Genomic DNA, 72089 nt, shown 5'->3' with positions numbered 1-72089 from the left:
GTCAAGTTGGCTTGACATCAGTACCTGAAAAAACAAAACAGCATCATGAGAGTTACAGGATACTAATTAAAATAAGATTACTACTTAGAGTAAGAATTCATAGAAGCAGGTAGAAATAGAGCATTGAGCAAGTCTGTCTCTTATAGAATAATCATGAACACATTTTAGGATTCCAGTCCCATGACAGATACTTGGAATTGATAGAACTAACAGCTGTCAGAATAACTACATTGGATTCCTGACTAGAGAAATAAGAAATATTATAGCCTGAAATGCCAACTGGAAGTCTCACAAACTCCTGGAGACTATGATGCTCCTGCCAAGATATATATCATATGTGGTAATGTCTTGTGGGAAGAAATGCTGGGGATTTCTGTGTCATTATTTAACCAACCTTTAGAGTTCTTTTAAAAATGAGATAGAAAATGGTTGATGAAGATTGATGGCCATAAATTTTTACCAGTTCATGGCTTTAATTTCTGCTGCCATGTTGGATTTTTATTTGAGAAAATTCCTGAGGATCTTGACATCTCATATGTGGTCACCAATCTGGCATATATTTTCTTCTCGTTCTTTCTCAGCTTATAAAAATAAAAAGTATTTTATCTGGGCATAAAGATGATTATCATCATCCCCCATCTTGCCTATAGGCTACTAATTCTCTTCTCTGTCATAGTATTTCACAGAAATATCAATTATTTGAACATGTAACTAACCAGATAACTGTATTAATAATGGCAAACTAATGAAGCCTGTGATAAAAAGGAACTTGTACCCTACATATCTCAATAAAATATACATGCTAGAAAGTGGGATTAAAGTTCATGGAGGAAGAATGTTCAACATAGGATGTGTATGGGACTCACCATTATTATCTCATTATTATCTGTTAGGAAGAGCTAAAATGAAAAAGAATACAGTGTTTGTCAATTTCTCAGCTAAAATGTCATTTTATGCAAATTATGCTGATTCGATTTCTGTAAAACTAAAAAATAAAGCTCTTGAAATTAAAAGGATAAATTAGTACTACTGTACTCACCATCTCTTTTAGAAAAGCAATTGGTAGATTTTACTTCTCCATTCTCATAATATTAGACACAAAAATATGGATCCAAACTTTTCTCAAAGGAGGTTTGAGGTCCCAGAAGAGGGATCACTCTTCTCCTCACTATGATACCAATAGACAAGCAACACATTGCCTTTAATGGACACAGCAGTAAGCCTTGATCTCCAGGAGGAATTTGGGGTTACTGCTCCACTATGCAGATGCAGAAAGACAGGCCTGCACCCAGGGATACTTTTCATATACGTTTGGTTTGAACAGTTTTGTCCAGTGGGAATTTCACTATACAGTTGCTATAGCCAAGACCAGCAAGGAAAAGTTTAGATCATGGGCCCACACTCACCAGAACTAGTGTCTGTATCCTCCTACGAGGCCAGGAAGGCAAAATTTCTCTTCTGAGGATACGGCATTCGAGAACTTGTATGGTGGAACAAATGTAGCTGTCATTTATAGCCTGGCGACCTGTCGCAGCACCCAGGGTGGTAGCTTATGCTCTAAGCTGTCTTGTTCTGAGTGTTTAATAGATAGCATTGGGCACCACACTGAACTCCGCTAGTTTTATGATTAATCAGGCTTGCGATCATCCTTGCTTTGCTCCTCACACAAACTAGGAATTAGTAAGAGATACATAATTGTTATAGCTTTGACATGTAGTCTCCCCCCAAAGCCTCATGTGAATAAAGCATGGTCCTCAAATTGAGAAGTGTTTGGAGCCTCGGAAAACTGAGTTTCTTCGTGAATTAGTCCACTGATAAGTTCATAATGAACTATTAGTAGGTGGGATCTATTTCCAGGAAGCAGGTCACTATTGATCTGACACTGAAAGGTGCATCTCATCCACAGACCTTCCTTTCACATGCTGTGTCTACTCTGGCCACAATAAGCTGGGTGGCATTGCTCCAGCATGCACATTTCCTACCATTATATTTGGTTTCATCTCAGGCCCAACCTGACAAGGCCAAGTGACCACACTCTGAAATCTCTGGAACAGGGCAGGAGAATAAACACTTCCTACCTTAAGTTGTTTTTCTAGGGTATTTTAGTCATAGTGACTAAAAACTGAACAGTGCAGTGGTTGAGAACATAGGTCATCTGAATGATCTGGGATGTGGACTGAATCCAACACCTATTAAACACTTCTTCAGATCTTCCATTATGCACTTGTTCCTTCTTCTAGTCAGCACCATGGCAACTGGATCTGTGTGGGTTCTGATTCACCCAACCGAGTTACCACTTAATATGTTCAACTCAGCCAATATGTTTTTAATTTTTGGTTTTGTTTTGAAACTTTCTTCTTGATAACGCTATTGTGAAAACTCAGGAACAAATATCTGTGACCAGTAACTACAGTAAATTAACTCTACATGGGAAAAATATTAGGCTAGTGGAAAAAAGAATCTGATAAGTGTTCATTTATTCTCACAGAAAGAATGTTATTAGGCATTTTACCGTAAAGTTTTTGTTTTGTTTTGTTTTTTTCTTGCATATAAATCTGAAGGGAAACTGCTTGGCTAAAGTTGACTGATCTTGGGAAACTTGACAGACATAGAATGTGGCTTTAGATTCTGGCTGGTGTATCGGAGACCTCTTCTCTTTGACAAATGTAAAGAAAACAATGCTATTGTCCCTTAGCTCAGAACGACAGTGTAACTTCTATTCACATCGCATTAGTTCAAGCCATTCACACAATGAAGACAAGAGTCAGAGGATGAGGAAGAATTTGTGATCATAAGAATTCACAAAAAGGATTTGATATTTGCTGTATAATAATCCAACCCATCACAATGTCTGTGATATATGCTTTAGTGACGTCTACCAGTGGGGTAGAAATCTCTTGTCTGTGATTTTATTTTACAAGTATAGGGCATGAGAAATTATATGTCCAAACTTCTCTCAACAGATGATTTGTAAAATGAACCAAGTGGTGGCAATTTCTGCAAAGCCATCGCCCTTTAGCCATGAGCAGGCGATGCTGCAAGTGTACCCGTGGGAGGGCCACAAGGCCTCTTGCCACATGTGCACACAAGGCACAGAAGAGCATGTGTGCATGCTGCAGCTTTTGAGAAACTAAAAATATGTTCAGAATATGTCCATTGTCTGCAACGTTGTTAAAATATTACATTCTTATTCTAACAAGGAGGAAAGTATGAACAAAGAGAAGTAGACGAAGCCCCTCTTTCCTTCCCACAGCATTTTCTTACATGTTCTTATTCACATGAGCAGGACAAAAGGGGCAATATACAGTTTGGATATATGATTCCACTGGTCTGTAATCTTTGATATTCCATGACATTCTGAATGGCCGAGAATTTATGTCTTGTTCTCTCCTACAAGTGAAGCTTTTAAGAAATTGAATTCTCTACATGATTCATACCAGAACAACCTTCAGCCTCTGCATCAAAACCTACTTCATTCAATTTGCTGCATTTTTTTCACTGCTACCTCACTGCTGCTGTTATATTTTCTGTAGACTGCCCAGATCAAGTGGAAGCCCTTGCTTTTTCTGTTGTCGTTGTTGTTTTTTTAATTTAAAATACCTTACAATTACAGCAGCCATTTTATTCTTGAACAATTTTTGCTATTCCACATTACTTCTGAGTTTCAGGACTTCACTAGGGTTTTCATTCTTACCATCTCCTGCTTCCTCATTTTAATCTCTTAATTTCCTACTTACCTCTTTTCCTCCCACACTTCTAAAACAGCACAAAGTGCTTTTCCCTACATGACAGTATTATCCCAGATCTCTGTTGTGTCCCTGCTCTTATGAGACTTAGCTCAGTCTCCATTATGGCTTCTATATTTTCATAAGGTCACAAGACTTTGTCAATCTGGAGTTTAGAGTTTTTCTCTGTCAATTTTTCTTTTGGGCACTAGGAGCTTCTTAATTTGCTCTTCGACTGACCCCGGGCCCTAGAGTTGGCTCTTTTGACAAGACTGCAAAAACATTCCAACTCTGTATTTCTAAGTTTGAATTGTGCCTTCAGGCTATAACAACATATTTGTCAGCATTATTGAAATCTCTTTGTGCTCTTCCTAGAAAAAATGCTCAGTTGGACACATGGGTCCCTCCCTATATGTGATAGCTGATACTTTGTTCCTGGGTGACATACATAGGAAGATTGTTCACTGAATGCTCTCTAGAAACAATCTCAAAGTCCTGGACATTAGAGCTATGAGCAGATGTCCCAGATCTTTCCACGAGGATAACATCTATTCCTTCATTTTCTAGTTTATGTACAGTGTAGTTCTTTTTATGATCTCAGGTATAGATAAAGCCATACATTAAGTATGCAGGTATGAACTGATTTTATAGGAAAGTCTGTGGGCTTCAGATACATCCAGGAAATCTTTCTTAGGGATTGAGATAAAGTTTAAGGCTATATTTTTGGGGCATCTCTGATCCTTCTCAAATGAGGAATTAGCCTTCATATACCACATGATATGATATAATTGTGCCACAGTGGTCAAAGCTATTTGCATGTCTAGCTTGTTCTCTGCATTTTCAGGGCTCCTTTATTCTCTGGATAATATGGTACTTACTCCTGATCTCTCTCACTTCTGGGATTCAAATAGGGGTCTGGGAGCTGGGCACGGTGGGTCTCCCTGTAACCATCTACTCAAAAGAAAACAAAAAAAAAATCATGGAAGTAGAATGTTAAACCTAACTATGTAATTAAAAGAAAAGCAAATAAACATGGTCCTGGGGCTAGTGCTTCTAAGCTCCCCAATACACAGAGAAAATCCACTGGGAAGAGAAATGAATACCATACAAGTAGACACCTTGTCTTTTGGGAAGCAAAGAATTAAAACCCATCCACTTCTCTTTTGAGATATAACTAAAGATCCTTACTAAGAAAACAAAGAAGAGCCACTAAAAGGAAAGCCTGTGATTGAGACTTCAACTTCTCAAATCCTGGCAAGCCCAAAACAGCAAGTATCCCTCAGGAACAAGAGCCAAGGCAGAATGTGTAATGCAATAAGCTATAACCCTTGGTAAAGCTTACATTAAATCCTTGGCCAAGTGTAACACAGGAGATGGATTGTCTTGAAAACAGCATCAATAGCTGAGAAAATGATTGCTTAGCCACATATACTTGCAAGAACAGCAGAAAGCAGACTACACACATTTCAGTGCAGAGGAGAGGTAGTCTACATTGGGTGGGCTTGTTCTGCAGGTATAGCTGAGCATAGCAAGGACTGGCTCTTCACATATTGGATTTCATCTGTTTGCAGAATGAGAAATAGTCTGACAGAACTTTGGAGTTTCCTGTTCACCTGAGCATGTAGTAACCCAGGCAATTAATGATACTACCTATTTTTTTCAGCATGTTTTACTGCTAGTAACAGGGCATTACAATAAGGTGGCCTACATCCTTCCACAGTTCTCTGAAGAATCCACAACTATATCCAACAGTCCCTAGACTGAACTTGGCAGAACAGAAAATCGGAGTAGAATAACAAATTATTCCACCTCCAGACCAAAGTCATCCCGACTCTGTTTTTGACCTAAACTCCTTATAATGTTAGGTAACAACACATAAAAATATATTGAAATGTGTTGCTAAATAGGCAGATCTTTAGCCTCCAGTAACTTGAAAGTCTGAAATGCTGAAATATATAAAATCTACAGAATTCCTCTTTGCTAAAACATGCCTACCTGATGTTCCCATCAACACAACTGATAAATGAATAAATTATTCTCTTGTTTTGTGATATGTTTATTAAACCTCTTCCATGAAGGAGAACGTCATTCGAGGTAATTTGAATTGGGGTTTCCAGGCCAAAGTCATTCAAATTTTGCTACGGATAAACTTCTTTTAAATTTACCTTTAACATAAAGTTGGAAGTAAAGGAAAGAGACAATAATTTCTCATGTTTCTGGATACTCAAAAGTCCAAGATCCTATTATGAGTAGTTGGAGTATGGAGGTGTCTGCTGTGTTCATACACTGTGTCTTTTGTCTGCTAGAGTTGACCAGATGGCTTTCTGGGTCTTATTTGTCAGGATGCTAATACCAACTATGAGGGCTCTATTATCATGACCAAAGACCTTCAAGTATTAGTACTACCTGGTTGCAGATTAGAATTCAAAGAGATGAAGTTTTAACAGGGCAGGGAGCTGTGGTAAATATTCATGTTACAAGACAGGGTCTCATCTGTCTTGTAACAGGGTCTAGGACAACATTGAAATTGCATTGTAGTTGAACATAACCGTTGCCTCAACTTCTAGAGCCCTGGAATGATAGACATGTGGCACAGTGGTGACTTCGTGTGATACTAGGAATGAAACTCAGGATCTTGTGTATGTTTAGCAAGTGCTCTGCCAAGCAGACTACAGATCCAGTACAGAGGCACATAATTCAGATTGAAAATTTGGTTGATGAAAGCTGTGAGCTGGTCATGTTGAATCCACGTTGGCTCTTTTTAAGAAGGGTAAGATGATGTGAAATGGGGTGAGTTTTGGAGTAGAAAAGTTACCTCTAAGTAGAAGCAGTTGATGGTTCTGGATTGGTCATAAGCAGCATGTAATAGTGACTGCAGTTTGGGATGAGATTCTAATTAAAACTTTAGCATGAATTAAGAAGTGTGAAGGGCTCAGCCCAGAGCTCCAAACTGATTACGCTTCCCATGTCTCCTTTCCAGTCTATGTTTCTTGCAATTAAATGTAGGCCACATCAAATCTGCCTCTCACCAACAAGTATTGTACACAATATTCCACTGGACTATAATATATATGCTGCAGTATGACTATTCCTTCTTTTGGGATCATAAAACACTTATGCTATAGTATCAGAGATTCCCCCATTGTTCAAAATAACACTAGTGATGTCATTTATTGAAATGTGTGTGTATTTAATTATCAACTGAATGTAAGTGGGTTAAATAAAGGAATCTATCTTATAAGGAGAGAAAAATAGCTGAAATCTCCATTGTACTTTGGTTGGAAAAGAAACAAGTTAAATCTGTTTTGAGCAAAAATCCCAGCAACTTTTTTAAAAAGTGTTTTATTTAACAGATTATAAGCAGGAGGCACAGAATTCAAGCTTGAGAAATAAGTCAAGGCATAATTTTTCTTTTTTCCATTTAGTCTGACTATTTGGGTGTTATGCAGTTGTACACAAAGGAATTCTGCAATTGCATTAAGGAGTAAGTGTATAGGAATAAAAGCCAATAGGAAGTCACTGGATAACAAAGAGGGTCATGGCTTGATTGCCTGCAGGTCATGGGAAGTGATAATACTACAGCTCAATAAACTGAGTGTGTCAGGTGGATTGAGGCATTGAAAATAGAAAGTAAAAAATAAGGACAGAGTATTTCTTCCCTGTACCTTTGTCTAACCACTGATAATAAACTACTTGTTTTAGTTACTTTTTTATTGCTCTGACAAAACACTATGGTAACAGTAACTAATGAAAAAGAATTAATTTGTAGGCTAATGGTTCCAGAAGGTCAAAGTCCATTGCTCTCATGCTGTGGGAATCATGGCAATGGTCAAGCAGGCAGGCATGATACTGGAGGGGTACCTAAAAATGGCATTTGATCCATAAGCACTTGGCAGGAGAGGTGAGCATGGGCTTTGAAAACCTCAAAACGAACTACCAGTGACATACTCCTCCAACAAAGCCCAATCTCTTAATTCTTTCCAAAGAGTTCAATCAACTGGGAACCAAGTATTCAAGTATACGAGCCTATGGGATCCGTTCAATTCAAACCACCATACTACTGTTTTCTCAGATGTCCGGAAGAAGAGGACTGTTTGCATAGTCTGTGTCTACTTAACCACCAGAGAACAGAGTTCATCAGTCATGTTAGTACCCAGAATGAAAAGTGTATATTGTCTGTAAGGCCTGTGATAGCTGATTTTCCCAAAACTGCCTTTGTCTGATTGAGCTGACTTCTAAGTCTCTGAGACAGGAAGATAATATTAACATAGGCTCAAAGGCATGGCAAAAGCTGCTTCTAATAGTGTGTGCAGAAAATGCCCACTGTAGACTTCTCTTCCCAGATATTTATGGCCTGACTTCTACACTCCTCCAGAAAGTGCACCTACTCAGATTACTTAACAGTGCCTCCCTGTTTATCCAAACATAACAACCTTACTTCCTTGTTCAGCTTTATAGAATAACCCTGTCTCCTTGCTCATCTATACATAACAATCCCACCTGCTTATTTATCTCTACATAACAACCCCACCTCCTTGTTTATTTATACAAAACAACCCTGCCTCCTTTGTCAGCTGTTTATACTAACCATTCCTCCTTGTTCAGCTGTATATGATAACCTGCCTCTTTGTTCAGTCGTATATAATAATCTCGCCTCCTCGTTCAGCTGTATATAATAACCCTCCCTCTGTGTCATCTACATTTCCAATCCCCGCCTCTCTGTTCCAATGTAGGTAATACACAAGCTTGCCTTCCCATGTGCTGTGGTCTCTCCATCACAGGGCTCATCCCTGATTGCAGGCTTCACCTGCTGAGCCAGGTCCCGAGGGCATCTATATTAATTTGTATCTTATAGTCCCTGGGACCGTGATAGATGATTATTCAAGTGTGTTTCTCAGAGCTCTGATGGGGTTACATTAAGGGCTAATAGGTACAGTTTTATCACAGTCCTCTCCTTTCTACCCAACTTCCCCATCGCTGTAATCTATTACACTAGTGATTTCAGGTATAGCTATGTGATTTAAATAAAGTGTGAAGAAACAGGCCTTTGCAGGCATGCCACATGCCCACCACGCCTAGAAAAACTTTGTATCCTCATGTGCGCTTCCAGCTTTTGGGACAAAAGCTGTATAGAGGAAAAACATAACTGGAAATCTCGAGTCACTCCTTATCCTGGTTTGAATAGGATTAGCCCCTGCAGAAAGTGGAGGCTATTGAAAGTGGCCTATTGAGAGGTGAGGCCTTATTACTATAGGTGTGGCCTTGTAGGAGGAAGTGTGTCACTGTGGGGACAAGCTCAAGCCATGCCCAAAGTGCCACACAGTCTCCTGCTGCCTATGGATCAGATGCAGAACTCTCAGCTTCTTCTCCAGCACGGTGTTTACCTTCATGCCACCACATTTTCTGCCATGATAATAACGAATTGAATCTCTGAAACCGTAAGCTAGCCCTAATTTAATGTTTTCGTTTGTAAGAGTTGTCATGGTCACTGTATTTTCCATAATGATGAAACCCTATCTAAGATACTCCTACTACAGCTAACCTATCCTGAGTCTGTCCAGGATCTGAATCTGACATATACTTTTATGTTTTAATATTTGAAGAACTGCACTAATCCAGCATAACCTATGTATCAGGGAGGATGCAGCAAATAGCAGGTGTTAGATCAGTATGTGTTAAGTCAATCTGCTCTCAGGTGTGGCTTTCTAAATTTGGCTCTTGTTTCAAAATAACTACAAGTTACACTTCAGATGGTTTAGATTAATCTATCTATCTCCACGGATGCTGAGAATAATGGGGAGACCACTGGAATTTAAATGGGTTTCATGGATTCTGTTTGCATGGGCTAAAAATGGTTTGCGCATTGATAAAGGATATGTGAATGTCCTGAGTATACTTCATTGTATTTCTCCATGCCAAATACATGCAGTTTTCATCCAGATGGCTGTGTAGGAAGCACCTGTCTCTTCTGTATGTGAAGAGAGCACTGTGTCCTGATGTGCAATTATTTGCACTTCTAGGATACTCCTACAACTCAAAGTTAAGAGGGTTTCAGTAGTCATTGGAAGCCTGTGTTCTGATCCAGTGTAGGGGTTACCATAATGACAGAGAGAAGCTTTAGTAATAATAGAGCCAACCACACCAGAGTAAAACCTGGGAAGATGGGACTCCCAGAAACCTAAATACAATATGAAGTCAGTGATTCTGGAAGTTACAGAGAATGTTGCACATGGACCTAGAGACCTTTGGAAAAGAGGACGATCTTGTTAAATAACATTTATCTTAATTGCAAACTACTTTTGAAGCTTTTTTTTTTTTTGCCTTTGTAAAACATACATACTGTGATTCACTTCAGAAAGTATTTTTGGTCTTTCTCAAATAGTTTCCTTAATGTCTTCCTTACACTAATTACATGTTACTTTATACTTGCCTTTGTTCATCCATTGGTGATGACTAAAGATTCATATACAGAAAGTTGAAGTACTAAGGGAATTATCTTTACATTTTATGTAAAACAAGATATATAATTATATTGTAATTTTCTGATACATCAAAGCCGTTTATAGTAATGCATAAGATTTTTAAAAATTTTCCTTTAAAACTGTGAAACTGCCATTCATTAGTGATGCTATTTATAGTGACATGAAAAACAGCATAGCAAAGTAATGGAAAAAAATGCGGCACTCAAACAAATTGGCTTTGGTGTCCAGGTGGCTTTGTGAAAATAGTATTAATTTTACAGTATCCTGGGAACTGAGTTGATAGTCCACACATAATACACAGTGTCACAAATGTCCTTCGCAAACGGCATTCCCAATTGCAGAACCATCACACTTAATTCAGCCCAACGCCATTCCGTGCTCACTGGGTTGCCAAAAGTTGCTACCAGGGCTATCACTGTTTCACCGACCTTTCTCCAGAGAGCGAGAAAGCTGACAAGTCAAATTGAGTGTAAAAGAGAGCAATAAGTAAGGAACACTGTTTGATTTCAGTATTCTGAATGTATAGAATGGTGATTACAATTCCATTCCCTTGTTAATGCTGCCCCTCTGTTTGTTGTTATTTGTTTGTATGTTTGTTTTTGTAATCTGATTAGAACATACTATTGGGATACTAGTGTGTTCCCATGGTCAGTAAATCACCAACTATGAATCTGAGGTAAGTGTTCTTCCATAGATTTTCACTCAAATCCATAGTTTAAATACAAATCTTTGGGAAATATATTCCAGGGTAATGGTACTATAGATGGAAATATATATATATATAATACATATATACATATATATACACATACATATATATACAGTATATACAAAAATACATATATATGTCTATTGTATATATATATGTATATATAGACATATACAATATGTCTAATGTATATGTATATTTGTATATAGTTGGTAAATATATATATTTGTCTATAGTTGGTAAAGCTCTCATAAGAAAAAAAAAATTCATTCCAAAAGGGAAGGTCGTGTTAACTATCAGTCTTAGGAAGCTTAAGGGCAGGAAAGTTGTAGGGAAGTGTGATCAGAGGAGGAGCCTCTTTGTAGGAAGGAGCCCCTAATCTTCCCTGTTCTTTTCCAGGTGGAAAGTCATGGAGCTTTTGTTTTCTTATATTTTCTTTTAAAAGTATGAGTCTTTCTGTGTATGAATTTGTGTGCCTGTATCTGCACTTGTATATGGGTGCCTGTGGAGGCCGGGGGGGGGGGATTTTCTGAAGCTGGAGTTAACGATATTTTTGAGCTACCAGAAGTGGGCACTGGGAAGCAAACTTCAATCCTCTGGAAGCTGGAAGCACTCAACCACTGAACCATCTCTACAGCTCTTGTGCAACTTCTGAGTCACAGATTAACTGAATAAAGATAATGTTGTATATCCAACCAAATTCTCAGAGTTTCTGGTTCAATAATGCTAAGATGTGAAGCAGGAAAAAAAACTATTTCATTGAAGGAAAAGAAATTTATGGAGCTCTGTTGGGCTACTAAGAAATGAAGAGTATCCAGCAAGGCTCAGATTTAATCAAAGAATTCAAGACAAAACTGACATGCAAAAGGAAGGGGGTAGTTAAGGAAGAAAAAGAGACACAATACTGCTGTGTTGTTAGTGGGCTCTCTTTTGTGTATTGTAATATAATTACTGACTTATTTCTACCTTTTTAGCATGTCCCCTCAACAAAGGACCTGACAACAAGAGCTAGTGGGCGGGGACTTAGCTGTTCTTTTTTTCTGTTTGTTTTTCAATTTTAAAAGCTTAAATACTCTGAGATTTAATCATGAGATCGACAAATAGTGTGAGATGGCACAGTATGTATTGATACGATTCTTTTCATGTTTTCCCTATTTGAATAGACCACTTTCCTTGTGCCGCCATCCCTAATGACATGACCTCAGTAAGTTACCAACTCTGTGCTCTCCCCAGAGAGCCTTGGCATCACAGCTTATAGTTTACCTATATTCTTATTGGTCTATCAGGTATATCCTCAGACGGAATTTCAGTCTGAACACTTTCTCACTGTGTTTATGAGGAGGTGTTTGATCCAATTGTTGTAAGTGATTTCCTTTGACTTCAATGACTGAGTTACACTTCAACAGTTCAAGGTTCCCCAATAAAGAATTATATTAGTTTAGCTATTATATTTAGATATTATCCATTTTAGTTATATATTAAAATACTTCCTGAGGTACAAACTGGTCAACTTTGTGGGGACCGTGCAGCATGCAGTTGGTTTAGCACCATTCACCAGACAGGAGAGTTAATTTTTCTATTGTAATGCTTTGGCTCTTTGCTGACAGTCATTTGAGTGACTTTCATCTAAGTGGGTAGATATCTGGACTGAGGTTAGTTTTATTGACTTACATATCTATTTGTTTGTGGGCAGCAAATCCTTGATTTCTGTGTTTTTATGGCAAGTCTGAAAGTTGAGTGCCTAAATTACTGAAATCATTGTTTGGTTTAAGGGTTGTTTGGCTATAAAGGCTACTTTGCATTTCCAGATGAATTTTAGAATAGAATAATCATTTTCTATGGAAATTATCTGCTGTATTTGATTGAGATTGCATCAAATGTGTGCTGGATAATGTTATGTCAACCTGACCCAAGCTAAACTATCTGAAAGCAGGAAACTTCAGTAAAGAAAATGCCTCCAGAAGATGCGCTGTAAGCAAGCATGTAGGACATTTTCTTAATTAGTGATCAACGGAGGTGGGTCCAGACCACTGTGGGTGGTCCCATCCCTTATCCTAGGTTCTAAAAGAAAACAGTTTGAGCAAACAACAAGGAGCAGGTCAGTTAGAAGTACCCCTCTATGACCTCTGTGTCAGCTCCTGCCTGCAGGTTCCTGCCCTGCTTGAGTTCCTGTCCTTTCTTCAATTATGAACAGTGATATGGAAGTGTAATCCAAATAAATCATTTCCTCCCCAACTTACTTTTGGTCATGGAGCTTCATCAGAGTGATAGAAACTCTAACTAATACCAAAGCTTTTGATCAGTACAGGCACACATCCTGTATTAACAATATTGGATCTTCTAATTAATAAATAGTTTGTGTTGTCCTGCTTATCTTGTTTTAAATGTTTTGCTTGCAGTATTTGTAGATTTCATTGAAAATGTTTTGCACACATCTTATTAGATTTACCATGATGTATTTATGCCTTATGTGTGTAACTACAGATCAGAAGTTTTTCCAGTAATAATTTGATCTTCTGATTGTGACCTTATTTAATTGACTTATTCTGTTATCCGTGTTACAGTCATTTAGAAAATCTAAGTAAAGAATTAAGTTATTCATGACAAAAAAAATTAAATATTAAACATTTAACTACAAATATATGCAAATTTTACTTTTTATGCTAATAGTTTGTATTAGTCAGCATTTACTATATCTAAATTATTCTGCAAAACAGAAAGTAGAACGCCTTTGGTCTCTTTTCAATGATTAGAGCTGCTTACAGCTGATATTTCTACTTTTTAAAATCTTTTTATTAATTCTTTGTGAATTTCACATTATTCACCACAATCACATTCATCACCCTTCCCTTTGTACCCACCCTCCACCCTTGCAACCTTTCCCCGCTCTGTGTGTCACAGAGTGTACCACAGTATACCCTTCTATCCTCCCTTTTTTGCTTGCAAATATTCATTGCAATGAGTCATTGGTCATGGCAGACAAGTTTCAGAGACAGCTTTCTCAAACTCACATGCTCAGAGCTGGCTTACCCATGTCCCCACCATCAGGTTAGCTCTTCCCAGGTGAGGTGCAGGGCCTGATCTTGCCAGTGCTGCAGCATGAGGGGTGAGCCAGCTCTGCTGCTTTCATGACCACATCAGGACAACTCTCCCACCTGACACCAATGGGGAGGACAAAAGGGAGGGGAGGCTATCTCCCTCCTGACGCCACTACACAGCAGACAAGAGGCAGGGCCACTCTCCCACACTCAAGCCCTTAGGCCCAGCTCACCCACAGCCCCCACATACAGGGCCTGCTCTATTCTCTGTAGCAGGTGAAGGACAAGGCCTGTTCTCCCATTCTGACGTTCTAGGGGCCAGCTCTCCTGCCTGTTGTAGGTGGCAAGCAGTAAGGGGGACATCTTCCCCTCACCTATGTCACCTAATTTTTGGTTTTATCAATGTGTCTGTGGGGAAAGAGCAGGTGTTATCTTCATCTATCTCATGGCTGTGGGGATGCTAAGGTCTCAAGGATGCTGAGACTAACAGCAGAAAACACACTGAGCCCCTGTGTATGTATGTATCCTTACCCCTTTCTAATTCACACACAAGAAATTAATCTGTTCTGTTCTACTTGGGCCTCTGCCACTTTGTTTTATGTATCAAAAATATATGTTAAAAAGCATAAAAGCATAAATTAAGAGGGGTCATAATGTCCTTATTAGATTGCTCAAAGATGAAACCAAATGATACATCGATGATGAAGCTGCTTTACCCAACTCCTGACACAGGCTACACAGCCAAGAAAGGTGTACATTTATGTTATGGTGAGAATGGGAATGGCCCCCTTAGGCTCATAAACTTGAATATTGGTTCCCAGTTGGTATACCTTTTAGGAAGGATTAGAAGCTGTGGCTTTGTTGGAGGAGGTGTCTCACTGTGGGTTCTCTCTCCCTCTCTTCCTCTCCCTCCATCTTGCCAATAGAGAAATAAGCTCTCAGGTATCACTCCAACTCCATGCCGATCTGGCTAGCATGATCGTGGAGTAATGTCTTAAAACTGAAAGTAAGCCCCCAATTAAATGCTTCCTTTTATAAGTTGCCATGGCTATGGTATATCTTCACAGCAAAAGAAAAGTAACTAAGACAATATATTAAAGTTAGAATTTAAATGAGAGCAAAAATTGTGATTATTTAGCCAAACAAACTTTTAGGCAGCAGGAATATGACTGATTCTTCCATTGTACAACAAGAACGGTGTCAAGAAATAGTATAATAAAAATCTGAAAAAGCTTTCTTTCTAAATGAACGTTTTCTCACTGTATAATCTATGACCTATTAATACCCTAATTCTTAGATCACCTTATATGCCACAAGGAAGGGAATGCTACATAATTCAGAATTAATGCTTTATTCCTACGGTTCTTGCATCTGCCTCACTAGGGAGAGTGCAGCGCTCCCAAGGAGAAGGCCTTGGTGTCCTCAACTCCACAACAACAATGCTATTTTGAGCAGGGAAAAACAATTTATTTAAAATGAAGAAAAATGTAAATGACTCCTAGAAAGAAATTAAATTAATGTTAGGTACTGGAACACAGATGTTCTGTGTGCCATACCTATGCAACCATGTCATTAAATTCAAATCTCTAATTAACAGACATCTGTTTCTTGTTCAGTTTTGAAATGATTCATTGAAACCATTTGCAGAAATAAATACACTTGTGAAGAAAAAGTGCTTCTGACCTTTTCTCTCCTATTTTTGACTGTGTTATTTAAAAAGAAATAACTCGATTACTGACTCAATGATTTAAAATTAAGACATCTCTAACACCTTAAAACCTGTCTTCTTAGTTTCAAATCCTGTACCAACAAAATAGTCTATAATTAAACATAAAACACTGTAATATCAGGTCATAAAAACAAATTGCTGAAATTTCTGGGCAAAATATTCTAATTAATTTTAAGAAATGTAGATCAACTAGTAATGGTTAGCTTCTATTTATCAAGAAATATGAATGTTTCAATTGCAGTCAATAAACACTGTTGGTTTAGCGATCTATTAGAAGGCTGTAAGGACATGGACAAAAAAAGAGCGGCTGGGCTTTGAGTAACAAATTTAATCAAATTGTAATTGTGACAGCAACTTTAATATTTTGGTACTTAGCTTCTCCAAATTCAGTTTGCTCTGCTTTAATGGTAATGACATTGAGGCAAACATTAAGGTGATCTGTGAACAGTCAAAACTACAGGTAATATGTGTCCCTAAAATACACTATTAACAAATAGCTACTTATCCAGGCACTGTGGCGCTGCATGTAATCTCAGCACTTCGGAGACAAAGGCAGGCGGATTTCTGTATTTTTGAGACCAGCCTGGTCTAGAAAGCAAGTCCATGACAGACAATGCTACACAGAAAAATCCTGTCTCAAAAAAAAAAAAAAAAACCAACAACAGAAAACACCCTCCCCCTGCCAATAAATCAAAGAAGAAGAAGGAAAAAGAGGAGGAGGAGAAGATGAAGAAGAAGAAAAAGGAAGAAGCAGAAGAAGTAGAAGAAGAAGAAAAAGAAGAAGGAGAAAAAGAAGAAAGCTGCTTAGTGTATTAAGTTGAAAAACAGGAAGTCTCAGCCTCTGCTTGGATAACCTCCTGTCCTGTTTCGTGTTTTCTCCCTCTTCTGATGTCCATCCTCTTTGCCTTTCTGAATGGGGATTAAGCATTTTAGACAGAGTCCTCCTTCTTGATTAGCTTCTTTAGGTGTACAGATTTTAGTATGTTTATCCTATATTATATATCTAATATCCACTAATGAGTGAGTATATACCCTGTGTGTCTTTCTGCTTCTGGGATACCTCAATCAGGATGATCTTTTCTAGTTGCCACCACTTGCCTGCAAATTTAATGATTTTCTTGTTTTTAATTGCTGAGTAGTATTCCATTCTGTAAATGTACCACAATTTCTGTATCCATTCCTCCACTGAGGGACAGCTGGGTTGTTTCTAAATGTTGGCTATTACAAATAAAGCTGCTAAGTACATGGCTGAGCAAATGTCCTTGTTGTGTACTTGAGCATCTTTGGGATATATGCCTAGGAGTGGTATAGGTGGATCTTGAGGTAGCGCTATTCCTCATTGTCTGAGAAAGCACCAGATTGATTTCCAAAGTGATTGTACAAGTTTATGTTCCCACCAGCAATGGAGGAGGGTTTGCCTTTCTCCACATCCTTTCTAGCATCTGTTCTCACTTGTGTTTTTGATCTTAACTGTTCTGATGGGTGTAAAGTGAAGGGAGAGATAGAAAAACCTGGAGGGTACAGGAGCTCCACAAGGACAGAAAAAAAAAAATCTGGACACAGGAGTCTTTTCTGAGACTGATACTCCAACCAAGGACCATCATGGAGATAACCTAGATCCCTTGTACAGATGTAGCCCACAGCAGCACAGTGTCCAAGTGGGTCCTAGTAAGGGGAACAGGGGCTGTCTCTGACATGAACTCAGTGGCTGACTCTTTGATCACCTTTCCCTGAAGGGGGAACAGCTTTACCAGGCCACAGAGGAAAACAATGCATCCACTTCTGATGAGACCTGATAGACTAGGATCAGATGGAAGGGGAGGAAGACCTCCCCTATCAGTGGACTAGGAAAGCAGCATGGGAGGAGAAGAGGGAGGAGTGGTGGGATTGGGAGGGGATGATAGAGGGGGCTACAGTTGGGATACAAAGTGAATAAACTGTAATTAATAATAAATAAATAAATTTTAAAAATTGTCATAAATAAAATTCAAAAAATAAAAAAAACAAAAACAAAACATGAAGTCATTAGCTAAGGCTTGTCTCCACACTTTTTAATCACTATGGAAAAAACTTACAATCTGGCTTGTATACAAGTGAGCTAAAGCTACCTAAATAATGTAACAGCGGATTTTTATCCAACTACAAGAAGCTGTTCTTATCCAATCATAGAGCAGCAACTTTTCACACTATTAATGTGATAAGCCTATGAAATGTCTAGCTTGAGTCAGTTTGGAGATTTCTCTGTTCCTTGGTCTAGATATATATGAGTTCTGTCTTTGGTATTGGTGTATAGCTTCATCTTTCCTCAAACAAACATTGCTAAATTCAACTTCTCTGAAGGCTTTCTTTCATTATTAAGCATCTAAAAACCTTATAGTGTGCTCCTGTGTGTTGAAAAATTCTTACAGTCTATTGATTTGCTGCAAGCAGGAAAGATTGAAGGTAGACTCTCCAGTACCGACAGGCACATGCTCTAAATCCTGGCGTCTCAGATGAGCTGTGCAGGGTTGAAAAGGCAGACGTGGGAGTCACTGAACCAAGCAATAAGCAAACATGGAGTCATTTACTGTGCTAGTGTGGGAAAAGGCAAAACAGAGAAAGAAGGTTTATAATCACACCCTCATTTTCCCTCATAGAAGTGTTCTATGGGTTAATGGTCTCAGGAATCAGCCCAGATTAGGGTTCATGTAATGTTGAGAATTCTAAACAAGTGGTCTGTGAAGTTGTCTCAGTAAGGGAGTAGGAGACTGCAGAGGACAGGGTAGGAAGAAAAGAGCTGGAAGTGTAAATGTAGTCTTGACTCTGTGTAGAGATAGGCCTGGTTAATGTGGCTTCTCCCCACATCCAGACTGTAACAAAAATGTGACATAAGAAGCTGCTTAGGCACTTCAAACACACAAACACAGGGTGTGGCTAAGAAAGGAATAAAATGCATTTACAGTACAATAGTCAGAATTTAAAAAAAAAAGTCTTCACGGAACCAATCTGGCTTCAAACCTCTTCCTCCTCCTGCTGGGTCCTCTAACCTACTGAGCTAACAAGGTGGGCAGTGTGAGTTAATTCATGTTGCCAAGCTGACTGTGGAGGGGCACAGGGAGGCTCCCAGCGAAATCTGTACTGCTGTGTTGAGAATGGCCTGCTGAGAACCCCTTCCATAGCTGTGTCTTCCAGCCGCTCCATAGGAATACATTATTGAGCAGACACACCCCTTCCTCATATGTTACTGTATAGATCTGATGATGAATTTAGGAATGTTGGACTTAGTGTGGTCTGTTGCTTGTATTTCCTTGTAAGCTGAGCCCTGAGGGAAAGCAGAATTTAATTGTAACTTCCCCCAGGACATCTACCTAAAGGCCTGCTGCCATTTTTTGTTGCCTATGACTTTTATAATCAAGGATGCCAGGATTACAATTTTGTCTGACAGATTGAGATGGTATGGTGTATTCTTGGTTATCAAAATGCTCATGTAGTGTGGGGTTTTTATTAGTGAATATTCACGATGTGGAGGAAAGCATGGTACTTCCTTATTATCTCAATTATCTAAGAGTTTGTACGCTTGCCAGATCTAGAAGGACACACCAAGCTGAGCTGCTTGTGATTGGGTGACTTAGCTCTTGGATTCTTGTGTTTTGTTTTTTGTTTTTTTTTTTTTTCCTGTAATACACATATTAAAAAAAAATAAAAGATTCTTTTAAAAGCTTAAAAAGAAAAAGAAGCTGCTTAGGAAGAATCCTCTGAAACACCTAGGAACACATGGCCCATGAGCTTGGGAGTGAACATACTACCCTGAGCATCAACAGGCAGAAGAACTGGATCCCTGGCTGCAACTGTGTGCAAAAACTGCCTTGTTAGGTGTCTGCACCTACTATGGCCTGAGTTGGCCAACTTTGCTCCAGGCAGCCTGCCAGGTGAACCATTTTTACCTGTTTATGTTGGGCCCTGACATTTTACATATGGTTCTGTCTCTGAGTTGGACTCTCCAGATAGAACCATATGATAGAACACAACCATCAGATAAACCCAGTGGATACTTTTTCTGTTGACTTGAGTGAAGTATGGAAATGGTATAAGTTGGTTAGGTGATGGAGACATTTGTCCTTGTATTAGAGTTAAAAGAGCGATACCTCAGGTCTGATGGCAGACTGTAGGTCTTCTTGCCTGGGAATTGACCACACCATCTACCTTGTTTGAAAAAAGTGCCTTATTTATAACTTTATAGAACTGAGTTACATAGAACAAATGGTATTCTTGTCCTAACAGAGTACCAATAACTACTTTGAGTATTGATGCTTCAAACATATGAATATACATCAATCTGCATGGAACCATTAATAAAGAAACCATTTCAATATTTAAGACACAATAATGTAATCATGCAAATTCTGTGTGCTTGGGAGATAGGTTTTCTTTTTCTTTTTTTATATTGACAATAAATTATATCTTATTTTTAAGATTTATTTTTACAGTTGTTCATGTGAGTGACCTTGGAGACCACAAGTGTGTTTTGGAACACAGGGAGCTGGAATTTTAGGTGTTTCTGAGCCTCCTGACAGAGGTGCTAGGAATCAAACTCTAGTTCTCTGAAAGAGCAGCAAATACTCCTAACTATTGAACCATCATCTCTTCCAGCCCTAGTACCTTAAATATTCAATATTATTAACATTACTTCATTATTAGACACGTTATATTTGGTTATTAATATTTACTATTGATATATCTTTTAGTAAAGCTACGGTTAATCCTAAACAGCTGTATAACCAAATCATTACAGAGAGAATAGAATTTATTTAGTTAACCTAGAACATAATGCTGGGCAATAGTTACTCCATCCTAAACCTCCAAGCCCATATAGTTTTCTACCATTAAGATTCACCCATTATAATTGTTTTTAGTGATATCTTAGGTCCAGTTCATTTCTCCATGTTGTTCTAAGACCTCTCTCCAGATCTACTCTCAGCTTCTGCTCCTCTTCTCCCTTCTACTCCTTCTTCTCCTCCCACTCTGAACCAGGATGTCCCACCCTATCCTCTCCATTGCTAAACACTGTAGCTGGTTGTTTTTATTGACAAATTGGAGAACAAATGGTGGCAGGTTTACACAAATGAGACAGGTGGTGCTTAGAATAAACATCACAATGCAATATCCAGATCGAAACCAGATAGTGGGGGAGAGAAATCAGCATGTGAATGAACAAGGGTAAAGTGTGTACATTCCAAAAGAACAGTATTCCAGCAGACACATCATACATTTAAAATAAAAACAGAAATAATTTTAAAAAATAATGAAATAATTTTCTTGTACTCTTTCTGCTCAAAAGTTTCCAAGATAAAATATATTAAAGTAATGTCTAAATATATTTTGAAAAATTAATATATCCTCAATAGAAAAGTCTACACTATGAAAACTAATACTAAGTGTATAATATGAATTTACATTTAAATATATTTTGCCTTTTAAATGTTAGTTAATTTCTTAGCGTGCATTTTTAGGAAATTTGACGGAAACACTTCCACTGATCCTTTGGTAAAAGCTTTAAGTAAAATGAATGCAGTAAGGTGATCTTCTGTGTAAGCAGAAAAGAGCATTGTATAAACTAAGTAATTCTGAGATCATTTCCCAGTGATCTCAATACGTATTGGACAAACACACAGAAACAAATATACGTGAGCATGTGTGTTCATCTCTTCCTCTACTTTTAGAAAGATTTCTGTTTCCGTTTGGTTGATTTCTAAGAGAACAATTACTCTGAAATCGAGTGCCTGCATCCTAGGACATGTGCTTCTGGGGAAGGTCAAGAGGTCATAGAAAAATTTGTCAGCATCATTCCTTCTAAAGTTTCCAATGTGGCGTCCGTGACATGCTATATTCTCTCTAGCTGTTTTCCTCCAGAATATTTAAGTGCAAAAAGCATCACTCTACAGACACATTACTTAACATGAACATTTGTAACAAAAATGTAAGAGAGAGAGAGACAGAGACAGAGATATGAAAATAGAATATATTGCCCGTCTTTATCTGTCTCAGTCACAAGGGATCGCTCCCCAGAACAGCAATTGTTACATGGTGGTTTTTTTTTTTTAATTATTATTATTTTTTATTTTATTTTATTTTTTCAGACTGTTTCATATCATGGTAGACTCAACTGAGGTAACCACACTGTCTTTTATCTCTATTCCCTAAATACATGTAATTACCCTGTCTTTGAGGAACTCCATAGTCTGCTAGCTAAGACTGAGGAAAACATTGAACTTCTCCATTAAGACCTAAAAATCACGGTCTCTAATGGCTAAAATGTTGAGGAAGTTTCAAGAATAACATTTGGGAATTTAGTTAGAGATGTTCTCAGCACAAATTATATATGTTTGGTATTAATTTTACCCACTGTACATGGATTACCAAGAGTGTAATCAAGTAATTCAGTAATAATGAAATATTCATTTTTGTTGTTTTTATATTTGTTGGATTAATTATATTAAGATCATCTCTGATTCCAACTCTACATTATCTTTAAAAATAGTGTAAAGAGCATTTCTTCCATCTTTCTGATAAATGTTAAAAGTTGAAAGAGAAGAGTTAAAATTAAGATGGACATAAAAGCAAAGAAATAAAAGTTTGGTGTAAGCTTTAAATTCCATGACTCTTTTTCCTAAGGCTTTTGTCTCACCTGCAATCTTATAGGGAACTGTGGGGGAAAACCCTGAAATATTAGCATGCTTTGTGGAGAATAAAACGTTGGAGACTAAATTATTTATTATTTGTAAAGGGCAATACATTTAGCAATTAGCTTTTTGGTTTTGTTTTTTTTTTTTTTTTTTTCAAATTTATTTATTTAAATATTTATTTGTTTGTTTATTTGTTTATTATAATTCATTCACCTTGTATCCCTGCTGTGGCTCCCTCCCTCATCTCTTCTCAATATCATCCTCCCTCCTTCTTCTCTCCCTATGCCCCTCCCCTAGTCCACTGATAGGGGAGGTCCTCCTCCCCTACTATCTGACCTTAGCCTATCAAGTCTCATCAGGACTGCCTGCATTGTTTTCTTCTGTGGCCTGGCAAGGCTCCCCCCACCCCCCAGCCCAGAAAGTGATAAGAGAGCCTGCCACTGAGTTCATGCCAAAGACAGCTCCTGATTCCCTTATTAGTGAACCCACTTGGAGACTGAGTCTATGGGCTATATCTGAGCAGGGGTTTTAGGTTCTCTCTATACATTGTCCTTGGTTGTAATATCAGTCTCTGCAGGACTCCCAGGGCCCAGTTTTTTTTTTTGTTTGTTTGTTTGTTTGTTTTGTTTTTGTTTTTTGTTTTTTGTTTTTGGCTCTGTTGGTCTCCTTTTGGAACTCCTGTCCCTTTCAGGTCAATAAACCTCATTGTTTTATTTTTGAAACTTCTATTTTATTTATAACTTCTAAAATTACTAGATATAATTTGGATGCTATAATTTACTAAATTAATTTGATGTTATAAAAATCACTAAGAATACATCTAGGGCATTTGGGCCCAAATGTGATGATGAATGCTTAAAGTAGCTACTTGTGTGTTTTGATAATTTTCTTCTGATCTATAAGGTTTAGTTAATTTGTTTAATATAAGTAGACATATTTTACTTCTACAACCCATTTGGTTAATTCTTCTGACTTTTTTTGTTTTGATATCCTCGTGTATGCATGCAGGCATGTATATATATGTGTGTGTGTGTGTGGATATAAAATATTTATAAATTGGAAAGATAATTTGTAACACATTTCACTTCATAAACCAAGAGTGAAATAATGAGACTAAGCCTGGTGTGGTGGCCACACTCAGGGAGGCAGAGGCAGGCGGAGCTCTGTGAGTGTGAGGCCAGCCTGGTGTACAAAGTGAGTCTAGGACAACCTACACAGACAAACCCTATCTCAAAAATCAGAGAGAGACAGAGAGAGTGGGAGAGAGAGAGAATTCAAACCAAAAGATCTTTAAAATGGTCATAATTACAATTTTTTGTGATTATTAATGTGAAAACATTTTCCAGATTTTTGGTCAATGCAAACTTCTTTAAGAGCATTCTCTTAGTTTTCACTAGTCAAACATATTGGAGAAGTTTAATGCAAAATGCTATGATTTCATATCATATACTACATGTGTTTATGTTTAAGTATTCCATACTAGTGAAATTGATTGTTATCAATATTGCTGCTGAAAGCACTGCAGAACACTATGCATATAATTCTTCATTAAAACAGGAGTGTGCTCTTGTAAATAAGGCTGTGCACCTTGGGAAGGAAGGATATTTTTCATTAACTGGGTGAGCCGAAATTAATCATAAAAATCTCTGTGCATGGTAAATCCCTCTGGGACAGAGGATGTAAGGTGAGAACCCAGCCTGTCATTGCTGGCTGTAAAGAGAGAGAGAAGAGAGGAATGCTGGCAATTTCTAGGATACTAGGATTGACAAAGGCATGGCTTTTCCACCAGACTCCTGAAAACAACCCAGCCCAGTAAATTCATCCTAGACTTCAGCCAACAGATAAATTCACACTTTTCAAGTGGGTAGTTAGTTCAGTTTGCTATGGCAGTGGCCTAGGTTTCTGTCTATCACTGTGATAAAGACATTGTGACCAAAAGCAGCTTGGAGAGAAATGGGTTTATTTGGCTTACACATCCCAGTCACAATCCATAACAAAAAAAAAAAAAAGTCAGGACAGTAACTCAAGGCAGGAGCCATGGAGGAATGCTGTTTTGTGGCTGTGTGGGTTATACAACACAATTTCTTATACAACCCAGACCACCCACCCAGGGTGATCAATCATTAAGGAAATACTCCACAGAATTGCTTACAGTCGTCTAGAGAGAGCAGTGATGTTTGTTTTCCCAGATGACTCTAACGTGCATGAAGTTCACCATAAGCTAACCAGCCTAGGCAGTAATAGAAGGCTAAAATCTAAGCTGGTACCTAAGGAGGGATGCTGTGGAGGCAATTGCTAAAATGTAGAAATGGCTTTATAATGGGCAGGGTAGAAAGTGAAAGAATGTTAAGGAATGGTAGGAAAAATTATGTAGATAGACTCTCATAGACGTTCAGTGAGATATACGTATTAAAGACAGCCAGCAAGGACTCTAAAGGAAGTCAAAAGCATTACAGAGAAAATTTAAGTAATGACAGAGAAGCCTACATTTTCATGAACTGCCCTTAAAGGCATGTTTGATAAAACCCCGGAAGTAAATGCTGTTAGAAACTGGAGTTCAGGTAATCCTACTATAGTGAGAATAATGTAATGGAATTGTGAATCACAAGCATGTGAGAAGCTGTGCCATTAACTGATTCTTTTGGTTGTTTAGCTTATGCTTTAGTTGGACCATACAATAGCAATGAAACCAACGTAAAAGTAAAAGGAGCTTTCTTGCAAGTGACTGCTTACTGTAGCTGATAAGTATCACCACGAAAGCAGGAGTCCAGGGAGGAAAAGTTGCTGTGGAGTTACAAGGCCTGAGACTCTAAGAGTCAGTTTAACTTTGAGGGCCTGAGAAGCAGGAGGTACAAGAGGAGAAAAAAAAAATCAGTGTACAACTTAAAACAATCAGAGAGTGGTTCCTCTGTATTCTTGTCATATTTAGGCATCGATGGATTAGAGACTGGCTACTAATATTGCAAAAGCCCATCTACTTTGTTCATTTTACAGAATCTTCTGGAAACATCACCAGGCACAAAAATGAAATAATGCATATCCAGATATCTGACCATGTCAGACTCTAGTCAAGCTGACAAAGAAAACTAATCACTGCTGTTGAGATTTTCAAACAAAGGCCTGAAATAAGTATTTTTCATTCTTCACAATAAAATACAAAACAAAAAAAAACGACACATGGGGAAGAAAAATTAAAATGAAATTAAACTTTGAAGATTTGGGTCTCTTACAGCCCATTTGTCGGCAAAACAAGATAAATTAAAAAAAAAATCAGCAGTGGACAAGAGTGTGGGCAAGAGTGCTTTTCAGAAATCTGTGCATCTATATGAAAGATCCGAGCACCAAGTCATGTGCCTGGCTCTTTGAAGAGAGAACACTGCAATCACAGATTTCAGCATTCTCATAAAAGAACTAGAGAGGGAGCTATGTAGGAAGAGCTAATGCTCAGAGGAGTAAAACTTGTGATATATGTGGGAAACTAAATACTTTCGAGAATTCTGTGTCATGAGACATCTAGAACAAAGGAAACATACAACAAAATATTAGCAAATGAAAGTAACTTGGTAGATCTCCCAAAATTCATCAGGCAGGAAGTAGGCTGGTAAAACTACTTAGCTGTAAACACAGCCCATCTTCTGTGGAAAATTCAGATACAGTCATAAAATCAGAACAGTCAAAGGACAGACTCCAAAACCATAGGCAATTATTCTTAAGCCTGCTTGTTGGATTCTTTTTTTAAATTAAATTTAATTTTATTAATTACACTTTATTCACTTTGTATCCCCCCATAAGCCCCTCCCTCCTTCCCTACTGGTCCCATCCTCCCTCCCCCTTCTTCACGCATGCCCCTCCCCAAGTCCACTGATAAGGGAGGTCCTTCTCTCCTTCCTTCTGATCTTAGTCTATCAGATCACATCAGGAGTGGCTGCTTTGTCATCTTCTGTGGCCTGGTGAGGCTGCTTCCCCCCTCAGGGGGAGGTTAGCAAAGAACAGGCCATTCAGAAACCTGCTGCAGAGGGCCTCTGAAAGTCTCTGCCCTGCAGACTATCAACGCAGACATTGAGACTTATGGCCAACTGTTGGGCCGAGTGCATGGAATCTTATTTAAGAAGTGGGAAATAGTAAGATCTGGAGAAGACAGGAACCCCACAAGGAGAGCAACCGAACCAGAAAATTTGAACACAGGGGTCTTCCCAGAGACTCATACTCCAACCAAGTACCAGGCATGGAGATAACCTAGAACCCCTGCTTGTTGGATTCTTAAAATTCCTTGTGAGCTTTGACTCCTTTCTCCCTGCAGTTTGTACCCTCATTGAATCAAATGGTATAGCTATTTTCCGGACTTGTCTCCTCATAGTATATTTTTACACATTCTAGTATTCTGCAGAGAAGCAGACCATGACACTGAGGCTAAAGACACAGGACTGGGAAGCATTCTGGTAGCAGTTCATATGCAAGAAATAACCAGCTTAGTTCTTCAGTTCCTTAAGCCATTACTGGAGGTGTCAAATCCTTGTTTGCTTCTTATTTTTGCTTCGGGATACCTGATTCCTGCCTTCCAATCAGATTCCATATTTGAGTGTTTAAAAATGATTTGAAATTTCAACAATAAAAAGAAGTTTTTCTACTAATTCTGATGTGGAGAAATTTTTGTATTTCTGACGTTAACAATAGTTAGTAACTTTGAACTCGGCGTCTCCCTCTGAAGCTGAGAGTCTGAGTTAGACATGCTGAAAGCTTCCATTTATACCTACGTCGCTTTCATAGTTCACTACGGTGTTGAGAAATTATAAAACTGGAGTAGCCACTGATTTCGTGGTTTTGCTACCAATAAATTTAGCCACTGTGGTGGTTTGAATTGGAATGGCCCCCATGGACTATTGTGTTTGAACACTTGGCATGTAGGGAGTGGCACTGTTAGGAGGTGTGGCCTTCTTGGAGTAGGTGTGGCCTTGTAGCAGGAAGTATGTCACTGTGGAGTGGGCTTTGGGGTCCTTTATGTTTAAGCTATGCCCAGTGTGGCCTATAGTGCCTGGGGATCAAGATGTAGAACTCTGGGCTCCTTCTCCAGCACTATGTCTGCCTGCATGCTGCCATATTTCCTGTCATGATGATAATGGACTAAAGCTCTGAACTGTAAGTGAGACCCAATTAAATATATTTCTGTATAAGTGTTATTGTGGTCATGGTGTCTCTTCACAGCAATAGAAACCATAACTAAAACAGTGACCATGGCAATTTTCCCCCCAGATATTCCAGAAAGCTCAGTTGCAACCCTGAAGCTAAGTAAAAACATGGAGCTTTGGTAAAGAGAAGAATTGGCACAGTACCTAAACCTACATCAATTTAAACCAAATAATTAAAGAAATGATAATAACAAAGATTCAAGAATGCCATCGTTGTGACACAAACATTCTTTTTTTGTTGTTTTGTTGTTACCTCTCTCCACTTACAGCCCTCATGTTCCGGCAACAGCAGTGCCTTGTGAATACCCAGTGCTGTTGTCACATGGCATTTTCCCAAGGCCATGCTTTCCTCTTTGTGCACACATGTGCTAATCTCTGAAAGCACACCTCTCAAGAGGAGTATTTAAGAGGGAATGGAGGGCTGGGACTGGATAGGGCTCATGGCTTTAGGAAGAGACTAGTGGGAAAGCACAGAAAATGTCAGTATGAGACTCCTTATTATCCATAAACGCTAATGTGTAAGCAGTAAGCTTAGACTTAGTGTCCTCCAGGACAGTGTTCATTAACTGACAGGAAATGCCTGACTTGGGGGATACTATTATGAGTTCAAACTTGGTATTTTTCTTTTCTCTCTGAAGTATCCAACACATCTATTTCACTGAATGCTTCTAATAAAATCTCTTTCTCTCATGTGTGACTGCATATATTCTAGAAAGTGATAAATTGTTTCCAGTGAGAAACACAGATTTTACTCTAATGCTGCCTGAAGGTTATCACCTTATTAGAAGTCTATGAACTCAAAAATGTTCCCTCTGCAATATCCAACAGCCCCTGAATTCTGCAGCACACTGACATCCGGCTATCTGGCTTTGCTCTTGCTACTTGTAGTTCAGTTTGGGAGAACTGCCCAGTACAGGTTTATTTGCTGAGCCCATCATCCTAGCTGCCAGATGTTTTAGATCCTCTGTTTTATAACACATTAGTGTTCACAAAAGACCGAGTGATAACTAGAAAAAAACCTGCCCCGGAGAAATACAGGACTCTAACTTCTGTATGTTGTGTAATTGTTTGCATGTGTGTGTATGTGTGTTTGTGTGTGTGTGTGTATACCAAAAATGTTGTCCTACTTCTTTCAGAGATTGTATATCACTTTCAGTTTATATTCAGAGTTAGGTGTGTTACTTTGTTCTATGATGCATACTTTCAGATTTGATTCAGCAGAGTACACGTGGAGAATGTTTGGTAGATGTTTAGAACTGGCCCCTTATCTGGAGCTGTTTATCATCATGTAACATTTTTGTATAAGAAATGTTTAAAGCAACATCAATTGCTGATAATTACTATCCTATATAATTCTGATTTTTTCTTCAACACATAAGCTGTGTTCCTATAATTCCTCCTGGAATGATGGTTCTGGAAATAACATTAGTAAAAGAAAGTAGACACAATCTAAATTTTAATGGCAAATGAAATTAACTTTTTATCTTGTTAAATAGTAAAATGAAATCATAAGGCAAATGAAATTTAAATAGTATGTGCTATGTTCCACAACCCCTGAGGACACTGCTTTGTCAGGAAGGTAGAAGAGTGTGGCCTATGTATATAAAATTAGTGCCTCCCTCACTCTTACCCTTGCCATGTATTTATAACCCCCAATTTTTCAGACTATTTTCAAGCATACTTTTGAGCTATTCAGCTGACATCAAAAAGGTGCAGATTTGGCTTCTGGATGAATGCTAACAGGATTACCTAATGATATTCAAATGAAAGGACAATTAATACTTTAAGACATACTACAAATAGACCACTGACTTCATATGTGTCATTTATCCCATAGAAAGATAAAATATGAACATGATGTTTACTCGACTTCCATTCCAAAGTAAGAATATTGTGAGATTTTTTTTTTTTTTTACTGTGACAAAAATTATGAGCAAAACAATTTGAGGGAGAAAAGTTTTTATTTAACTCATAGTTCCAGAGTATTTTTTCAGTAACTATATGAAGGACAAAGTGGATCTGAGATGCTTAACTAATGGAAACCTGGGAGAGAGGGAAATAGCAAGAGAGAGGTAAGAATAGAGATAGGAACACAGGGAGATAAGGGAGAAAGAGAGAATCTTTATTGATGAGCTTTCTCCTGTTTTTATTTTTATTCTGCCCAGGCTCTCATTTCAGAGGGTGCCTCCCCCCTTGTTTAATTCATTCTGGGTATAGCTTGGTAGACACATCCAGAAAGACACTTTCATAATCTATCTCCTTATAAATACAGTCAAAGCTACAACCAAGGTTAAACATAATATTAAAATAGTAAAAGTAGTTCCAAACAGAGGGAAGCTAATGATTCCTTGGTCCATATGTAATGGCCAAGCTTGTCTTTCAACCTGACATACCTTGGAAAGAGATCCTCAGCTGGGGAGTTGCCACTATTGGATTTCGCTACGGTCATGTCTGTGAGGTATTTCCTTAACTTCTTTTTTTAAATTTTTTTTCTTTATTATTTACACTTTATTCACTTTGTATCCCCGCTGTGGTTCTCTCCCTCCTCCCATCCTCATCCCTCCCTTCCTCCACCCTCTGCATGCATGCCCCTCCCCAAGTCCACTGATAGGGGAGGACTTCTTTTCCTTCCTTCTGATCCTAGTCAATTAGGTCTCATCAGGACTGGCTGCACTGTCTTCTTCTGTGGCCTGGTAATGCTGCTTCCCCCTCAGAGGGAGGTGATTAAAGAGCAGGCCAATCAGTTCATGTCAGAGACAGTCCCTGTTCCTATTACAATGGAACTCACTTGGGTACTGAACTGCCATGGGCTACATATGTGCAGGGATCTTAGGTTATCTCCATGCATAGTCCTTGGTTGGAATATCAGTCTCAGGAAAGACTCCTGTGCTCAGATTTTTGGTTCTGTTGCTCTCCTTGTGGAGTTCCTGTCCTCTCCAGATCTTACTGTTTCCCACTTCTTTCCTAAGATTCCCTGCACTCTGCCCAAAGTTTGCCCATAAGTCTCAGCATCTACATTGATAGTCTGCAGGGCAGAGCTTTTCAGAGGTCCTCTGTGTCAGGCTCCTGACTTGTTCCCTTTTTTCTCTTCCTTCCTCTTTGCCTTTCTGGATAGGAATTCAGCATTTTAGCAAGAGTCCTCCCTCTTGATTAGTTTCTTTAGGTGTATGGATTTTAGTAGGTTTATCCTATATTATATGTCTATATGAGTGAGTATATTCCGTGTGCATCTTTCTCCTTCTGGGATAGCTCACTCAGGATGATCTCTTCCAGATCCCACCATTTATCTGCAAATTTCATGATTTCCTTGTTTTTTATTGCTGAGTAATATTCCATTGTATAGATATACCATAATTTGTGCATCCATTCCTCCACTGAGGGGCATCTGGGCTGTTTCCAGCTTCTGGCCATTACAAATAAGGCTGCTACAAACGTGGTTGAACAAATGTCCTTATTGTGTACTTGAGAATTTTTTGGATATATGCCTCGGAATGGTATAGCTGGATCTTGAGGAAGCGCTATTCCTAGTTGTCTGAGAAAGTGCCAGATTGCTTTCCAGAGTGGCTGTACAAATTTACATTCCCACCAGCAGTGGAGGAGGGTTCTCCTTTCTCCACAACCTCTCCAGCATGTGTTGTCTCTTGAGTTTTTGATCTTAGCCATTCTGATGGGTGTAAGGAGAAATCTTAGGGTCGTTTTGATTTGCATTTCCCTGATGGCTAATGAGGTTGAGCACTTCTTTAAGTGTTTCTCTGCCATTTGATATTCCTCTGCAGAGAATTCTCTGTTTAGCTCTGTAACTCAAAAAAATCAGTAGCCCTACTGCATACAAAAGACAAAAGGGCTGAGAAAGAAATTAGGGAAACAACACCCTTCACAATAGCCACAAATGACATAAAGTACCTTAGTGTAACCCTAACCAAGCAAGTCAAAGACTTGTATAAAAAAAAAAAATTCAAGTCTCTGAAGAAAGAATTAGAAGAAGATATCAGAAGATGGAAAGATCTCCCATGCTCATGGCTTGGCAGGATTAACATAGTAAAAATGTCCATCTTACCAAAAGCAATCTACAGATTCAATGCAATTCCCATCAAATTACCAACACAATTCTTTACAGACCTTGAAAGAAAAATTCTCACCTTCATATGGAACACAAGAAACCCAGAATTGCTAAAACAATTTCCTTAACTTCTAACTGATACAAGAGAACTAAACCCACTCTGGGCTAGAGCCGCAACTGAGCTGGTAGGCCTGGGCTGTGTAAATAGGTGACAAGGTCAGAGAAAAGCCTACAGGCAGCATGCCTTATGGTCTCTGCTTTATTCTTTTAACAATGTGATGGACTACAACTTCTCATCTGAAATAACACTGCTCCCCTTTTAAATTAAGTTTAATTCTTAATCAAACTTAATTAAATTAAATTTAAATTTTATCACAGCAAGAGAGAAAGTAGGACACTGTAGTTACAGGATATTGTGATTTTGGAATACAGAGAATGTGTTATCCTTGATCCATTTGTTTTTGAAATAGCCATCTTTCAAATGTTTATCAATGTAAGGAACATTAAGAACAGATGCAGCATCATTAATGGGATATGGATGTACTGAACTCTTATTATTTGTCTTAGTTAAGGTTTCTATTGCAATACACCACACATGATGTAAATGCTCAGAGACAAAGATTACTTTCTATAGCATAAATCTTCATTGTGAGTGCACATTATGGGTTTCACATTTCATAACAACAGGTAAGGTGATGAGACACCATGACAAAAGCAAGTTGATGAGAAAGCGTTTATTTTGCTTATACTTCCACATCATAGTCCATCATTGAAGGAAGTCAGGACATGAACACAAACAGGGCAGGAACCCAGAGGCCAGAGCTGGTACAGAAGCATTGATGGATGCTACTTGCTGGTTTCTTTCACATGGCTTTCTCAGCCCGCATTTTATAGAACCCAGCACCACTAATCCAAGGACGGCACCACTCATGAAGGGCTGAGCCCTACCCCACTGATCACTAATTGAGAAAATCTCTTACAGATGAATCTCATGGAGGCTCCACTGAGGCTTCTTTCTCTCTGATGACTCTACCTTTTACTAAGTTGACATAAAAGCAGCCAGTACTCTATTCTGATTATGTTCTCTGATGTGGTACAATGATGATGATGATAATGATGACGATGATGATGATGATGATATATAGTATCATCATCATAGTATAGGAATATACTATTCCTAGTTTCTGAATAAAAGAAATACATCAACATTAAGGGAAGTAAAAGGAAATTTAAACAACATAAATGATATCATTGTATTAAAATGCCTGCACAGGTAAACATAATTTGTGACCGTAGAGCCGTATTTAGACAAACTGGATGTAGAAACACTAACACTTTGCATATTTAGAGTAGAATGATCATAATGAGGCAATAAAAACAATGGCTTCATGTTTCCCTAACATTTTGGAAATGAACAGCTCATTTGCAGTTCTTTATTTGAAAGGTACATATAATGCTGCAGGTTAAAAGCAAACACGCAAATAAACAAAAGACAATTACCATGTCAGTATGTTTCTAGCCAGCGACTTTCATAGGCTTCTGACTAATCAGATTTTCAGATGCTGCCATAAACTTCAGTAAATATACTTTTGCAAAATATCTTTAACTTGAGAGAGTTCAGGAAAGGTGGCAGAAATAAAAACTATTAGTTTTTCAATTTTATTATGCAAATTGAAAAGTCTCTTCATCATAGCAGTGAAGCCTCTATGGTATTAGTAAGCTCTCTGATTGGAGAATGGAATGTTTGCATTTTTCAATTTGAGTACCCTAGAGTACCAGACAGTTTGTACTGAGAAGCTTAATGAGTAAAAATAAATTTTGGTATTAAGTTTGCTTAAAATGTAGCTCAGAAATGACAAAGCAAAATTCTCCCATCCATCCTTTCATTTATTCATTAATTTAATTTACTATTTCACACAGGTGACAAGCACTAGTTGAGAATTTTTATAGACTCAAACATGATTCTAGGTATGGGGATACATAAGTGAATAAAACCTGGGCTCTCAGCATGTGGTTGAGAAGATTGGTGAGTGTTCTGTTGCAGTTCATTACAAGCACAGGCGGATTTGCTATGATTTATTCCAAGGATAAGTCTTGCCCTTTGCCAGGGTGGCCCTCTGATTTAGTCAGCATGGAATGTTCACTAGGCAAGGCACAGAGCCAAGCAGAATGGTCTGCGCGTCACCATGATCTCTCACAGCTTATCTCCAGTCTTCCTCCTGTAGTAGCCTCTAAAACTTTCTCTGGAATTTAACATTATTGTCTCCATCTGAGGTACTGGTATTTTCACCTGAGAATGATCGTGCTCCAGGTACAACCTAATAGCATATTGGCCTATCTATAGCTGCATCTGGTTTTCCTCCTTTGACTGACAAGGAAGGTGTTTTCTTCTACCTGCCAATTTCCTTTTGCAACCTTATAGTTGAAGAAATGTTCCTTGGCTCACTGCCCTGGAACAGACGACATAGAACAGGTTTGCAAACCTGTTGAGAATGCTGCCAGAAGTAATTCTCGTTCATGTTCTGGCCTTTTTGTCCTTGACAGATAAAAAGGCATGAGCCTGCACTACAGAACATACCACAACCTTCTGAAAGACATATGGGTCTTGTGTTATCATACTCATTCTATAAGTATGTCTTCTCAGTGGTGTTTTACTTTGTCAGGCCAGCTCCTCATTCCTCCAGTTCAACATGAACAATTCCATTAACAGACTATGTTTCTGTTCATTTGTTCGCTTGTATTTTTTGGATTTTTTTTGAAGTCAGCAGAAAGTGAAAATGCAATGACAGCAAATCAAAATAAAATTCTAACTTTAATTATTCTGAGTGTCTATTTTATTTCTCTGTTGCTGGGATACCGCATTGACTGAGAGAAACCAGAAGAGGAATATGGGTCAATTACATTTCCAGGTAAAGGTCCGCCACTGAGGGAAGTCAAGACAGGAACTTGTGCCTCACCTTCATTGGAAGCAGCTAGCTCTGAACTTAATCTGTAGCCTTCAACATAGAAAGACAGTCATTTCAGACTCTGCAAATTTCTTAATTTGCAAAGCCAGGCATAGCACAGACAGCTGTGGCTTCCGTCATCTGCCACAAATCATAATCTATGTCCAACAATGACTCAAGCTAAGAGTTTATTTAATATTTTATGTAGTGTTTTTCCTATGTTTATATTTTATTTTCTTCATCTATAATATGAAATAAATAAATAAAGGAGACAGTACCTAACTAGGACACAAGATATGTTAATTTTATAAAGAATAAAAATAATACTTAATACAAAATTCATTTCTGGGGCCAGTAAGATGGCTTAAATGTTAACGGCTTGCTCAAGGTTCAGTCCTTAGAACCCATGTGACAGTAGAGGGCGAGAACTGGCTCCAGAAAGCTGTCCTCCTTCTGCAGGGTATCTGTGGCACCTGTGTCCCCATCATGCATACATATGTGCACACACAAACAGTAACAATGAAAAAAAAAACTTAAAAATTCTGTAACAATAAGTTATAAATCAGGAAACGTTTCCAACACACAGCAAGTCAAATTTCTATCCACTGCATCATAGCTTATCAAAGAAGACTGAAGCAAACACTGTGCTGTCTGTCCACACATATATTCCGGTCTTGAAATATTTTCAGTATCAACATGAAGGGCGGCATTCTCTCTTTCTCTCTCTCTATTGCTCTATCGCTCTCTCTATCTTTGTAGCCTTGGTTCGCTCAGTGCTGAGGATCAGCACTCATTCAGTGCACATAAGTGCTATATCATTGAACTTGTTTAGGCTAGAAGGTCTTGTTTTAATCAAGCATATGTTGTTTTTAGAATTAGCTGGTTTTTCCATGTAGCTTGCATCTACATTATTTTACTGCTTTTGATTTCCTAGTGTCATTTTCCAACTAATGCCTTCCATTATAATCCATTTGTCATACTTTGACATTCCAGATATGTCTCTGCACCAATCCTGCTTGCCGTCATGGGTCCCTTGAACTTCCAAAAGCCAGGTTCATAGTCATGGGATTGTGAACAGTTAGGACTGTCTAAGTCTTGGGCTGTTGACTCTCTTCATTCCCTGCCCTACACTGCATCGGGACAGGGTGGCATTTTAAAAAGTCTAGACCAGTGTTTTTCAACCTTTCTAATGCTGCAATACTTTAATATAGTTCCTCATGTTGTAGTGACCCCAAACCATAAAAAAATGATTTTGTTGCTACTTCATAACTGAAATGTTGTTATGGTTAGACCCACAGGTTGAGAATCATTGATCTAGACACTCAAGAGCTCATTGTACTTAGGAAAAAGATTAAACTATTAAGCAAGTCATTAACTTCTTTTCTGAAACATTCTATTTGTGTGAACTACTATAAATTTTCCATTTAAAGTTATCTTTTTCAAATGAGTGTTCTGACTCCACATTGAAGAGCCTCTCGTGAGCCATTCTGCGTCCCTGGAGCTTCTTGTCTCATCACCCTTCAGCCTGTACTCAAGAGGAACTCTCCTGCCCATCTTTGTTCAAATTCTGCCCACTCGGTACATGTTTCCATATTAATCACTGCATCATTTTGATTCTTGCCACCTAGCCCCTACCATCTCCAGTGAAAGAAAGTAAGCCCAGGACCTCACACCTGCCTCACACCTGCCAGAAAAGCACTCTGCCCTAGCAAGCCCCACTATGTGCTTTGTCAGCACTGAACTGATACTTATTTTCATTAGATCAAAATTATTCAGAAGAAATAACCCAGAATGTATCTGGTACTCTATTTTTATATGTGAGAGCATTTTAGCTCTTAAATTTCTAATTTATCCCAGACACTGTTTTACTCACTAATAGAATAGCAATAGATTAAAATACAATAGTTGGTCTCTTGAAGATGCCATGGTAGGAATGCAAAATTAATGATGACAACAACAACAAAAGAAAAAGCCACATAAATTTATATGTGTAAAGAAGAAAAAGCATAAAAGAGAACAATTTGAATATTTTAAATCATTTTAGGCATTGTTTTAATATATACACAGGCATCAAAACTATGCAGACAAAAAGTAAGCTTTCAAATGATCTACAGGAATTTTTTTTTCTTTTCATGAAAATGTAGGCCATTTCACAAAGTTTTGTGTGATGCACAGAGGAGTTTCTGCAAATTAAATATAAAACACAAATATAAAACATTAGCACTGTTACTACTGAGAACAGAAGTAGTAAGACCTCACATAGCTCTGGAAAAATGAAGCAGCATCAACAGAGGAAAGCTGTTTTCTTTTCTTGACCTTTGTATAATCTTCGAGGCAATGGAAAATTGTAGTTCTTCATCATTACTTGGACAAAACTCATATGAGCAAGTATTATTTATGGCATTAATTTCCTAGGAGATATGTTATACTAGGCTAATTCACCCTGTGAAGGAGCGGATGTGGTCGACTAAGGACCATGACCACTTTTTAGGCTGTAGAAATGGATGGAGTCCAGGGTTACAAATATAATTTTCCTGGTATAATCTGATCCTAGTTTGATTAGATGTCAGATAAAGGAAGCAAGGTAAGCAGAATGTCCTCTCTGATAAAACCACATTGTTATTATAGACCTTCATCTGGGCTCTTCACTCTGTAATCTTCTCCAATGTCAGCTGTGCTTGGGCCCTGAATACTCATGAGACATCAAATTCCATTTAAAAATAATTCTGCCTTGTGGTCCTCTTTTCAGTGTAATGTAGAAATTGAAAGGGGGAAACCATTCGATGTCTATCATTTCGATAGTTAAGGAAAATAAGATAGAAATATGACCTATTCATTTATTTAAGCTAATATGTTAAGTTTCAAAACTCAGAAAAAAAAGTAGATCAAGAGCAAGATTGTCATGCCCAAGTTCAAGACATAGCAGTGATAAAGAAGCTTATAGGTGAGTGTGTAATAACATGAGCGAGAGACTTAAAAGGTCTTTTCAACCAGAAATAGAGTGAGTTTTGTACTTCCTTTGTGGGAACATTATTCAAAAAGTTGTACTTAAAACAACAACAACAAAAAGTGACAGCTTAAAAATCATTCTGGAGATTTGTGTATTTAGGAAACTGGCTGAATAATAGACTAATAAAATCTAAATCAAGAAGCCAGTAGTGGAAGCCAAGGCATCCAACACTACCTGTTGGGTGCAGTTCACTTTCTGTGCAAAATAGGTGCACACATCTTATCTTGAGGCCTAACTGAATGACCTTCATCCAGAAACTCATCTCCTTCCTCATAAATGCCATTATCTTGGCCACTATGGTCTTGCCTTTTTGGTTAGCCGGATTTGTGATTTTCCATGGCATTCGCTACTAGGTGCCTTTGTTGAACACTGAGCCCTTCTGCCTCTTATTAGCCTACCAAAGAATGTCCTTTTAACAAGTCCAGCCTACTGCCAGTGAAGGATACTAAGTCTGGATAAGAGTCAAAGAGATGATTGTGTTTTACTATCCCTTTTACATTCAGAATGCACTGGAAATTTCCATTAGAGTTCAATGGCTGGAGATGCCTCCCGGGGGTCTTTGATGAAATGTTTTCTTTAAAGGGGTGTGGGCATTCTTTTAGTGCAGTGAGCTCTCATCTAAGTAGAAAAAACTTATTGCTGCTTGCAAAACTCTCAGCTCTCCTAGAGAGCATGAACTCATATTCATCACAACAATAAATATTTCATGAATGGGTAGAAAAATAAGATAAGGTTTTAGAAGATCAAAATCAAGGCAAGCAGCAGACTTTGTGCCCCGAAGCTTAGAATCACTGGGCACCTGGTCAAAAAGGTTACAGCTGAATCATAACAGCTAAGCTGAGCTCACGCATGTGTTTAGCCCCTTCACTAGGGTCTGAGGAAAAATCACACAATAGCATCTAGTTGTTCTGCTGTGACATTTTGCTATCTGTGTCCTCTGAGGAAAGATACCCCAAGTATAGATTGCAAGAAAGAAGAAGATAGCTTCATAGAGTTAGAGCTTGTAAGTTAAAAGGAAAAAAAAAACCCTGTTAACGCTAAATAAATGCTATAATTAGAGTAAACAAGATTTAAAGGGTTTTTATTGATCTTCATAGATTTATGTTTAGAAAAAAAAATCTAAAAACAAATTATTCTTAGACTAATTTCCAAATGAGCTATTTTACTAAGTAGAATGTGAAGATGAATTTTTATGGTGATAGTACGAATTTGACACCTGTGGACATACATACATGTAATGCTTTCATATTGTGTTATGAGTTAAGAAAGTAAGAATTGCTTTTGTACTAGTACAGCATTTAAAATACCTTTTTATTTTCTGAAGAAGAAAGTGGCACTGTAATTCTTACTTGGTAGCTTTTTTAGTAGTCCAGTGTACAAACTTGGGGGCTGAATTTGTTTTTTATTTGGTGCTTTCATTAGCTATACATACTCTTCCCCTCCCCAATTTTAAAACAAGCCTTTATTTCATAAAAGGTATGCCCACTTTGGGGTCAAACATGCCATTTGGAAAAGGATGCGTAGGTCTAGGTCCTGTGTAGGTTGTTTCAGTATTCTCTACTAGTCAAGGTTACTTCTGCAAATGAGAACCCCTTTATGCCAGGTTGTTTCTGTTGAGTGAGAAGGGAGGATATCATTTTATGTACCTACGCATGTGTGAAAGACGTGTCAGTCTTCCATTCCAGATACAGCACTTCTTGGAAGTCAGGTGTGTCCTCAGCATCACCACTCTCTTCAATCAAATTGTGATGAGAGCATCCAATGTGATCTTGCATACAGAGCACCTAGGAGGGGTCAGTGACATTCTGCTTCAGTCTGACTCTAGAGGGCAATGCCCAAGTAGAAGGGTACATCAATGACTCAAAGACTCATCTGGATCTAAATTTAATAATGTCAAAGAGGGTGAGAGAGCACACCTGTGTAGTTTGTATGATCTGAAGAGATGGGCAATGAGGAATCTCCATATTCCTAAAAATAAGTTCAGTGAAATGTATTCAACTCTGTGTACCAAACCTTCATTGGAATGTGAAAACAGAATGGAAATTATAAGTAAAATAGTCACAGAGGCTCACGGTTATGGTGGCAGCAAGTGACAACTTGTATTTGAGTATAAATTGCTTCTAATAAAACACTAAATGAGTCATACATGTAACTCAGGTTTTTAAATTATGAATTCAGAGTCATTGCATCTTTTTTTTGTATGCAATTATGGAACGAGGGCCTTTGGTTTTCAATTGTTTGCTCATGTGTCTTCGCTTTTAAGTTGATACAATGATTTCATTATCTGCAACTTTGAAATGTACCAAATTCATTGGTGAGATTCCATATGACTAAAATTTAGTTCAATTCTTTTTCTGTGATTCCAAATGAGTTAGCTTAGTATGGAAGAAGGAGGGGATAGAAAGACCTGGATGGGACAGGAGCGTCACAAGGGGACCAACAGAGCCAAAAATACCTGGACCCAGGGGGACCTGCAGAGACTGATGAATCAACCAAGGGCCATGCATAGAGAAGACGTAGACCCCTTGTTCAGATGTAGTCCATGGCAGCTCAGTCTCCATGTGGGTTCCCTAGTAAGGGGAGCAAGGCTGTTTCTGGCATGAACTTGGTTGCCTGCTCAATGATCACTTCACCCTGGCCAGGTGCCCTTACTAGGCTACAGAGGAGGAGGGTCCAGACAGTCCTGATGAAACCTGATAGTCTAGAGTTAGGTATTAGGGGAGGAAGACCTCCCTTATCAGTGGACTATGGGAGGGGCATTGGGAGGGTAGAGGGAGGAAGGGTGGGACCAGGAGGAGATAATGGAGGGGGCTTCAACTAGGATACAAAGTAAATTAATTGTAATAAATAATAATTAAAAATGATAAAAACAACAATAGGAATATCCCCAGAATATGCCACTTGGTTTCTGGAGATTTTTTTTTTCATAAATAATGACAAATTTCAAAGTAAATTACTTTGCCCATTTCTGTAGCAATCTCATCCTATTTTCTTGTTCACTTACCAAAGTATAAGAGATGACAAGCTTCCTTTGACAAGGTTTTAATTAGTTTCCATATGTGATACTTTTTATACCATGTGGTTCTGAAATTTTCTTTTTGTATGAAAAAGAAAGTTCACTTAAACTCTTTTAATTATTTACCTGCATCTGATCTGATATTCCCTAAACAGATGGCTTTGACTTTTTTTTTTTTTTTTTTTACAGGTTGTTCATGTTTCAGGTATTTTTTTTTTCTTTAAAGCTTTGCTTTCACTACAGAAAGTCAGAAGGACTAGTTTGCTTTCTGAGAAACTATATTGAAGAGAAAAGTAGAAGATCAAGTGGAGGTCAACAGAAGGATTTTCAGCAGTTAAATTCAATTATAGGCAATGACTGAAATGAATTCAAAATTGCCTTTCTGGAGGGAGAATGAATGTTGTCCTCTGATGTCTGACAATACAAGCATGTAGAGCCTTTTCAAAGGGAACTAAAATTTGGCATCTTGTTTTTTCTTTTTCCTTTACTGTGGGATGTGGGTGGAAGACAGATAGTACTATTTGTTTTGTGTTCCACGTAGGTTCTATAGTTGCAGTAACCAACATTCAGTTTGAGTAAGGACAGATTACTTTGGGGTTAGGGGGAAGCACTTATGAGTCAGGGCTGATTTATTCTAACATATTTAAATCTTTCCAGTTCTTACAGATTGAGTGTTGGCCACACTGTCCTGGGAGAGTCAGAGACAATTCCTTGCTTCTCCTTCTCTTCTTTGTTGGTCCAGGCTGAACTTGTCCTGGACAGATAGCTGCAACTGGGAACTATCAGGGAGAATGTCTCCAACACTTCCAGAATATATAACCATGTCTTCCCACAGGGTCTCCTCACAGTTTACCCACCTGGGAACATTTCTACTGCCTCTTCTTTTCCTTTGTGCCATCACAATAATCTCCAGAGCATGGCATTTGAGGGCATAGTATGAGCCGTTATTTATATTTACCTGTCTTTACCTAACTTGTTTTAAAGTAGTGCATGTCAGCCTGTGTCCTCAACTACAGTTTAGATACTCCATATACTGTGCAATGCATATGCTCACAAAGTTCTACCCGGTCAAGGTCAAAGTGTTTGAAACAGGGTTTCTTCTCACCTGTATCACCCACTTAGCTCGCATCAGCATCTATAGTATCTTTAACGTTTTTAAGTTTCTGACTTCTTTACTGTTTTTCAGCTTTAGTGTGTATGGGCATTTAGCATCATATGATAATTTGCTATTTCTTACTATTCTATTGATGCCACCTGTTTTAGAATGCTTTCTTGTTGCTGTGATGATATACCTTGAACAACGGTACTTACTAGAGAAAAAGGCTTATCTTATTCATAATCTCAGGCTATGGTTTGTTGCAGGAAAGTCGAGGTGCAGGGACTTGAAGCAACTGTTAACGTGTCGTGTAATTTCAAGAGCAGACAGGACTGGGCTGGTGATTGCATGGAGGTGCTCCTTTTGCTTTCTCTGCTCTTATGACCCATGATCCTCTGCTCAGAGAAACATCTCTCACAGACATTCCCTGGTGTCGAGCTAGAAAACTGCTCACTACACTTTCTCTTGGTTGTGTCAAATTATCAGCCCTAACCTTTGCATCATCTTTTTTTTGTTCTGTCATCTCTTTCAAGTGTTCTCTGGGATCTTTTAGCCTCATGACTAGAAAATGCCTGTGCCTCCTAATTTATGCAAAGTTTGATGTCCTTCCTCTCCTTTATCCCAGGTACTGATAAACTGTAGTTCCCTGTAAGTCTCCTCACTGTCTGCAGACCCTGCATTCCATCTTTCTTATGACTTACCACCCTTTCAGAACTCTTGAACTATGCATTTCTGCTACTTCTTCGACTACTTCTCAGTGAACTAGGCAAGAGGCATAGGGTGGGTGGGATTAGAGGAGATGGGGGGTTACATCCAGGATACAAAATGAATAAATTGTAACAAATAATAAATAAATAAGTAAATAATATGAGCTAAAAATCCTTTATGTAAAGTTTCTCACAATTTATTTATTTTTTTAGTGTGGCATATTGAACTGTGCTCTTAAATATGCATACAGAACTCTACTTTAGAGCTATGTCTTCCTGGCTCCCAAGATGCACACTGGATGAATGCTTGACTGATTGGTCTTTTCTAAAATCTATCTCCTATTTTTCTGAACTTTAAAAAGCAAACCACTTGAAATGCTCAGAAACATGTGGTGTCTTTCAAATCACAGATGTATCACCCAGCCTCTAAAATCTGCTTCCTGTTTAGACACATCTCTGGATATCTTTAACAGTAGAAGCAGCCTCCACCTGTTCGCAGCTTGCTTTCTATCTCTCCTCCTGGCTCTACAGGTTATTCAGTTACTTTTCAGATTTCAGTCCTTATTCACCTTCAAGTTATGTGTGATACTTGTCCTTCATGGATCTAGCCATCTGTGATACTGTAGACATAACTCATCCTTGGTACTGAGATTTTCACTAACAGCCTAATGCGTCCTAGGAAAGCCCCTTCTTATCCACGAAGGTTGCTTTTCTTTAATTTAGCTGCCAGTTAACAGCTTTTCTACATGCTTTTTACAAATTTGTGGAACAACTAAGGGTGGGCATTGAGTAAGAAGACATTTCTACGTAGTGTGTATGGGAAGTGTGAAGCCTGCCACAGTGCATTCCAATTACCAATGACAGTTGCTCTGCTGCAGCAGAGGGGATACTGAGAGAAAACATTAACAGGGTCTAATAGAGTACATAAGACTTCACCACTTTTGTCAGTTCTTACACCAAATACAATAGTACACATGGGAAACAGCACCCCATGTAGACTCCTCTGAACCACAGAACCTTTCCTTGAGCTATCCAGCCTCTTCCATCTGGCACATTATTGTTTCAGTGAGACCAATACACATCTCCTAACCCTGACGGTCTCACTGCAGATAGTCTCCATTTATAGGCCTGGTTCAGCCTCAAGAGAGTCACTCTAGGCAGCTAGGCTTGTTGACAGAACCAGATCCTTGGCTCAAAAGGCTGCTGGCCAGCACTGTGGCCCATGCCTTTTCAACAGTTGTGTGGGAAACCATTTCCATACAACATACTCTGGGGATAATTGCCTACTCCTAAGTCAAGCTAAATCTTTTGTACATGTAGTATTTTACTGCTTATGTCTCTTGTAAATGGTTGTTCAGGCTTTAAAGCCTTCTAAGAACTTACCAGCACAACTGTTAGGGTTTTTTCTGTTGTTGTTGTTTGTTTGTTTGTTTGTTTTCCCCCTCTAGATATTCTGGCATGACAAAAATCTTGACAGGTTTGTCAATGAGTGACCGAAATAGATATTCTGGTCTTCATTTTCTTTCTTTTAGCCCCAGCTTCTATGATGCTTTTTAGCACCTTACAAACTCAATTTATATTTTGATTTCTATCATTCACATTTTTCACAGCCTCTCATAATTCATAATGAGTGATAAACCACCACAGGACTCAGTAAAACCATCACAGTCTTATGTCATCAACTAGGTGCTTGCTTATACAGGCTTTGAGTTTCCTGTAAACACAGTCCCAGTTGGCCTGATAAGCTATACAACAAACACTGCCCTTCCCATAACTAATTTCTGTTATACTAGACTTTTCTCTGTCATTTTCCAGTCTCTGATACTCATTTTACCCACAGCTGGTGATAACCAAATCCCGAATAGTTTTTATGAACCAGACCACCAAAAGCTGAATTTCATCATATTTCTTCCAGTTATGTAAGAAATATTCACCTTTCTCTCAAGGTGAATGAGTATTTATACTACTCAGCTTTTCTGCTTCCACAGACAGTCTGATCCCATCTGTCTTCATATCTCACAACATCATGAGTGAGGCTCTAACAGGTTTTTTCATTCCTTACTGAAAGGATTTTGTAATTCAAGTAGTTGAGAGACAGAACATGCCTGTCTATTATAGTCTTCTATATTTGTTTATATGCCCCCCCCCCTTACTGAACCATGGATTTCCTCTTTCTCTGTATGAAGGGTTGTATCTGAAGGCATATTTTGTTACTTTTACCTTGTTCTTTTCATTATTTGATTCTTTCCATGTATCAGTTTTTCAGATCTCAGCGTCAACATATCTTCATCTTTTACTCTGTTTCCCTGGGAAGCAGCCAACTGAAACCAAGGATGAGCCAGCACCTACGTCCCATCCTCCATTACAATTCTCTTACCAAATCAGAGGCAAATGTGGAAGCTGGAGACTGTGGAACCTCGTTTGCATGTCTTATTGCTGACAACAGAGGCCATGCAACCCATCCCATAGCCTGCTTCAGAGTCCATCCCATACAGGATAGTTTCATGTAGTGAAATGCATTCTTTAATCAATCAGCTATTTTGGAGGCATCCCTGTGATCTTGTGTGTGTGTGTGTGTGTGTGTGTGTGTTTGTGTGTGTGTGTGTGTGTGTGTGTGTGTTTGTCTTGATGTTTATTTGGTCAACAGCTGCATTACATGAAAATTTTCCACTTGTCTACTCACCTGGTGTATAGAACTAACAATACACCTAATTAAAACCACCATAGTATAACTTGGGGAAGCAATGAGTTTATTGGGGTTATTTGCAGGAGTGTGGGTAACTCAAAGCCAGTTTGCATCTCCAAAAGGCCCAATTCATGATGGATAATGACTCCTGGAGGCTGTACTTTTGGAGCTCTCTGCCTGAGTAGCAGGCAGCTCAAAAAGTTCAGAGGATTTTCTCCTCTGTATATTCTAAGTACAAAACCTTATGGAGAAGCATTGTGAATCTAGTAAGTTTCAGGGGGTTTCTAAAACTTGCATGTTGTTTGCTTTCTGAGACTTACTGAGCTTCCTGAATCTTAATGAGCTCCCTATTCAGGACAGAATGTTTTACTTTGGAGGAAGAAATTGCTGTACAACACAAGTGTGTTTTTTAAAAACATTTCTAAAATTTATCTTTCTTTTACTCTACAATTTTCTCCCTTTTTAAGAGTCACTAGTTTGTTGTTTTCAAAGCATGGCTAAGTTATTCAAGGTTTATATCTTTTAGGTGGATCTGCCTTCCTACATTATTTATTTTTCTCAGATTTCCAAATAACTACTTGGCCACTTATTGCCATCTTATAGCTATCCAATCATTCACTCATCTTAATGTGTTTACAAATAGACACTTAAATTATATTTTTATATTCGTTGTACCATACCTAAAATGTTTTGTTACTTATTTTTGCCTCATTTGTTCATGTCTTGTTTTTGCAATGTGTACTTTTGCATTTCATTTCCTGTCTGTCATGTCCCTTCTTTATGCTCCTTTGTTCACACTTTTTCAGTCCTTGTAGTCAGTTATTAGCAATTACTATGACTCTAACCTTCATTTCACTAATCATTTCTCTTTATGATTTTTGTATCAATGGTTGCAACTATAGCTAGCATAGAAAATAAACATTTAAATTTGAGTGGTTCACATGATAAAAATGTAAATATAGCTTATATAAAGCTGTGAGATGATTCCAGGTAGACAAGGATGGTTATGAATCTGTTTCATGTAGTTACGCATGGGCTCAGAATGACTGTGTCTCAGACATCAAAAACACTAAACTTTCAACATTGCCTTAGGATTCTTTATTTAACTTGATGGGATGCTTATAAATGGCTTATGGGAGGTGCCAAGCTCACAAGGCATGGCATGATGGCATCTGTTTCCTCCTACAAAGTACCATTCATGCTCACATGCCACACATCACACAAACAGTTCTACAAAGTCAATTCATTGTTCTTCCAAGACAATGGTGTAGCATTGTGAAAACAGCCCAGTGACAAATATTTTAATTGTAAAGCTAACTTGACTTAAAATTTGCTTTGTAGGACTGTTAATTTTGGTAATGGCATTAATCTCCTTAACAAATGTAAGAGTCTCCCACAGGCATACCAAGCTGAGATATCACAAAAGGGAAATGACAAATAAAATACTAGCCATCCTTTTACACAATTCTATGTCACCTGAGATTTTTGACCCCTCATTCTTTACTTGGATGCTCCAGACCCTTTTTTGTTTGCCTTTTTGTTTTCCCTGCTTAGAGAGGCTGCTGTAGGTATTGGGTGTCACTTGATGACTAGCTTTCCTATTTCATGAGTAGGATAGCCAGTTGCTGAGGTGGAGCTTGCCATACCAAGCAAGTGCCCTACTACTGAGCTATATCGTCATCTTACAAAAGATCTTAAGTGGGAAGAAAATACAGTAAACACAGAACTCATCTTTTATTGGGTTGGGAACATTCTGTTTATGTTGGCAAAACTAAGTCCAGTTTAAACTTTTCCTTATAGCTGTGAGTATAAGCCCCAAACAAAGGTTTTGAGGATATTTTGTGATTTCAGTTCTATCTTAAGATATCTCTGTAAATACAAGCCAAAAAAAAAAAAAAAAAAAAAAAGATAAAATTGAGATGTAAAAGGGTGTTTAAATTGTTGATGTTAGCAATGAACATTATGAAAACACAGATAACACTATGACTACCTGTATGGGGTGTTACATATATGGGATATTACCTATATGGGATGCCTTTATAGGATATGGAAATCTCACCTCACTGTGGCCCCAGGTTAACTTCTTTCTGGCATCACTGTATGGCAAAATAATGAACATCAGGTGCTGTAGCAGCACTCTAAATATATATAAACATTTATTTAATTTTCCTTGTGCTACACACTTTTGTAAGGATGATATGGCTATTTCCTTTCATGTGTTAGAGTTACAAATGAATGTCAACAATGATTTCCTTCATATTAAAACATAATTTCTTGCTAGCTCAAGAAAATTTGTGATTTATTCATGGGCTTTATTGATTCACAAAACAAACCAATTATTCATTTCTTTACTTATCAGTCCATTTATTAGTAGTAAAATAAATAAATATACTTCCTAGAATGTTCTTGTCCTTAATGATACATCAAAGTAACATTACTGATTAAATTATAGTCAATAACATCGATTGCTTAAATCACCAAAATTCTGAAAGCACGGTGTGGATCCATTTTTCCTTCAATACTTTAGCTTTTCAAAGGACAGGTTTCATAGAACTTGTGTACATGTTCCCTGGAATAAATATGACGGTTATGAAGCCAAGCTCTACTTGAGGTTAGTGGTATAAGCTATACATATATCCACGAAACATGACTAGAGTAGATGCACAAGAATTTTATTAAATTATGTTACTTAATAACATAATTACTTGATAATTTTATTGAAAAAAGTGTATTTTGAAGACAAAACATTTTGTATTTGTTATAAATATTCATTGATCTTTCCTCTTAAAGTTTAAGCACAGTCTAACTCCATTCCATTCCTTTCATCTTGGAGCAATAGTGTAAGATAACAAGAATGTTGTTTCCAGAAGGAAGAAACCCTGCTAATACTAACAGTTATAAAAATTTAGTTGAGAATAACTGACAAACCCAAAATGCTGAAGTTCCTTTTTTGTCAATATCTGAAGAATTACAGAAATCTAACTTAGAAAGTATAACGTTAATTCTTCTAAGAAATAGAGAATAAAAACATAAATTGTGTAATAGAAAGCCCTCACATATTTGGAGGTGAAACACACTCTGCCAAACAATTGTACTTGGATCATTTGTATGCCAGAAAAAAAGTTTCAAAATCAGAAATTGTTTTGATTACTGTGTATGAACATCTGTAACACGATACCCCAAACCTCCACAGCACCTCAGAACTCCATCTTAACTTGTGGATAAGATTCTGATAGCGGGCATGGCCAGCACTGAGCACTGAAACTTGGTCTCTTCAGTGTGTTGAAGAAAGCCTGTTATCAAGAGATTGTATTTTCTATGCAGTTCACTCAACAAACGAAAATCTGAACTTTTTAAAGAAATGGTGTTGACTCAATGAAACAATTTTGTGTTATTCAGGAATGGTTCATTGGTAAAAGAATTGTGTCAAATATATAAATATGTTCTCTATCTTTTCACTTTCTCTGATTTATTTAAAAATTTTTCTGATGAAATTTTTTTGAAAAGGTTGGTTAGGATATGCAAACATGAATGAGCTTGTCTTGCAATGCAGATGTCACAGCCAGTAAGAAGAGTATCAGTATGGAAGCTGTTGCTTTAGTAAGAGTTCTCGTTGAGCAGAGATGTGTCAGACTTGAGGATAGAGAAGAGCCATTTGAGACAATCAAAAAAGGATGAAAGCAGAAATCAAGAAAAGTAATTTCATTAAGCAAAACTTGATCAAAGTGTACATGAGAATTCCAAAGTGGGAGTTGTACAGGCCTAGTGGGTTTTCAGTGTCTATTCTGGCCCTTGGGTGACAACGTCAGAGACTGTTTAGTCAGCTCTTTTACTGTTTATTCTCCTTCTTGGACAGCTGAAAACTCCCTCAACTCTTAGAACTGACAAATTTTGTACTAAGGCATGCTTATATTTTAGCACTACATTTGATTGATTAAAGGTATAAATGAGGGAGGGGGCACCAACTAAGAGTTTAATAAAATTGAGCGACTGCACTTATTTTAGAGTCTCAACAGAAGGGGTACCTATCCCACAAATGGGAACATGTTTAGTTTCTATGTAAGTATCCTTTTAAATATCTAGCTCTGTTTATTAAAATTCTAGCTTAATTTATTGAAAAGTGAAAGTTGAAAGTATGACACATGAGAGAGAGACAGAGATAGACGGATTTTGTGATCATGATTTCTGGGTCCCGGTGGCTTGTCCCCTGAGCTACAGAAGTTACATGAGGTTATTCTGTGAGTGTGCACTGAGCCAGCAGCGGGGGCTCAGGTGGGCAGAGTCTGAGTTTTCCATCAGGAAGGTTGTTGAAGACACTGTGTGATCAGTGTCTTCAGAAAACTTGGTGGAGCCAGGAATTACAAAACAGTTTTCACAAAGACTTCAACCAACCTTAGGAATGCACTAGAGAGAGCCTGAGTCACCCTGAATCAGTGCAAACAATTTAGTTGGTTCATCTACCATCAGACACCTAGAAGCCATAGGTAACTCCCTCTTGAGGAAGGTGTGTGGCAAGCAGGAATGTACCACATTGAAGCAGTCAAGCAACATGTACATGCGGCTGGGGTTGTTTTCTGTAACTTAAGGTCACTAGGAAAGGAATGTCAGTTTTGTGGCATATCAGGAGTAATTTCCTTTTTTAAATTTAATTTTATTATATATTTATTTATTACAATTTATTCACTTTATATCCCCGCGTCAACCTCCTCCTTCGCTTTCTCCCATTTCCACTCTCCCTCCTTCTTCATCCTCTGCCCCTCTGCCAAGTCCACTGATAGGAGAGGTCCTCCTCCCCTTCCATCTCACCCTAGCCTATCAGGTCTCATCAGGACTGGCTGCATTGTCTTCCTCTGTGGGCTGGCAAGGCTGCTCCCCACTCAGAGGGAGATAATCAAAGAGCCAGCCACTGAGTTCATGTCAGAGATAATCTCTGTTCCCCTTACTAAGGTAATTTTCCTTTAAAGCATTACATTATCACTAAATCATACACTAATTTCCTTTTTTTCAAATATTGTTCAACATTTTAATGTTATACTGTAATTAATATCTTATCAGGCAAAATTTTTTATTGCAACAGTCCTTGGGATTACATTTTTTACTCTTTCATTTTAATTTAATTTTTTTTTTTCAGAGGGGCCGCCCTGGCACTGCAGGTTGGCCTTCCGCTCTGGTTCCTCCTGCCTTTCTTTCCCAGGTGCTGTGATTACAGGCATGTGCCATCATGCCTGGCTGCAACATTTACTCCCAATATATTTCAATCTCTATGCTTTAGATATACATACAAAATGGATTCTATAAATAATAAAACCTATCCATTTCTGCACATCTCCTATGAGATGAGTGAGGCTCCATTCACTCAAGTTCATTCATGTTTTCAGTCTAAGAGGAATTAGTTTGCTGCCTGGGCTCCAGAAATGAAACCACTAATGATTTCTCATGAGTCAAGTGATCTATGGTGGCACTGTCTACAGCCTAGCTTCTCCAGTAACATCACTCAGGGAATCACACTTTCACAATAAAGTCTTTCTCTGAGCTTACAAGGCATCAGTATGATCTGGTTCATGATATCCTTCACTGGCCTGTGCAATCTTGGGACTTGAACGAGCCAGGCAGGAATCACGAAATTGCTATTGCAGGATCATTCCCTGGCTCGTAGTAGGAGGTAATTATGGAAAAGAGCCCAATGGCCGTAATGATTTCTGATCTGCCATAACCAACCCGCTGCCTATTCCTTACTGGTAGCACGTACTCATTTTGGCACAGCAGAGACAAATGTGGTGACAGACAGAAAAGGGAGGTTTCTAAAGGGTCCTTTTGCCATTTGTGCCAACTGATTTCTCCAGGGTCAAACAGGAATAAGTACCGTCACCGTTATTAGTGAAGAGAAGGCAACAGTGCTTCAGAAGTGTCTGTGTTTTATTTATGTCTTTATATCTGTAGCTATATCACAGTATGTATATGAACTGTTAGTTATGATCATGGCAATATCATATTTATTAATTAGCTCAGCTCCTTAAAACAAGAGCCAAAGCTGTCAGTTTCTACTGTATCACGTTATATAGAAATGGGATATCAGTGTTTAAATCACTGTATTTCAAAGCCTTTATTCAGAGGCTCACACTCCAGCTATGCATAAGAAAACAATTGGAACTTGCCTTATAGATGCTAGGCCACATGCCTCAGAATTCAGATTCTGGGTCTGGAGTGGGGCGCTCACAAATGTATGCTGTAGCTAAAGTGGATGGTAAGGCTCGTGAGGACTCAGCCCTACACAAAGAACTAGATAACTAGTGAATGCTGAGAGCAGGAGAAATAGCATTTCCCAGGGAAGGATACACCAGTTTGGTTATCTGATATAGATTTTAATCCCTGAAAACATGTAAATACAAGGAACATTATACACACAGTTGTGTTTTTCTGTTTAGGAACATATATGTATACGCTCATGTATGTGTACTTAGGAACATATATTTACTTGCTTATGTGTGTGTGTTATATATACAATGACAAAGAAAGAGGAACCTAAGAATTTGAGCAGGATGTGATATATGTTAAGGTTTGGAGAGACAAAAAAGAAGGAAAATATAATGTAATTATATTAAAATCTCTAAAAACAGAAACATAAGGAAGACAGCCAAAAACTAAAGAGCTTAATAGGAATATACCATCATTCTGGTTTTCTGTGTTCTGAATACAATCCACTACTCAGGGACATCAGGCCAAGTACTAAAATCAAGAAACGGGAGGCAGAAACCACGGATAAATAGTGCTCTCTGGCTCTCTCACTTGCTCATGTTTAACCACTTTTCTTATGTAGCTTAGGATAACCTACTCAAGACCAGCAACAAGGTTAGCAGTTTGTCCCTCTCACCAATTACCTATTAAGACAATTCCTTATAGGCATGCCTGGAGATCAGCCTGCTAAAGACTGTTAGCCAATTGGTTCTCTTTTTTCAGGAGCTCTTAAGTTGTACCAAGATGATAGTTGATGCTACTGAGGATAGCCACAATGCCTGCAATGAGAATTATTGCCTATAATACATCCCACACTGCTACTTTTCTGCATTTTTATGTAAAAAAGAGAAGGCAGACACACTTCCAAATTTGCTTGCTATTAGAGTCTGGTGGGGTACATACACTCTACCTGAAGGTTATATATTAAGGAAAGTTCCTACTCCTGTTCAGCATTGCAACCATCTGCTATGCTCATAAACCTCTAAAATATTTTACATTATTAAATAGGCACTACTAGCACTGCAGGTAAATATGACTTAATGGTAAGAGGAAAATTTGCATCAATGGTGCAAGTAAGTAAAATACTCAAGTGGAAATTTTGTTTATATTCCTTACGAGAATTTTTTCCCTGATGGAAATAGGTTTTCCATTCTTGGCTTACTTTTGTTAAAAACATTGTACTCCCATTTACATTAATGACGACTTATATTATAACTTATCAATACTAGGCGAATAGAATCAGAGTGGTGTGTTCCTGGGACAGAGTTCTTCCGTCTGAATACATACAAAGAAGCTAGCACACCAAATACTTATGTAGACATAAGCAATGACTTCTGTTCAGTCAATTGTCAGATCCTTACTATGTGTTGGACATTTTGCTAAGATCTTTATTCTTATCTGGTCCTGGACTGTAAAGGCTGGAACAATGGGCTTCTCGCCACTGCATAGATGATGTGGCAGACACTCAGAGATGGAAGGCCAGTTGCCCAAGACTGCACAGTGTGTGAACCAAATCCGAAGTGATTCACAGCCGTTGCCTTTGCATCTGTACCTCACGGCTAGGATGGTTAAGTTTGGAGTCATAGGCAAATATCACTCACCATTTTTCTTTCTTTTTTTTTTTTTTTGGTAATAAAATGTACCAAATAGCCGGCAGAGCAAAAAAAAATATTTTATTATAAAACAATAAATATCAGTTTCCTGGAGATATTGGATTCATATAGTGAGAATATGGAATTGTAGATTGAGAATAGAAGACCTTGGAGTTAAAGTCCTACTATAATTTGCCTTTCATTAGCTTTATTCAGCTTCTTCATCTAAAAAAAAATAGGGAAACACATAGAACATATAACTTAGTTTGACAGGACGAAATTGTAATTAAAAAATGCCTATTAAAAAGCACTTAGGTTGTTTCCTTCATAGCAGATGATTCATAAATTCTGTTCACACCATCATTATTGTGTAATCAGGCCATGTTATTTCTATACACCTTTTTTCATGATAAGCTAAAAGAAATAGCATAAGCATATTGCATTTAAAAAATAAAGGTTTCTATGGAAGAACCCACAATTACTATTCTGTTAAGTGGACAGAGTATTAAAATGACTCCTAATGATTTATCACTGTCTCATAGATCAGTACATTGCTCAAATAGTGTTACAGCTGCTTACAATAGTTAATAATTACCACAGAGGTCCACAACTGAAAAATATGCAGAGAATGTGAGACTATGCAGTGCTCAACCCAAAATTGGACCTCTACATCATCACCCTATCCTCCAGGCTCAAGGGTCCTTGAAAGGTAGAAAGATGGTGAGAACCTGAAGATATCTTCAAGAAAATATTGTTTGCCAAACATAGCAGGGCACATGCATATATGAACTCCCAGCATGCACAAGATCTTATAACACTCAAGACAAAAATCTTTGCATAGAGGATGTATGGAAGTGGGCAGGAAGATTTATCCCTAGTTAAAGAGAGATTGCATTTTGGTAGTTACAGGCAGAGGAAGAATTTTTTTTTTCTACAATAGTTTTAATCCAGGTAGAGCAAATATGCTCCATGACAGGACTCACACCCAAGAGCTGTTGAACAACATACACTGGACTTCATAGGTTTAAGAAAGAGAGAGAGAAAGAGAACACTTTAGGGAGGGGGAGTGAGTTGAGACAAGCAGTTGAATGTGATAAAAAATACATGAAATGGTCCTTGTAGAGCTCCTATCCTTTCCATATCATACTAACTTCCCTTCTTTCATATGATTCCCTGCACTCTGCCGAGGGTTTGGTTATGAGTCTTAGTGTCTTCTTTGAAACACTGCTAGGTAGAGTCTTTCAGATGCCTTTTGTGGTAGACTCCTGTCATAAGTTCAATGCACATCCCATTTGTCTTTCTAAATGAGGATTAATCACCTTCGCCTGTGTCCACTTTCTTGATTATCTTCTTTAGGTGTGTAGATTTCATTATGTTTATCATATCTTGTAGGTCTATATAAGCGAGTATATACCAAGTTTGTCTTTCTCCTTCTGGGATACTTCACTCAGAATGATCTTTTCTAGATCCCACCACTTGCCTGCAAATTTCATGATTTCCTCCTTTTTGATTGCTGAGTAGTATTCCATTGGACCAAATATATCCGGGCACAGGGTCTTTTCTGAGACTGACACTCAACCAAGGACCATCTATGGATATAACCTAGAACTTCGGCTCGGATGTGGCCCGTGGTAGCTCAGTAACCAAGTAGTTTTCCAAAGTAAGGGGAACACGGACTATTTCTAACAGGATCTCAAGGGCAGACTGTTTGACCCCCCCAGGGGAGGAGCAGTCTGTTAGGCCACAGAGGAGGACTTTGCAGCCAGCCCTGAAGATACCTGATAAAACAGGGTCAAATGAAAGGGGAGGAGGTCCTCCCCTATCAGTGGACTTGGAAAGGGGCAGGGAGGAGACCAGGGAGGGAGTGTGGGGTTGGGGAGGGAATGAGGGAGCGGGATACAGCTGGGACACAGAGTTAACAAAATGTAACTAAAAAGAAAAATAAAATTAAAAAAAAAGAAAAAAATACATGAAATGAAATTCTCAAACAATGACAATTGAAAAGAGAAGAAAAACCTGTCTTATATTAATAAACAGTGACATCATTATATAATCTAAAGCTTAATAAAATAATAAAATGGTAAGAGCATTATAGTTTCTAATATAGGGAATATGTTCACACCTTTAGACTAAGATGATGCTGCACCAAAAGACTGCTTTAGAGATTGCTGGGTCTGAGGCATAAGAGCTCCCTGTAGAAGAGATTGGTGAGGTTAGTGTGACAATTGCATAGAGGGACATCCCAGTATCTTCTCCAAAATGCTGGGAAATTGACAATTTGATAAACCAACCTGCCTCTGTGTTAGTCTTGATGCCTTATTACAGTAAAAACAAATTGGTTTAATTCCTGTTTATGGTTAAAACTGTTTCTCAAGTATTGGGCTGTGCCTCCCCTGTAACCTTCACTACAAACGGTTCTGTATTGACTGCTCTGTGAAGCAGCAATCATGCCTTTGTTTCAAAATGTTGTTATGCCACTTTGTTATGACAAACTTTTATTATAACCTTGTTATTCTTATGTTCTGCTTTTATAGCCACATTTATTTTAACCACCAAATCCCTCATTTAGAAATTTCTTATTCCTGAGCTTAAAAAAAAATTCTTACCCCATGTCCAAGGTTGATCTCTTGAACCCCACATTAAGGAGTAACAAAATTCTTTTTTTTTTAATAAATATTTTGATTTTTTGAGACAGGGTTTCTCTGTGTAGCCTTGGCTGTCCTGGCCTCACTTTGTAGACCAGGCTGGCCTTGAACTCAGAGAGATTTGCATGCCTCTGCCTCTCCAAGTTCTGGGATTACAGGCAACCCATCGAGTGACAGCATTCTTAGCAGTGATGACTATAAAACCAAAATGTTAATCTTCTCTGGAAAGCTCAATACTATACATCCTAGAGTACTAAACATTCAATAATGATTAAATTCCTTATGTTCTAAACAACTAAAGACACATTAGTATGTAAACATCTTTTCCTTTAAACTAAATGGTACATTTATATTAAGGACTTTTGAATTTTTCATAATTTGCTATTATGTAAAATGATGACAGGACTGCAGAAAGAGAAAGTTCTTATTTATTGTAGAAATGAAGGAGAGAATAGCCAGAGGCACCTAGAAGAGTCCAGAGTGGAGAAAGGAGTAGGGTAAACAGTGCCATCAGGGAAGAACAGGCCATGAGAGTAGCAGGGGCAGGAAAGAGAGAGAAAGGCTGGTATTTAGGCTGAGGGTTGAAGAGTGTCAGAAATCAGGTGCTCACTCAGTTTGCCTTTAGCTACTCAGTGCCAGCAGTAAAGCTGTCATCACTAATCTCCAACCCTTTAAAAGGTCTCCCAACATCCTAGACTGCTCCTATTCTCTCTTGTGTCTGGTCTGTCTGTATGCCTGTCTCATATCTCCACTCCAGGGCGTGCCTTTCACTCACACCCCCTTCCCAGACCTCTTGAGAGAGATCTGCTGCATGGTGTGATTGCTTTGTGGCACACCTTGGCTCCAACCTGTCAAGGTACCTGCCTCTAAATCCAAACAGGGTGGACACAGAGGACATTGTGAGCAAAAGAGAGGGAGCATGGTCAAAATAGCAGGTTTATAAGAATCAGTAGCTACTGGGTGGGAAGTTGTTCATGAGTTGGAGCATGAGTTAGGGTATGAGCATAAGTTTAAAGTAGGGGAGGATGCGAGAAGAGCCAGGATTCCAGTGTGAATTCTGAAATATGTAACAGGTATTTGTAATGCTGAGGGAGCCTGGAAGCCAGCATGTACTTGGGTATGTTGATAGGTACAGGTAACCATCTGTTCTTTCTGCCAGTGATACAGGAATGGTTCCTATGGTAGAGAGGAACCAGCTACACAAGTTCCCAAGGAATGCTGGCTTTTGTCTCACTGCTAGAATTTGGTGAAATGGAGTTTCCTGTGAACCTGACATTATCAGTAACAGCTTTATATAGTGTTTTATATAAATACATGCCAATATTGAGTCAAAATTCTCAGGTGGAAGGAGTTGCAGCTGGTAAATTTTAGGAAGCTCTGGTACACACCATCAATCTACAGTTAAAAGTGAGATGGAAAACACTCCAGGTAAGCCTAGGTCCAAGAATCCATAAATGGAAGAGGGAGGAGGTCTCAGCCAAGAACCAAAATAATGTTGAGAGCAAAAATCATAATGAGTGATTTCCCATTGCCAAAATCAAGCGGGAAAACTGCCACAATGTGCAGGAGAGGACAGTCGTGAGGATGAGGGTGACTGAACGGAACTTGTGACAATAGACTGAATATGTTTTTCCTCCAAGGTAGTGATTTATTGAAATAGGCACACTCTCAATCTCTGTTTCACATTTACATTGGTCAAATGGGTAAAATAAATTCCAGCTAAAGGAATGTGTAGAATCTCAAGTCAATTAACATACATACAATCCTTACTATATTATGATTCCTTCTGAATATGTGAATTAATTATGAAAGTAAAAAATGAAAGAAAAATAAGCAACACAACGTAAAATAAAATTATCCATGCAGCAAAGAAATCGGTACACAGTCTTCAGCAACATGGTTCTAAGCTTATTTGTTTGAATCCAAAGAAAACGATGTTTAGGGATTGTAAAATTTCAAATATCAACTGTTTTAAATGGATCAAAATAACGCATGAATTGGTCCTCTAAAATTTTGTTTAAGAGAGACATATATCTGTCTTCAAAAAACTCAGTAAAGAGAGTCCAAGATGGTGGTGACCAGCTCACAATATATCTGAGGGACACAGCATCCAAAACTCCAAAATTGGTGAGTGGAAGGGCAGCTGAAGCCAGAATATACACACTGAGGTTTCCTGAGTGAGAGAAGACAACCGAAGAGCTGGGAGAGTTTGGATCCAGCTGCCCCAAGCAAGGGCCTCCCTGCTCGGCAGAGTCTGCAGTAGCTGCCCCAAGCACTGAGCCTCCATGCTCAGTGACTGAGACAGCAGAGGCAGTACAATACAGGTCTCCCAGGTCTGAGGCATCTGTAGGCAGTGGCTAGCCCAAACAGGAGCCTCCATGCTCAGTGACTGGGACAGCAGGGGCAGCTGCCCCAAGTACGGGCCTCCCTGCCCAGGGGACAAACAGTGGGCACTACTGAGCTGACAGATATCCTACACTTTCATGCCTTTGCAGGCCCAAATCTGAGAGCAGAGAACAGGGGGAACCCATGTGCTTTCCGATTAGACCTACAAGTGAGTAAGTGTGTCTTCAAGTGAGTGTGTGCAAAGGCCCAGACTCAGGTTCCCTCTATGCTAGCAGCCAGACATTGGATCCCTCCCACTCACACCCCACTGTGGACAACATAGGGATCCTTGGGACAGCGTTCTCAAGATTGAAGCCCCTGTTCTGCGGGTTCCCAGGTGGAGTCCAGACAAACAATTCCTAGAACCCAGATAGATCTGAATACCAGGAGGACAGTATGATAGGCCTATAGGCCAAATGAGGCATTCAAGGCACCTGTGCATGCTCATTGAGCACAGGAACAGTGCCAGCACCCACCCACTGCCCCAGCCCCGTGTTTATGCGTCACCCATCCAGGCATCCACATGCTCTAGCACCCTGTCCTTCAAGGCACACTTTCAGGATTACGCCTGCACTTGTGCACAAGTGCTACACCCTTTCTCCTTAGCTACAGCTGAAACATCAGCATCCACCTCTCTCATCTTCCTGAAGAATACTCCAGACACCACAGGCAGATTATAGATAAGCAGATGGCTGGAGGTGAGCATAAGAGCACATCCAAAATAAATCAGGAGATCACGGCTTCACCAGCAATCCCAAAAATCAAAAGATGTTTTAATTTACTGGAAACACAGGAAAATGATCACAAATCTATGCTATCCAGTTATTAGAAGCACATAAAGAGGAAATGAACAAAGCTCTTAAAGAAATAGAGGAAAATAAAGCAAAACAAACAGAGGCATATGTAGAGGCAAAAGTAGTGGTATACAGAGAAAAAGAATAAAAAAAATAGAGAACATCATGTAAAGACAGGACTCCACATTCAAACAGATGAATGAAATGGTACAAGACATGAAAACAGAATTAGAATCAATAAAGAAAACCCTGGAACTAGAGAATTTGGAGAAAAGATTAGGAACCAAAAAGGTAAGCATCACCAACAGAATACAAGAGCTGGAGGACAGAATCTCAGGTGCTGAAGATACAATTTCAGAATTTGATAAATCTCTCAAAGAAAGTAGAATCAGAAAAGTCTCAAACACAAAAACTTCCAAGAAATTAAGGACTCCATGGAAAGATAAGATCTAAGAATAATAAGAATAGACTCAAAAGATTTCAGGCTCCAACGTCAAAAAAAATATTTTCAAGGAAATCAAAGAAGAAAATTTTCCCAACTTAAAGAAAGAGATGTCCATAAACGTACAAGAGGCCTACAGAACACCAAATAGACTAGACCAGAAAAGAAACTCCTCAAGTCAAATAATAGTCAAAACACTAAAACTACAGAACAAAGAAAAAATATTAAAAGCAACAAGGAGGGGGGGCCAAGATGGGGAGGCCAAGATGGCGGCGCTGGGAGAACACTGTGTCTGAGAAGCGGGACAACACACTCCGTGCAGGGACAAGGAGACTGAACTCTAGGCCCTAAAAAAACAGAGATCGTGTTTCCCAGGTGAGGGGAGGCTCCCACAGCATGGGAATCGGTCGGGTCCACTCTCGGGCCTCATAGCCAGAACCCGGAAGAGATCCCGGGTAACTCAGGCATTGGGTATCCAGGCAGGAGCTGCATGCCTGCATGTCCTGATCACTTTCCCAGGCTGATTGGTGGGCACAAGAGTACCAGAGACTGAGAGTCCCATTTGCAGGAAAACCCCACGGGAAGGAAAGTTGTGAGACTCATCACGGGTCACCCAGTCTTTTCCTGGAAGGTCTCGCTGACCTCGGGTACCCACCACCATCACAACTGAACTCCCGCCGTGCACGGAGAGCAGCTGACACCAGGCTCAAAATCCCTACTCCTTCTTCTGAGGAGGCAGGATTCTTCCAGCAGAATCTGCCACAGACCACATTGTCTGTACCCCAACCCGAGATCGGGGCTGAGAAAACCCAATCCTTTTGGGCACTCCCCCAAACGCCGCCATAACCCTGCCATGGCGGAGCGGAAAGATAAAGAGGCGCACAGCAGCTTCACAGTGCCTGGACCCCAGTATTGCCCGCTGCTCCTAGCAAACAAACTACAGCTCGGGATCTGGGACTGTGGTCATTCAACACGACCTGAGACTCTCCTGGGTCCAGCGCAATAAAGTCTAGCACCAAGTTCTAACAACGGGGCCCCCGACCCCTGGCAGAGAAACCCCAGCTCAGGATTGGGACTGAGAAGTTCCAACCCCTTCTGACACTCCCCTGAGAGCACTACCATAAGCTTGCCCTAGCGGAGGGGAAGGTCAGAGGGGAAGGACACAGAGACAGCCTGCCAAAGGACACAGCACCCCCTCTCCAGCTCAACCAATGGCCCCTGACAGAGAAACCCAAGCTCTGGATCTGAGGACACTCAATCCTACCTGGTACTCTCTTGGGATCAACAAACATAGGTTCTACTGCCAGGCTGCTTCTGGCAGAGATATCTGGGCCCGGGATCTGGGAATGAGAACACTCAACCTAACTCTTTCCTGCACTACCCCAGGACCAGTCAACATAACCCCTCCTGGCAGAGGGAAAGGACAGAGAGGCAGCAAAAAGGAAAGGTGGACACCGAGTCCTGTGGCCACAGTGTCACAGAGCTAACTGTTAGCCTACCCATGCATTTCTTGCAGCAGGACCAAATCAGAGAGTAGAGAGCAAGGGGAACCCCTGTGCATTCCAACTGGTCCTGCAAGAGAGTGAGTGAGCTTTCTAGGGAGAGTTTGCCCCAGACCCAGGGCCTCTCCACAGAAGCAACCAGACGAGATCCCTGCCACCCACACCCCTAGTGTGGGCATCATAGGGATTCTTGGGATAGCGACCCCAATGTTGAAGCCTCTGCCTTGTGGGTCCACCAGTGTAATCCAGGCAAAGAATTCCTGAATCTCAGACAGAACTGCATAATAGTGGCCGGCAGGCCACTGCAATAGTCAGAGAATTCGTGCATACACACTGCACCCATGAAAAGCGCACACGAATAGTGCCAGCGTCACATTCCTTACTTAGGCAAAACTGAAACCACAACGCACACTCCCCAACCAATGAACCTCTCTCATCTTCCTGAAAAAACAGTCCAGAAAACAGAAAGAGACAATCATAGCCCGAACTACAGACTCGAGGAACAAACAGTGAGGGTTGTAAATAACCATATTCCTAGAGGCAAACGTAAGAACACACCCAACAAAAATCAGGACATAATGACCTCACCAGCAACCCCACAAAACAATGGACACTTCAATTCACTACATATACAAGAAAACGACCTCAAAACTATGTTTCTCCAGCTATTAGAGGCCCATAGAGATGAAATGAACAAAGCACTCAGAGAAATAGCCAAAGAAATCAAGATGAACCAAGAGGAAACAAATCGAGCTCTCAGAGAAATGACCACGAAAATTGAGGTAAACAAAGAAGAAATGCACAAAGCTCACAAAGAAATGTCCACACAAATGAAGGCAAATAAAGAAGAAATAAACTAACCTCTCATAGAAATACAGGCAATTATAGCCAAAGAAGTAGAGGCACAATTAGTGATACATAGAGAGGAAATGGACAAAAAAATAGAAGCTGTCATTGAAAAGCAGGAGTCCACATTCAAACAGATGAAGGAAATGGTGCAAGACATGAAAACAGAATTAGAATCAATAAAGAAAACACAAATAGAGAAAAACCAGGAGCTGGAGAACATAGAGAAAAAATCAGAAACTACAAAGGTAAGCATCACCAACAGAATACAAGAGATGGAAGAAAGAATCCCAGGAGCCAAAGATATACTTGCAGAAATTGTCACATCTCTCAAAGAAAAAATAAAATCAGAAAAGTTCCAAACACAAAACATCCAAGAAATCAAGGACACCATGAAAAGACAAAATCTAAGAATAATAGGAGTAGAAGAAAAAGAAGACATCAGGCTCAAAGGTAGGGAAAATATTTTCAAGAAAATTATAGAAGAAAACTTTCCCAACTTAAAGAAGGAGATGGCCATAAACATACAAGAGGCTTACAGAACACCAAGTAGACTAGACCAGAAAAGAAATTCTTCACATCACATCATAGTCAAAACACTGAACCTACAAAACAAAGAAAAAATTCTAAAAGCAGCAAGGGAAAAAAGACAAGTAACATATTAAGGTAGACCTAACAGAATCACACCAGATTTCTCAACAGAAACTATGAAAGCCAGAAGGGCCTCGATAGAACTCATACAGTCCTTAAGGGACCACAGATTCCAACCCAGACTACTATACCCAGCAAAACTTTCAATCAACATAGACAGAGAATTCAAAATATTCCAAGACAAAACCAAATTTAAACAGTATCTACATAGTAACCTAGCTCTACAGAAGTTACTAGAAAGGAAACTCCAAACCAAAGAAAACAACTACATCTAAGGAAACAGAGGAAATAGATAACTACACAACAAAAAAATCAAAAGCATACAAGCAATGAAACTCAGTGACACCACCAACCCCACATCAAAAGTAAGTAACATTTGTTGGTCACTAGTATCTGTCAACGGACTCAACTCCCCAATAAAAAGACACAGACTAACAGAATGGTTGCGGAAACAGGATCCAACATTCTGTTGCATCCAAGAAACACACCTCTGCAACAAAGATAAACACTACCTCAGAGTAAAGGGCTGGAAAAATGACTTTCAAGCAAATGGTACCAGAAAACAAGCTAGAGTAGCCATCCTAACATCTAATAAAATGGACTTTCAACCCAAGTTAATAAAAAAAGATAAGGAGGGCCACTATATTCTCATCAAAGAAAAAATCCACCAAGAGGACATCACAGTTTTGAATATCTATGCCCCAAATACAAGAGCACCTACATTCGTAAATGAAACAATATTAAAGCTTAAATCACACATTGATCCTAATACCTTAATAGTGGGAGACTTCAACACTCCACTCTCACGAAGGGACAGATCAACTAGACAGAAAACAAATAGGGAAATAAAAACACTTACAGAGTTCCTAAATCAAATGGACCTAATAGATGTCTACAGATCTTTTCATCCAACTCAAAAGAGTATAACTCCTTTAAGCACCGCATGGAACCTTCTCCAAAATAGACCATATAGTTGGTCCTAAAGCAAGCCTCAACAGATACAAAAAGATTGAAATAATCCTTTGTATTCTATCTGACCACCATGGACTAAAGCTGACCTCAACAACAACAGAAATAACAAAAAGCCGACATGCACATGGAAACTAAAGAACTTGTTACTCAATGACAGCACATTAAGGAAGAAATAAAGAAGGAAATTAAAGATTTCCTAGAATTCAATGAAAATGAAGGTAACCCAAAATACCCAAATTTATGGGACACATTGAAAGCAGTGCTCAGGGGAAAATTTATAGCACTAAGTGCCTGCAAGAAGAAATTAGTAACATCACATACAAACAACTTAATGGCCCAACTGAAAACCCTAGAAAAAAAAGAAACAGATACACCCAAGAGGAGCAGATGGCTGGAAATAATCAAACTCAGGGCTGAAATCAATCAATTAGAATCAAATAAAACTATTCAAAGAATCAATGAAACAAAAAGCTGGTTCTTTGAGAAAATCAACAAGATAGACAAACCCTTAGCCAAGCTAACTAAAAAGCAGGGAGAATCTGTCCAAATCAACAAAATCAGAAATGAAAAGGGTGACATAACTACAGACACTGAGGAAATTCAAACAATCATTAGGACATACTACAAAAGCCCATATGCCACAAAATTTGAAAACCTAAATGAAATGGACAATTTTCTTGATAGATTCCATCTTCCACCATTAAGTCAAGATCAGATAGAAAGACTGAATAGCCCTATATCCCCCAAGGAAATTGAAGTAGTCATTCACAGTCTCCCCTCCAAAAAAAGCCCTGGGCCAGATGGTTTCAGCGTGGAATTCTACCAGACCTTCAAACAAGTGCTAACACCAATTCTCCTCAAACTATTCCACAAAATAGAAACAGAAGGTACATTACCAAACTCATTCTATGAAGCGATAGTCACCCTGATACCTAAACCACACAAAGACCCAACAAAAAAAGAGAACTTCAGACCTATCTCTCTTATGAACCTTGACACAAAAATACTCAATAAAATACATGCAAACCAAATCCCAGAACACATAAAAGACATCATCCACCATGACCAAGTAGGCTTCATCCCAGGCATGCAAGGGTGGTTCAACATATGGAAATCCATCAATGTAATCCACCACATAAACAAACTGAAGGAGAAAAACCACATGATCATCTCCTTAGATGCTGAAAAAGCATTTGACAAAGTCCAACACCCATTCATGTTTAAAGTCTTGGAGACGTCAGGGATACAAGGCACATATCTAAACATAGTAAAGACAGTATACAGTAAGCCTATAGCCAACATTAAACTCAATGGAGAGAAACTTAAATCATTCCCACCGAAATCAGGGACAAGACAAGGCTGCCCACTCTCTCCATACCTCTTCAACATAGTACTTGAAGTCCTAGCCAGAACAATGAGACAACTAAAGGAAATCAAGGGGATACAAATCGGAAAGGAAGAGGTCAAAGTGTCACTATTCACAGATGATAGAATAGTATATATGAGTGACCCCAAAAATTCAACCAGAGAACTCCTCCAGCTGATAAACACCTTCAGCAAAGTGGCAGGATACAAAATCAACTCAAAAAAATCAGAAGCCCTCCTGTATATCAAAGACAAAAGGGCCGAGAAAAAATCAGGGAAACAACACCATTCACAATAACCACTAATAACATAAAGTACCTTGGGGTGACACTAACCAAGCAAGTGAAAGACCTGTTTGAGAAAAACTTCAAGTCTCTGAAGAAAGAAATTGAAGAAGATGTCAGAAGATGGAAAGATCTTCCGTGCTCATGGATTGGTAGGATTAACATTGTGAAAATGGCCATCCTGCCAAAAGCAATCTACAGATTCAACGCAATTCCCATCAAAATACCAACTCAATTCTTTACAGACCTTGAAAAAAAGATTCTCAGCTTCATATGGCGAAACAAAAAAACTAGAATCTCCAAAGCAATTCTGTACAACAACAGATCATCTGGAGGTATCTCCATCCCCGATCTCAAGTTGTACTACAGAGCAATAGTAATGAAAACTGCATGGTATTGGCATAAAAACAGAAAGGAAGATCAATGGAACAAAATAGAAGACCCAGAAATAAACCCACACACCTATAAATACTCGATTTTTGACAAAGAAGCCAAAACCATTTAATGAAAAAAGACAGCATCTTCAACAAATGGTGCTGGTCCAACTGGATGTCTACAGGCAGATAAATGAAAATAGATCCATATTTATCATCCTGCACAAAACTAAAGTCCAAGTGGATCAAAAACCTCAACATAAAACCAAATACTCTAAATCTGTTAGAAGAAAATTGGGGAACAGCCTAGAACTCCTTGGCACAGAAGACAACTTCCTGAACAGAACACCAACAGCACAGGCTCTAAGAGCAACAATCAATAAATGGGACCTCATGAAACTGAAAAGCTTCTGTAAAGCAAAGGACACTGTCATCAAAACAAAACGACTGCCTACAGATTGGGAAAGAATCTTCACTAACCCTTTATCTGACAGAAGACTAATATCCAGTATATACAAAGAACTAAAGAAGCTGAAAAGCAACAAACCAAGTATTCCAATTAAAAAATGGGGAACAGAGCTAAACAGAGAATTCTCTGTAGAGGAATATCGAATGGCAGAGAAACACTTAAAGAAATGCTCAACCTCATTAGCCATCAGGGAAATGCAAATCAAAACGACCCTGAGATTTCACCTCACACCCATCAGAATGGCCCAGATGAAAAATTCAAGTGACAACACATGCTGGAGAAGTTGTGGAGAATGGGGAACCTTCCTCCACGGCTGGTGGGAATGTAAACTGGTACAACCACTTTGAAAATCTATCTTGTGCTTTCTCAGACAATTATGACTAGTGCTTCCTCAAGACCCAGCTATACCACTGCTAGGTATATACCCAAACTTTGCTCAAGTAAACAAATGGGATACTTGCTCGACCATGTTTATAGCAGCTTTATTTGTAATAGCCAGAACCTGGAAACAACCCAGATGTCCATCAACGGAGGAATGGGTACAGAAATTGTATTTTTACACAATGGAATACTACTCAGCAAGCAAAAAGGAGGAAATCATGAAATTTGCAGGCAAATGGTGGGATCTAGAAAAGATCATCCTGAGTGAAATATCCCAGAAGGAGAAAGACAAACACGGTATATACTCACTTATATAGACCTATAAGATATGATAAACATAATGAAATCTATACACCTAAAAAAGATAATCACGAGAGCAGAAATGGGGTTTAGAAAGACAGATGGGATGTGCATTGAACGTATGACAATGGTCTACTGAGGGCATCTGAAAGACTCTATCTAGCAGTGTTTTCAAAGCAGATACTAAGACTCATAACCAAACCTTTGTCAGAGTACAAGGAATCATATGAAAGAAGGGGAGTTAGTATGATGGGGAAAGGATAGGATCTCCACAAGGACCAAATATATCTGGGCACAGGGTCTTTTCTGAGACTGACATTCAACCAAGGACCGTGTATAGATATAACCTAGGACCTCTGCCAGATGTAGCCTGTGGTAGCTCAGTAACCAATTGGTTTCCCATAGTGAGGGGAACAGGGACTGTTTCTAACAGGAACTCAATGGCTGGCTCTTTGACCTCCCCACCCCCCAAGGGAGTAGTAGTTCTGTTAGGCCACAGAGGAGGGCTTTGCAGCCAGTCCTGAAGATACCTGATAAAACAGGATTGGATGAATGGGAAGGAGGTCCCCCCCATCAATGGACCTGGAAGGGGCAAGGTGGAGATGAGGGAGGGAGGGTGGGATTGGGAAGGAATGAGGGAGTGGGATACAACTGGGATACAGAGTTAATAAAATGTTAATAATAAAAAGTTAATAAAACTTTAAGAGACCACAGATGCCAATGAAGGCTACTATACCCAGCAAAACGTTCAATCAACATAGATGGAGAAAACAAAACATGCCATGAAAGAACTAAACTTAAACAGTATAATAACCTAGCCCTACAGAAGATAAAGGAAGGAAAACTCCAATCTAATGAAATCAACTACACCCAAGAAAACACAGAATTTAGATATCTTTAAAAGAAAACAAGCATTGAAACACAGTAACACCACAAACTCCAACTAACACTCATTGGTCACTATTATCTATCTTCATCAACAGTCTCAACTCTCCAATAAAAAGACACAGACTAACAGAATGGTTTTGGAAACAGGATCCAACATTCTGCTGCATCCAAGAAACACACCTCTGCAACAAAGATAAACACTATCTCAGAGGAAAGGTCTGGAAAAATGTTTTCCAAGCCAACAGACCCAGAAAACAATCTGGGGTAGCTATCCTAATATCTAATAAAATAGACTCTCAACCAAAATTAATGAGGAGAGGCACTTCATTTTTATCAAAGGAAAAATCCAACAGAAGGACATCATAATTTTGAACATCTATGCCGCAAATACAAGAGCACATGCATTTGTAAATAAAACATTATAAAAGTTGAAATCATACATTGATCCCAACACCTTAATAGTGGGAGACCTCAACACTTCTTCCTCACCAAGGGGCAGATCATCTAGACAGAAGCTACATAGGGAAATAATGGCACTTTCAGAGGTCCTAAATCAAATGGACCTAATAGATGTCTGCAGAACTTTTCATCCAAACTCAAAAGATTATACATTCTTTCTAGCACCTTACAAAAACAAAATTGACCATAGAGTCAGGCACCAACCAAGCCTCAGCAATTACAAGATCAAAATAATCCCTTGTATCCTATCAGACCACCATGAACTAAAACTAGAACTAAACAACAATAGAAATATCAAAAAGCCTACATACACATAGAAACTAAACTCTCTACTCAATGACAGCTTTGTCAGGGAAGAAATGAAAAAAGAAATTAGAGACTTCCTACATTTCAATGAAAATGAAGGCACAACTTACCCAATTTATGGGACACAATGAAAGCTTTGCTAAGAGGAAAATTCATATCACTAAGAACATCCAGAAAGAAGTTTGAGGCATCTCATACAGGCAATTCAACAGCACACCTAATGACCGTAGGAAGAAGAAGAAAAAAACAAAACAAAACAGACATACCAAGAGAAGTAGCCAATTAGAAATAATCAAACTTAGAGCTGAAATCAACAAATTAGAAACCAAGAAAACAATTCAAAGAATCAATGAATTCAAAAGCTGTTCCACTGAGAAAATCAACAAGATAGACATACTCTTAACCCAACTAACTAAAAGGCAGAGAGAAACTACCCAAATCAGCAAAATCAGAAGCAAAAAGGGGGACATAACAACAGAAAATCATTAGGTCTTACTACAAAAGCCTATATGCCACAAAATTTGAAAATCTAAATGAAATGGACAGTTTCCTCAAGAGATTCCATTTACCAAAATTAAATCAAGATCAGGTAAATAGATTGAATAGTCCTATATTCCCAGAGAAATAGAAGCAATCATCAAAAGCCTCCCTTCAAAAAAAAAAAAAAAAAAAAGCCCAGGGCCAGATGGATTCAAGGCAGAGTACTAGCAGACTTTCAAAGAAGAGCTACCACCAATACTCTTCAAACTATTCCACAAAATAGAAACAGAAGAGACATTACCAAAGTCATTCTATGAAGCCACAGTTACCTTGATACTTAAACCACACAAAGACCCAACAAAAAAGAAAACTTCAAACCTCTCTTATGAACGTTAATACAAAAATATTCAATAAAATTCTTGCAAACCTAACCCAAGAATACATAAAAATATCATCCATCATGACCAAGTAGGCCTCAATGCAGGCATGAAGGGGTGTTTCATTATGTGGAAATCCATCAATGTAATCCACCATATCAACACACTGAAGGAGAAAAACCACATGATCATGCCCTTGCATGCTGAAATCGACAAAATCCACCACGCATTCATGTTTAAAGTCTTGGAGAGATCAGGGATACAAGGCACATACCTAAACATAGTAAGGACAATAAACAGCAAGCCTTTGTTCAACATCAGACTAAATGGAAAGAAACTTAAATCAACCCTACTGAAATCAGGGATAGGTCAAGGCTGCCCACTCTCTCCATATCTCTTAATAGTAGTACTTGAAGTCCTAGTTAGAGCAATAAGACAAAGGAGATCAAGGGTATATAAATCAGAAATGAAGAAGTCAAAGTATCATTATTTGAAGACGGTATGATAGTATACATAAGTGACCCCAAATTTCATCCAAAGAATTCCTTCAATTCATAAACAGCTTCAGCGAACTGGCTGAATACAAAATTAAGTAAAAAAAAAAAAATCTGTAGCCCTCCTCTGTATGAAAGACAAAAGGACTGAGAAAGAAATTAGGAAAACTACACCCTTCACAATAGCCACTAATAACGTAAAGTACCTTGGTGGACTCTAACAAAGTAAGTGAAAGAGCTGTTTGAAAACTTCATGTCCCTGAAAAATGAAGTTGAAGAAGATATGGGAAGATGGAAAGATCTCCAATGATCAGGAATTTGTGAGATTAACAGTGAAAACGGCCATCCTGGTAAAAGCAATCTACAGATTCAGTGCAAAATACCAACATAATTCATTACAGAACTTGAAAGAACAATTCTCAATTTCATATAGAAAAATTAAATAAAAAAAGCCCCACAATTCTAAAACTCTCTTATATAACAATGGATCATCTGGAGATATCTCCATCCCTGATGTCAAGCTGTTCTATAAAGCAATAGTAATAAAAACTGCATGTAACTGGCATAGAAACAGAATGGTGGATCAATGGAATCCAATAGAAGACCCAGAAATAAACCCACACACCTATGTTTACTTGATTTTTTGACAGGAGACAACTTCCTGAACAGAACACCAATAGCACAGGCTCTAAGATCAATAGTCAATAAGAAGGACCTCATGAAACTTAAAAGCTTCTGTAAAGCAAAGGACACTGTCATTAGAACAAAATGACAGCCTACAGACTGGGAAAGGATCTTCACCAACCATGTATCTGACAGAGGGCTAATATCCAGAGTGTATAAAGAACTAAAAAAGTTTAAAAAAAGAAATCAAGCAACCCAACTAAAAAGCATGGTACAGAGGTAAACAGAGAATTCTCAATAGAAGGCTATCATAAGTCAGAGAAATGCTTAAAGAAATCCTCAACATCCTTAATCATCAGGGAAATGTGAATTAAAACGACCCTGAGATTTCACCTTACACCCAACAGAATGGCTATGATTAATAACTCAAGTGGCAACACATGCTGGAGAGGATATGGAGAAAGGGGACCCTTCCTCCATTGGGGCTGGGAATGTAAAATTGTACAACCACTTTGGAAATCAATCTGGCACTTTCTCAGACAACTAGAATAGTGCTACCTCAATATCCAGCCATACCACTCCTAGCCATATATCCAAAAGGTGCTCAAGTATACAACAAGGACATTTGCTCAACCATGTTTATAGTAGCTTTATTAGTAAAAGCTAGACACTGGAAACAACCCAGATGTCCCTCAACGGAGGAAAGGATACAGAAATTGTGGTATATTTACCCAATGGAATGCTAAGGAAATCATGAAATTTGCAGGCAAATGGTGGGAACTAAAAAGATCATCCTGAGTGTGGTATGCCAGAAGCAGAAAGACACACAGGGTACATACTCACTCAAAAGTGGATATTAAACATATAATATAGGATAAAATACTAAAATCTGTACACCTAAAGAAGCTAAGCAAGAAGTAAGACTCCGGGTAAGATGCTCAATCCTCATTCAGAAAGGCAAAGAGGATGGACATGAGAAGAGGGAGAAATAGGGAACAGGACAGGAGCCTACCACAGATAGCCTCTGATAGACTGTGCCCTGCAGAGTATCAAAGCAGAGGCTGAGACTCATAGCCAAAGTTTGGGCAGAGTGCAGGGAGTCTTTTGAAAGAAGGGGGAGATAGAAAGACCTGGAGGGGACAGGAGCTATACAAGGGGAGCAACAGAATCAAAAGATCTGGGTGTTTTCTGAGACTGATACTCCAAACAAGGACCATGCATTGAGATAACCTGGAACCTCTGCTCAGATATAGCCCATGACAGCTCTGTGTCCAAGTGGAATTCCCTAATAAGGAGAACAGGGGCTGTCTCTGACATGAACTCAGTGGCTGGCTATTTGATCACCTCCCCCTGAGGGCAGAGCAGCCCTCGTCAGGCCACAGAGGAAGACAGTGTAGCCAGTCCTCTGAGACCTGATAGGCTAGGGTTAGATGGAAAGGGAGGAGGCCTACCCCTACCAGTGGACTGGGACAGGGGCAAGGGAGGTGGAGAAGGAAGGAGGGTTGTGTTAGGAGGGGTGAGAGAGTGCTTCTGCTGGTATACATAATAAATTATAATTAAAAGATAAAATTATAAGGAAAAAACTCAGTAAAATAGTTACTTATATTTTCCACATTTTGAGTTTGCAGTCTTCAATAAAGTGTGAAAATATTCATATTCCAAATCATAAAACCAAAACAATTGTAGCTATTGTTCTAGCAATTTCCTTGTTACTAAAAGAACTGAATAATTTTATTGATTTCAAATGCAGCAATTTAATAATTATTATTTAATTTTAATTTCAGTAAGCAAACTTATTTTTAATTTCTCCTTTTGAAATTAATTCAAAGGCTAAGATGGAAGTACTTAATCTCTATCTGATGTACTTAGAACAGAAAATATTTTCTAGAGGTAATAGCAATTAGGCCTGTATAATTATACAAGAGAGCAATTTATTTAATGAGATTTCACCAAAGGTATTGGATTTGTGATTACATTATATGAGGTTGGAAAATATTTGAATCAGGAAAATGACCTAAAGAGATTTTAAAAAGCTCTTCTTACTGTAGCTTGTTTATGTAATTGTGAATGTTTGTGAACTGATTTTAAGATCTGTTTAATCACATCTCTGCTTTTTAAATAGGTAATTCTGTCAATGATTACCATTCTGTTGGAATGGAAGATGGAATACATAT

This window comes from Psammomys obesus, unplaced genomic scaffold (assembly GCF_907164565.1).
Source record: "Psammomys obesus unplaced genomic scaffold, mPsaObe1.curated_primary_1811, whole genome shotgun sequence".
In the NCBI taxonomy this organism is placed as follows: domain Eukaryota; kingdom Metazoa; phylum Chordata; class Mammalia; order Rodentia; family Muridae; genus Psammomys; species Psammomys obesus.
This window is presented reverse-complemented; position numbering follows the sequence as displayed.